Source organism: Phaseolus vulgaris, chromosome 5 (assembly GCF_051622355.1).
Source record: "Phaseolus vulgaris cultivar YP4 chromosome 5, ASM5162235v1, whole genome shotgun sequence".
Lineage (NCBI taxonomy): Eukaryota > Viridiplantae > Streptophyta > Magnoliopsida > Fabales > Fabaceae > Phaseolus > Phaseolus vulgaris.
Genome location: NC_143502.1, coordinates 37319903 through 37382766, shown reverse-complemented (window position 1 = coordinate 37382766; position 62864 = coordinate 37319903). Strand labels below are relative to the sequence as shown.

General features: G+C 31.7%; 5 protein-coding genes across 7 annotated transcripts; 1 reads left to right on the top strand and 4 right to left on the bottom strand.

Moving 5' to 3' along the window:
• Window positions 1-18078: 18078 nt before the first annotated feature.
• On the top strand, window positions 18079-19448 carry LOC137835609 (putative CCR4-associated factor 1 homolog 11). The gene has a single exon (XM_068644198.2). It carries the CDS (start codon window positions 18443-18445, stop codon window positions 19385-19387), a length of 945 nt encoding a protein of 314 aa, XP_068500299.2. The 5' UTR covers window positions 18079-18442; the 3' UTR covers window positions 19388-19448.
• An 11585-nt stretch (window positions 19449-31033) lies between these two features.
• LOC137834392 (transcription repressor OFP6) lies at window positions 31034-31531 on the bottom strand. The gene has a single exon (XM_068642449.2). The coding sequence runs from the start codon at window positions 31529-31531 to the stop codon at window positions 31034-31036; it is 498 nt and encodes a 165-aa protein (XP_068498550.2).
• Window positions 31532-37578: 6047 nt separating this feature from the next.
• Window positions 37579-38598, bottom strand: LOC137835608 (NDR1/HIN1-like protein 1). The gene has a single exon (XM_068644197.2). It carries the CDS (start codon window positions 38511-38513, stop codon window positions 37761-37763), a length of 753 nt encoding a protein of 250 aa, XP_068500298.1. The 5' UTR covers window positions 38514-38598; the 3' UTR covers window positions 37579-37760.
• A 10864-nt stretch (window positions 38599-49462) lies between these two features.
• LOC137835607 (uncharacterized protein At1g08160) lies at window positions 49463-50623 on the bottom strand. Its single transcript, XM_068644195.2, has one exon. The coding sequence runs from the start codon at window positions 50516-50518 to the stop codon at window positions 49775-49777; it is 744 nt and encodes a 247-aa protein (XP_068500296.1). The 5' UTR covers window positions 50519-50623; the 3' UTR covers window positions 49463-49774.
• Window positions 50624-53085: 2462 nt separating this feature from the next.
• Window positions 53086-61197, bottom strand: LOC137835606 (serine/threonine-protein kinase Nek5). Of its 3 annotated transcripts, XM_068644193.2 has the most exons (14): window positions 60657-61197; window positions 60483-60549; window positions 60338-60403; window positions 60212-60258; window positions 60069-60114; window positions 59894-59974; window positions 59743-59785; window positions 59602-59651; window positions 58211-58292; window positions 58092-58141; window positions 56156-56229; window positions 55841-55892; window positions 55097-55747; window positions 53086-54995 (listed from the first exon to the last, which is right to left on the bottom strand). In XM_068644193.2, the coding sequence occupies exons 1-14, from the start codon at window positions 60752-60754 to the stop codon at window positions 53283-53285; spliced, it is 3120 nt and encodes a 1039-aa protein (XP_068500294.2). In that variant the 5' UTR covers window positions 60755-61197; the 3' UTR covers window positions 53086-53282. The 3 variants fall into 3 exon arrangements, with proteins under 3 accessions (XP_068500294.2, XP_068500295.2, XP_090158291.1); XM_068644194.2 differs by lacking the exons at window positions 59894-59974; window positions 60069-60114; window positions 60212-60258; ... (1 more) ...; window positions 60483-60549; window positions 60657-61197 and adding an exon at window positions 58475-58528 and having other exon boundaries at window positions 59743-59773; XM_090302165.1 differs by lacking the exons at window positions 59602-59651; window positions 59743-59785; window positions 59894-59974; ... (3 more) ...; window positions 60483-60549; window positions 60657-61197 and adding an exon at window positions 58396-58485.
• Between the last annotated feature and the right edge of the window lie 1667 nt (window positions 61198-62864).

The following is a 62864-nucleotide window of genomic DNA, read 5'->3' as shown; positions in this document are numbered from 1 at the left end:
TTGGAAGCAAATCTTCTGCAAAATAAAAAGAATTATGGAAAGTGGAAACTGTTTACAAAATCTAAACTGCAATATTTTTCCAAGATCCTTGGAGCAGAAAAGCCTATAAAAGAACACAAGCATCAAGGAGAAAGGGGAGAGCTTCATAGGATTTTCTTAGTTTCTTTTCTTATTTGTAATTCTTTTGCCTCCGCATGGAAAGCTAAACCTTTTGGTTGATTCCTTTGTGATTCCCCATTGAGTTCTGAGGTTTTGATCAATAAAAGTTTCTATTTTTAATTCTCTATAGCAGTTATTTTTATTGTCTAATCTCCTGGAAAACTAGTTTTTGTGAGAGGTTGTACTTGAACGCATGATTGAGAGTCTTCCTTTTCTTAAACTTTGGTTTCTTAGTTAGTTCGTATCGTTCTAATTAATTTCTTGGGTGCATGATTCAAGATAGAGGAGATAAGCATTCCCATGGAGTATACGCATGGAACAAAGTGGGTATTGATTAAACCGGTAGACGCATGCTTTACTGGTGAGCTTCAGTTGAAAATATAGACGATAACTTAAGTCGTCGTCTATATTAAATTACTTTAAACAACATCAGTAAAAATTAAATTTTAAAATTTTCGCCTAACAATTTTAAAAATCATAATCTAAACATCTTTCTACAATAGTATAAATAGGAGTATCATAAAATTTTTTATATATATAACACTTTTTGTTCCATATATAACAAGAGATTCTTTAATTTTGTGTATAATTTATATTTTAAAATTAGAAATTTTAAATAACATAACTATATTAAGTAAGTAGCCTAATCGTAAAGAGAAAGAAAAGGAATAGAATTAATATGAATTACTTATCTACAATAAATAAATACACATTTTTCAATTATTCTATAATATAATTATGTTTCTTTCTCTTTATAATCTATATCACATTTTTTAATCAAATTAAAAATTACATATATCAAATTAAAATATAATGATCTAAATATTATATTTAGGTAAACTTATTAAATTAAAAATTAATATAAATATTTAATTTACTAAAATAAAATATCATAAATAAAAAATATTAAGACAAGCATATGCCTTTTCATCAGTTTAAATAATGTCGTTTTAAGAAAATGATTTTGAAAACGGTTTATTGTATTATATAATCATATCTAAATATTATGTGATTAATTTTAAATAAAAATATTATATAATTATATATTTATAGTTATTAGAAAGAGTTGTAATAAAAATAACGCAACAAATAATATATATTTTTATAACTAATAAAAAGAAACCGTCCATATATTTATATATTTTTAGAAGATATAGATGATTTGAAAATATAAAAAAAAAAAAAATTGAGTGGAGAAGTAATAAAAATAATATTTACAAATGGTAAAATTGAAGATTAAGTAGATATAAAACAAAGCATGTTTTTGTATATAGTTGTTGACCATAGTGTCCGAGTCCGCGGAAGCTGTTTGGGAGTATTTATAAAAAACGGCCCACTTATCCCTAAGACAGCACAACATGGCTCATCTTCGTTCCGTACCATGTAGAAATAACTAGGTAACTGCCACTATTAGATTCCAATTTAATTACACATTTTAATTCTCTCAACCACTTTGTGTATCTCTCTGCCTCATCAGATGCCACTAGTCACTTCACTCCAATCATATACTAACAACTTCATGCAATCATCCTCACATCAAACATAAATTATGTTTTTTTATCTTTAATAGGATTTTCAATTTACCTTTAGAAATAAACCTCTCAAATTTAAAATTAGATATTTATAAATAACTATTTTAATAAATTTAACTATAATAAAATCTGATATTATAATAGAAAATATACTTCAATTTTAACTTAAACTTTACTAAGAATAAAATTTTTATTATTCATAATTATAATTTTATCTTATTTTTAATCAGTATAAAATTTTAGAAAAATTATATCATTATTAATTACTAATTTATTTCAAAAATAAAGTTTGATGAATTAAAATATTTGTTTGCTTTAAAGTAATAACCTTATAACGATTTTGTTTTAACATTAAAATAAGATAATATTAGTAAATTATTCTTAGCTTTAGTTTCTAAAGAAGTTTATCATTAATTTCTTTTAATAATTAAATGTTTTTTAATAGTTTAAAGCTAGTAAGTTTTAATTTTAATTCTCTAATTTTTTTTCTTTGTATTTATCTTTTTAAAATTTAAATTTGTCACTTTTAATGTTTAATGGTATATATTAATAATTAACTATTTATGTAATGCACGTGTCTTCTCAATGATATAATGTATACGTATATTTCTTTGTCTCTTTAAACCAGTAATAAACCATGTTATATCCCAACAGCTACATGTGCACAAAACTTTAGTGGGATCACTAATTTTAATAATTAATCAACTTATTATAAATAAAATATTTATTGATTCTAGCTTTTTAATGCTTTTTTTTTTTAATTTATAATTTACACACCCTTTGCCAAGTACAGAAAGATGTAAATTTGTCTTTCTTCTTTTCTCACACAGTGCCTAGAGATTAAGCTGAGACATAAATGTTGAAACAAAGAAAGAAGGGATGAAAGTGACCTTTCTGCTGTACATGAATTGATAGTCCAAACAAACTTTATTGGGTTAATAAAAGTTTTCTCTTGTTGAGAGATTCTAGAGATTAAGGTGTTTATTTTCAATGTCTTCGTCAATGGTCTGTTTGCTTTCGGGTGAAAATAGTTCATGTCGATGAATTATAGGAAAGAGTTGTTTATATCAATTGATTGTAAGAAATTAAGAGTGTGGAAAGATAAGGAAATAGGAGAGGTTTTTTTCCTTGTGTAGTGATTGTAGAAAAATACACTTATCTAGCTGAAAAGCTCGTGAGGTGATAGTTTTTCTAGTTGTCGGTGGTGGTTTGCTTTCGAGAGTGAATTCTTAATCATCTCATTTTAAGTAACAACTCTCTGCTTAAATTTGAATGTTTAGACTATTCATGTTGACGAGGGAAAATTAATTCTCAGACTTTGATTTGGGAATCAATTATCAAGAAAGATATAATCAGTTTTTTAAGACAATTTGTAGGGATATTACCTTTTTTTTATCTGGAAATCGACTTTTGCCAATCATAATCAATGTTTATTTTTTTTTTATGTTTTATGTATACATGGGTTTATTTGGTTTGGAAGAATGAATATTTTATTTATTTTGCTTTTGTAACTGTATAGGCAAAGAAGAACTAAATGGTATATAAGACTACTGGTATAATTGTTTACGTGTCGATACTTTTCTAGTTCCTTCCTTCGAGTCTCCTTCATGTTGATGCTTGGTCAGGGTTAACTGAAAAAAGGTACTTTAACGATTAAGTAAATACTCTATGTAAAGAGTGTATATTGGTAATTGATAAAAACGTACATTACACCTCCGCAAAGGGTTTTTATATAGTGTTGGTCATGGGTCTTTGTTATGATGGGTCGGATTCCAGTTATTCTCTGATGTGCATCATGATCCCTCTGTTTAATAGGGAGGTATATTGATATATAGGTATGTTGGAATATCTGAATAATATTTGTCTCATCTATCAGTTAATCAGTTTGTAGCTGATTTGTCAGAGATACTTTTCGCGTTTGGGATACAAATTATGACTCGTTAAGTGTTATTGGAACTGTTGTTACTATCATTTATTCTTGAGGTGTCCTTTAACTTGGATGGTCGGTCACTCAAGCAGAGACTAGCTTGTCCGGTATCGATCATTACACTTTTTATTTTTTTATGTATATATATAATGTTTATTTTTGTTGAATAAGGTGTATTTTTCATAAAGTAATATGAAATTATTGATTGATAATGGTAATTAGGTTTGTAGATATAAATATTTTTGAAATAATAATATTAAGTAGAGTTTAGAAAATTAAAATTTGTTTATATTTAACTGCAAGAAATATTTTTAAAACTCATTTTGATAGATATAATATAAATAAGGATATAATTGAAAAAACTTATAAATGTTATTTTGAATTTATAATATAATTATAGTTTTGGAACAAAACTAAATTGTTAACATAAGTATAATTTCGAAAGAGTATTATTAATTTGGGTGCAACAAAATATGCAATAGGTATGGGGATAATCTTTTAATTGCAAATTACTAAATTTTATTGGAAATAATTACCGAAAATAATGTTTTAATTTAAAACAATTATCATTTATAGATGAATAAATCAAATTAATTTTTTAATAATTTTAAAATATAAGAACAAATTTGTAAACTTATATTTTTATCAATTAAAAAAAATATAGTTTCAATAACAACAACACAAACTTCAATAAATTTTTAGCAAATATTTATTCTGACATAAAACAATCTCATCTTCTTCACAATTTTCCTTCAAATCATCTGAAATTCATTCTCTCAATTTTACTCTCTAATCCAAACAAAACATAAATATTTTTTATTATTTACATGTAATTTTTTAATTATTATATTATTATTATCTTAAAAATATTCATTTAAAATGTAAAATGAAATCGATAAATTATAAATTATATATGGCTAGAAAGCTAACTAAATATATTTTGTAATATTTAATTATTATTAAAATATATTTTATCAATTTATAAAAGAAACTCAATAAAATTGAGTAATTTCGTTTAAAGCCTTTTCACAATAGAAGTTTTAAGTTGGAAATTTTATAATTTCTGCATTTCAAAATTTTCGTGATTTCAAAACCTAATTTAAATATTTTATATATATATTTTTCAATAAAATGAATTTCAAAAATAAAACATTCATTACAATAAAATCATTAAATAAAAACTAATTTTATAGAAAAAAATAATTAGTTGCTATATTGACTAAGTTAAAATTAATTTTTGGACATGTAGACTGAAATTAGAGAAATTTATAGAGTGAATTGAAAGATTTTAAATAATTATCAAATAAAATCACATTTCGAATGAGAGATAATATTATGAGTATTGTGATTGGTTGGTATATGTTTATATAGAATTTAATCATGTATGGATAATCTTGAATGAATAACCAAAAGATAGAGTAAAAGATAAAAAATAAATAAATAATATTAAATTAACAACTGTAGTAAAGTATACAAAATAGGTTTAAATGTGTAGTGTGTGTTTAATAAATATTAAATGCAAAAAGAAAAGGTTCAAAACAGGTTCTGAGTCCAATAATAGAGTATTATAAATAGATGACCAATCCAAAAGGTAAGTAGAGTGAATTTATCTAATGATTAACTAGTACTAATTCTGACTTTAGCATCGGAGCACCTTGCAGGTACACACACCCACCTGTGAGAGGAGATTGAGATCGAGAACCGAGAGATCCCGTTGACCTAGACCCAGGGAAGCGAGAGTCATCAAATCATATCCAAGCTCAAGCCCAAAATAGAAGAGTAGCAAATTTGATAGTTGTCGTTTTGCTGTCAAATTAATATGATTCTAGCGTAGACTTGTCTAACACTAGAGAGATGATAGTATAGTTGTGGTCAAATGACCCTAAGTCGTAAATCAATAAATCAATGTTTAGAATTCTATCTACAAGAATAAAAGTTAGCAATAACAACAATAATAAAAAGGGGTTGAGATAGTTGTGTAAAAGAGATTAAAATAAAGAATAAAAAAGCGGTTGATCCCCAAGTTTTTTCATCATTGAATTCCTCACAGGTTCTCTAAAGATTATTCATTTCTCAATCCTCCAACAGAACTAAACTAAATTGAACACGTGTCAATCTAACTCAATTGAAACTCACTAGTAAAACATGCGTCTACTGGTTTAATCAATACCCATTTTGCTCTATGTGTATAATCCATGGGAATGCTTATCTCATTTCCCTTGAATCATGTGTCCAAGAAATTAATTAGAAGAGTGCGAACTAACTAAGAAATCAAAGTTTAAGATAAGGAAGACTCTCAATCATTCGTTCAAGTACAACCTCTCACAAAAACCAGTTTTTCAGGATATTAGACTATTAAAACAACTACTATATAGAATTAAAAATCGAAACTTTTATTAACCAAAACCTCATAACTCAATGGGAAATTGCAAAGGAATCAACAAAAAATGTTTAGCCTTCCATGCGGAGGCAAAACAAAAGAATTACAAAGAATAAAAGAAACTAAGAAAACCCTATGAAGCTCTCTCTCTTCTCTTTGATGCTTGTGTCCTTTTATAGGTTTTTTTGCTCCAAGGATCTTGGAAAAATATTGTATTTTATATTTTGTTAATAGTTTCCAAGTTTCCAATTTTCCATAATTCTTGTATTTTGCAGAATATTTGCTTCCAATTCTGTTTCTGAGATATTGTAGATTTTATTTTCTCTTTCTTCTCCTCAAAATTTGTTTTTTGTTTTGGTTCAAGAAGCAACTTGGACTTTTTCATATTTGGCCCATTCACAAAGGTAGATGCTTCCTCCTGATAATTTACTCTAAAAACACAAAATTAACAAAAATAATAGTTAAGGCCCAAATAAACCCAATTATAGGAATCTGAATTAAAACAATGAATTTATTTATTATTATAGTTCAATAATCCATGATTAAAGCTATTGAGTGTGAATAAATATATGTTCATCAAAGCCTAAAGTCGAAAGCCCAGACCGAGAGCTCGCACTGAGAAAGAAGACCGAGAAGTCAATCAATCAAGGAAGAAGAAGTTTGCTTCTAGGCCCTTGCAAGAACATTTTGGCGCCCACCGTGGGACCCGAGAAGCAAGTTAGTTGAAAAGGGTAAGAAGATGAGTGAAAGAAAAAAGCAGTCTATGGAGCAGGGAGACAATCAGAATGCTATATATCGATGGCTATGTTGATGCAAATAGATAAAGAATTTGAATGGTTGAAGAAGAGTAATGAAGACGAGTTGAGCATGTTGAGAGCAGAAAATGCGTACATGAAGCGGAAGTTAAATGAAGAAACAATTTTAAACACATCATTTGAAACTGTACAATCGAGAACACAAGTCCACCAAAGGGTGCACAACGAATAAAGTTTTGAAGCAACAAGGAAGAGATTACCATAGGCTTCTGGTATGTTTGCTGGAATGTCTTCCAGAAAACATGCATTCTCAGATGCCATCGTAGAAACTCCATTGCCTAAAAATTGAAGAATTTAACCATGGACAAGTATGACAGAAGTACAAATCCTGATGAACATATTGCAATATATACAACTCAGATAAGTTTGTATACGTGGAATGATGCCATTTTGTGTCGAGTGTTTCCAACAACTTTGAAAGGAGCAACTTTGAGTTGGTTTACACGGTTACCATCGTTATGTATTGATTGCTTTGATACTTTAGTTGAGAAGTTTGTTGCTCAATTTGCGACGAGTCGATCACATCACTTGACATCAATTGCTTTAGTGAATATAAGACAAGAAATAGGAGAATCCCTGAGGATATTTATGGATTGCGTTGGAAAGGTAGCATTGAGTATTCAAAATCTTAGTTCGGAGGTTACAATGCATCATATGATTACAGCATAAAAACCAAGACCATTTTTCGACATTCTTTGTAAAAAACCGACAACAAATCTTGTTGAGTTAAGACAACATGCGTCAAAATTTATGCAGATGGAAGAATTGAGAGAATTCTGAAATCAAGTAAGGGTGGATGAAGGAGGTGACAAAAAGATGGGTGAGAAGGAAGTAGGACATCAATTCAGAAAAGGGAAAGAAGAACCTCGTGGCCGAAGGTTTCAACAATATACACCGTTGAGTACTAATAGAGCAGGAATCCTACATAAAGCAATGGCAGCAGAGATAATCATGCCACCAAGGAAGGCAAAAACACTAGAGAGAGTTGATCAAAGAAAACATTGTCAATATAATAAAAAACATGGTCATCATATGGAAGAGTGTGCAGCCTTGAAAGACCGAATTAAAGAGTTGATTCAAGCAGGGCAGTTGAAACATTTTGTTAGAGATGGATGAATAAGGAATAGACAAAGTCCTGAGCTGAGAGGTAGGAGGTATGTTGGTAGAAGAGAAGAACAATTCGAAAAGGGAGAAGGTAGGAAGGATGAGAGGAGGGACGACAGAAAAGAAGGAAAATTTAAAGGAGAGAAGAAAGAAGCTACCATATCCCTCGGCAAAGGAGGAGAAGTCAAGAACGAAGTCTAGGAAGACCTGTCAGAGGTTTCATCCATACAATCTCTAGAGGCTTTTCTAGAGGAGGAAAATCTTCATCCGTGAGGAAGAAACATTTGAGGAATGTCAGAACAGTTAACCATGTTTTCAAAAAAGAAGTTTGTTGCCAATGCTTTTTACTGATGACGATTTTCAAGAAATTGATCCTGAGCAAGATGACCCGATGGTAATAACGGTGGAGATAACACAGTATGCCGTAATGAAGACTCTTGTAGATCAAGGAAGTTCAGTGGATATTTTGTTTTGGGAAACTTTCGGCAAGTTGCATTTGAAAGAAGAGGATATGATATCATTTCAAGAACAAATAATTGGGTTCTCATGAGAGAGGATGGATACAAAGGGTAAATTGATTTAGAGACAACGTTTGGAAGAGGAAGTGCCACAAAAACAATGAACATCGGGTATATAGTGGTGGATGCTTGAACTTCGTATAATGCTTTGTTAGGAAGGTCTTCGTTGAACAAGCTAGGAGCCATAGTGTCAACACCACACTTAACTATGAAATTTCCAACTGAACGCAGAGATATAACAACCATATATGTTGATCAAAGAGCGGACTGAGAATGCTACGTAGCAGGGTTGAAGATGGTTCAAGAGACCAGGAATATGATAGCGATGGCGGATTTAGATATGAGGATGAATGATGATGAGAGAATGGAGCCAAGGGAAGAAACAACGTCTATTCGGTTAGGTGAAGATGAGAAACAATGCACGTATGTTGGAGGTAGTATGCCTGAAGGGTTGATAAATGGCTTCATTGCAACATTAAGGAGAAATAAGGATTTATTTGCTTGGAAAGCAGCTGACATGCCGGGAATAGATCCTAGTGTTATTTCTCATAAGTTATCTGTTTTTCGAGAAGCAAAGCCGGTAGCTCAAAAAAGAAGGAAAATGGGGGAAGAAAAGAGGAAAACAGCTTTTGAAGAAACTGAAAAGTTGTTGCAAGCGGGTTTTATTCAAGAAGCTCAATAAACAATGTAGCTAACTAATGTGATGCTTGCTAAAAAGCCAAATGGAAAGTGAGAATGTGTATTGATTACACAGACCTGAACAAAGCATGCCCAATGGATTCATAGTCGTTGATAGATTGGTGGATGGAGCTTTCAACATGATTGTTAAGTCATGTATGGTGGAAGAGCATGTAAAAGATCTTGAAGAAGTCTTTGCGAAGATAAGAAAGTACAATCTATGATTGAATCCTGAGAAATGTGTTGTGAGAGGTGGAAAGATTCTAGGTTTTATGTTGATCAATAGAAGTATTGAGGCAAATCTAGATAAGTGTGAAACAATTTTGAAGATGAGAAGCCCAAAAAAATTGAATGAGGTGCAGAGGTTAGTTGGAAGATTGAATGCCTTAGCAAGATTTTTCCAATTCTTGCCGAGAGATCAAAATCGATAATAAAGTTATTGAGAAAAGCTGAAGCTTTCAAGTGGAACGAGCAATGTGAGCAAGCCTTTTCATCAATCAAGAAAATGATAGTTGAACCCCTACCTTAGTTAAACCAGTGTCGACCCAACCTATCATTGTCTATCTAGCAACCTCATATGAAGCCATATGAGCAGCCTTAATCCAAGAAAGTCCAGAATAAAAGCCAATATACTTTGTAAGTAAATCCCCAAAAAATGTCGAAACCAGATACCAGTTAGTTGAAAAGATAGCCTTGACCCTTGTGTGTACAACAAGACTTCTCCGACCGTACTTTCATAATCATCAGATAATTGTGAGGACCAACTATCCAATAGCAAAAATTTTAAGAAAATCGGAAGTTCCAGGTAGAATGGTAGGATGATCAGTGGAGCTTTCAAAGTTTGGAATCAGATACGAATCGTGAAGAGCAATCAAAGCACACTCACTTGCAGATTTCGTTATCCAGTTTCCAACAAAAACAGTCAATCAAGAAGCATGGGTTTTGTTCGTTGATGGATCATCAAACAGAAAGGGGAGCGGAGCAAGAATTGTTCTAGAAGGACCTAGAAGTTTTCATCTAGAGATGACGCTGAAATTTGAATTCAAAACTTCAAATAATCAAGCCAAATATGAAGCTCTAATTGCAGGGTTAATTCTTGCCAGAGATATGGGAGCTCAAAATGTCATATGCAAGAGTGATTCTCAATTAAAAGGTGAGTATCAGGTAAACGATCCATTGTTACTAAGATATTATCATAGAGTTTATTATGCAACACTTTAATATTGCCGAAGTCAACCACATCCCGAGAGAGCAGAATACGAGAGTTGATTCCTTATCCAAGCTGGCAACTCAACGAAGGAAGACTCAACACAACTCCATTATACAATAGACCCTCAATAATCCGATGGTTGGAGTAGAAGAATTCTCGACAATCACAACAACAAAAGACGACTAGATCAAAGTATATAAGGAAGTAATCAATAATCAATAGCAAGGTAATGAAAATTATGTTAAGATGGCAAGAAAAGCCGCCAACTTTGTCATCATAGGCGACGAGCTATATAAAAGAGGACATTCAACTCCACTGTTGAAGTGTCTTTCTCAAGAGCAAGTCGAGTTTGTGATCTGAGAACTTCATGAAGGACTTTGTGGATTACATTGCGGTGCACGAACCATGGCAACAAAAGTTTTGCGAGCCGGATACTACTGGCCAACAATACGAGAAGATTGTAATGAATATGTGAAAGTTTGTAAGAAATGCCAAGAGTTTGGTAGTCTTAATCATATACCATCTCAAGAATTACAAGGAATTGTTTCTCCCTGGCCATTTGCCAAATGGGGGATGGACATTCTCAATCTGTTTCCTCTAAGACAAGGACAAACAAAATTTTTTATTATTGTAGTCGACTACTTTACAAAATGGATAAAGGCTGAAGCTCTCACAAAAATAACAACTCAGCAAGTCCAAACATTTGTGTGGAAAAATATAATTTGTAGATTTGGTATCCCATACGCTATTATAACTGATAATGGTCGACAATTTACTGATAAAAGGCTTATGGAATTCTATGCAGATTTTGGAGTTAAGTCTGTGACAACCTTTGTAGAACATCTACAAACAAATGGGCAAGCAAAGTCTGCCAACAAAGTCATTCTCGGCCAACTGAAAAAAAGACTTGGGAGAGCAAAAGGATTATGAGCATACAGATACACACCTCAAACAACAACTGGTGAAACTCCATTCAACCTTACATATGGTACTGATGCCATGATACCAGTTGAGGTAAATGAACCAACTTTGTGAAGATAAATAGAAGATTGGAATATCAACAATGAATGCTTAAGAACAGATTTAAACTTAATCTAAGAGCTTCGGGAAAAGGAAAAAATAAGAGAGAAGACAGTGAAGAGAAGAGCATGTAAGAGGTTTAACGCTAAAGTCAAGCCAAGAAGTTTCAATGAAGGAGATTTAGTATGGAGGATGAGAACTGATGCCAGAAAAGATCCGCAACAAGGCAAATTAGCACCTAACTAGGAAGGCCCATTTAGAATAATGGAAAATATATAAAATAGAGCTTATAGGTTAGAAACATTATATGGAAAGATTATACCGAGAACATGGAACGCAAGCCATCTAAAGTTTTATTTTAGTTAAGTATGTTGTAAAGACGAATATCAAAATTTTGTATAAAGCTTCCTAACAAGGATGGTTTCTCTTGTATAAAGAAACTTTCATCCAAGATCAAATCATTAATGAAGCAGATATTCATGAGCAAAACTATTTCTTAATATCACTTCAAAGCCTCTCGGCCTAAGATGCTTTCACTCAAGGTGAAATCTCTCCCGGAAGTGTACTTCATCCAAGTTATAAACCTATCGGCCTAGGATGCTTTCACTCTAGGTAAAATCCCTCCAAGAGTGTACATCATTCAAAATCCAAACCTCTTAGCCTAAGATGCTTTCACTTCAGGTGAAATCCCTTCTGAGAGTGTATTTTATTCAAATTCCAAACCTCTCGACCTAGGATGCTTTCACTCCGGGTGAAATCCCTCTCGAGAGTGTACATCATTCAAAATCTAAACTTCTCAATCTAGGATGCTTTCATTCAAAGTGAAATCCTTCTCGAGATCACATGTGGTTCTAACTTCTTAAACTTCTACTCAAATATGAATCACCCTCGAATCTTTTAACAAAAGGCATCCCACACACGTAAGGCTTCACAAAGAAAAATAAACATTTTATAAAAATTTATGCAATCCAAGTTTTATAAACCTTGAATTCAATAAAAAGTTAAATATTGAAATTAAGCATGTCGCATATATATGATATTTTCGATAGATTAGCTGGTAAGCCAATACCGAAAGGTCAGCGGAAAGGTTGGACCGAAAGGTTGACAAAAATGGTCAAAAGTTTTTACGAAATTTATTTAACAAATCAAAGGGTCAAAATCTTTGAATACATATGGAAGTTCTATATATAGATTAAGTTTTTCTTTTAATCCTAATTTGAAACTTATTATATTTATTCAAAGTATCAATTTGAAGCTTTATTATATAACTGAAAGATCAAACCTAGAAATTAAATGATCAGAAATGTAACTGAAAGGTTGATAAGAAAGCTACGTAGCAAAGAAAATATTATATATGTTTAAGTTTCATACAATAAAAAAGGGTCATTAAAGGCCAAGATGAAACATGTTGAAACCCGATAACTCATAACCAGGAGCTATTACAAAAAATAAAAGTAAGCACTAATGCATCCTTTAACATCAACATGCTCATCACCACGCACAGTTCCTTCTTCCGGTGTTTCAACATAAGGAATTTCGTCAACCGGGATAAGCTCATCATTGTGAAAATCTTTGCCAACATCAAAGTTTCCTTCATCTAAGAGAATATTTTAAAAATACTTGGCTTGTTGAAAAGCTTTGTCGAAACCTAGTTTATGTTGCTCAATAACGTAGTCCTTAGCTTCTGACTCATTTAACTTCAACTGACTTATCTCAAGTTGCAAATGATGTATATGCTCGGCATCAGCTTGCTTCGCGAAAGACAAGTCAAACAAGCCTTCTTTCAGTTGTTGATTTTCATCATGAAGTTTCAAACTTTCACCAGTTAAACCGACAATTTCATCCTTTAGCGGTTCCTTCTCGTCCTTGTATTGAGCATTCACATTTGATAACTCTTTAACTTTAGTAGTTAAGGATGAGTTGGCTTCAAGAGCCAGTTTAAGATTTTTACCTAACTTGGCCAACTCTTTTTTTAAATTTTCAAGTTCAGAAGAAGAAATACCTGTTATACTTTCTTCTTTGATAATCTTGCCAAATAACAAAGCGTGACTTGCAAGTTCAACCACTAAATCTACTAAAGAAGGAATATAAGACGTCTTAAGCATGTGATGAGAAGGCTCATCAAGATTAATTTGAACAAATTCTGAAAAACGTGTAGAGGCAGCAAAAATTGTTTATGGAAGAACCCGAGAAGAACTGTCGGCAACATGGAAATGACGTCTAGAAGAAGAATGTGATCGTCTACTACTTATGTCTCGCTTCTTGCTCTTTTTAGAAGGCCCAACATCAGCATTCTCGGTGTTACCGATTTTGATGGCAACTTCCACTCGACAAATAGGTTCAACAACTTCAACTTTTATTTCATGTCAAACTTCTCTCTCGGGTTGAGGAGTTGAACCTCCAGTCTTGCTAAGAATCTTTGAAAAGTAAGCTCGTCCTTTCAGATTGGTAGTGCCCATTTAACCTAAAAACCAACAAAAGATTTAGCAAAGTTAAAAAAAAAAAAATTGTAAAAAGAAAAAGCTCGAAAAAATCACATACCAATAAAATCCTTTTGTGGCCTACGAGAGGTGTACAATTGTAACAAAGCGCGAGTAGAAATTTTTTGGGATAAGTGACCAAGTACCGAAAGAACATGTCGATTTTCTGCGTTCATTGAATGATATGACCAGGAGTTAAACTTCAAAGGAGAACACGTCCAATAGTGAGAAAATTTCGAAACATTACCATCATAGAAATCATTTTTTCTAGCTTTCTCAATAAGTATTTTGAAGAAACCTCCTTTAAAGTTCTTATAAGAAGAGGTAAATGGAGAAAAAATAAATTTTTGACTTGCTAATAAAAGATAACCAACTAGGTTGCTTGCCAGGCCGAGAACTATAATAGTATAGGAAAGCTCTCGGACTAGGAGACAATGAAAGAAATTTACATAAAATACTAAAAGTCTGCATATAAGCCCAACTATTGGGGTGAAGTTGAGTAGGGGCAACATTGAGAAAATGAAGGATACCCATTTGAAATTCATCTAAATGAAACTTAACATGAAGGTCAATGAAAAGACATTCATAAAAATAGAAAAATTCACAACTCTCACCTTCACGGCCATGGCAAACATTGTCAATGTCTCGAGCGCGTCGAAAAGAAATAATTTCATTTGTTGCATTACGAGAATAAATAGAAATGTTGGAAAGAAAACTACGAAGGACTGAAGAATAGCAACCAAGAAAAGTATTCCCGGACTTTAGGGTTAACCCAATCATAGCCGAGACGAAGGCTTAGTTTCTCTTATGCTCTCTCGGCCATTTCTTCAACCTCAGCATCTATAGCTTCTTCACTCGAATCTTTCATACAAGAAATTGTAGCAGATGAAGAAGCCAAATTAATATCTTTATTAGTCTCAATCACTCTCCCAGTAGACCCATTACTTGCACTCGAAAACCCAGTAAATTCATCAGAAATGGAAACAGAGCTCGAAGAAGACATTGTACCTTATGAGAATATTCGACTAGCCTTTCGGAAGCAAGAATGCAAAGAGTAGTAGGGTAAATCATATGAAACCAAATATTTATAGCGTTCACAAAGCCCTTACATGCGAAACATCATAACATCACGATCGTTGAATTGGACTACATCCAACGATCAAGGGTTCATCACTTGTCACATCAATTGGCACATTCAAGAGAGGTACATGAAACGATGCAATCTATTCATACGAAAACACATTTAATACAAAATCAAAGCCATTTTCAACAAATATTTCTTATGACAGACATTAAATGCAACTTTTCACTTTTTAATAGGCATTGTGTCTTTTCAAATTCCTCATGCCTGGGGCCTAGTGTACTATCTAGATCGAAAGGTCGATCGAAAGGTTGAGTGAAAGGTAAAAAATAAATAAATAATATTAATAATGCGGCTATTTAAAATAATAAATAATATCATGCGCTTTGATGGAGAAGAACTAGTTTTGAGGTCTTTAAGTTTTTTTTTATTTGGTTACTTTTAATTACAATTTTAGGTTTTACTTGGATCAGGATGAGAGTAAAAATAGAAGGAAACAAAAGGAAAGAGAGGGAAAGATGAGATTGTTTGAACATAAAAAAAAAGTAGTGCATTTGAATAAAAAGTAATATAAAAGTTTGTAAATGATTTGATTAATTTGATAAAATAAAAAATTTATAAGAAAATATAGAAATAATTTTTAGAAACATAAATTAGAATTAAAATAAATTTTAAATTAAAAAATAATAATTATAAAATATTAATAAAAATCATATTTAAAACAATAAATTATTATTTTTTAAATATCAAAATTTAAATTATTTTATTTTAATTATTCATTTTATTATAATATAAAAAATATATTAATAAAATATTAATAATTAATAAAAAAATTATCAACATTATATATATTATATATACGGTGGGTTATACTTTCAAATGTCAATTTTTTTTTTCACAAATTTTACCATATTTCATTTTTTATTGGTCATTCTCAGGTCTTCAGTTCAAGCACTTAAGTATGATAAGTTTGGTTAGATAAGTTATATTCAACTGGTATGTTCCTGATAACACATTACGAGGAGGTCAGTCTAGATGTTTGGTAGTCTATACAAAAAAAATAATTAAAGTAAAAATAACATAAGAAATAACTGAATTAATTAAAGCATATATCTATTAAATACAAATAAAAGTTGTTAGGAATGATGTGGCATAGCACCTGGAAATAAAGGTGGACGTTAACATAATGTTTTACTATGAAAATTATATTCTAGCGGTTGAAATTTTTGATGGTTTTTAAATTATTTTTATAAAATTATTATGATAAAAATGTATTTTTTGTTATAAAAATAAAATTACTTAAAAAAGTATCATTTCCCTATATCTATCACAAATGATGATGGAGAAGAACTAGTTTTGAGGCCTTCAATTAGTTTTTTTTATTTGGTTACTTTTAACTACAATTTTAGGTTTTACTTGGATAGGATAAGGATGAGAGTAAAAATAGAAGGAAACAAAAAGAAAGAGAGTGAAAGATGAAGTTGTTTGAATATAAAAAAAAAATTGTGGATTTGAATAAAAAAGTAACATAAAAGTTTCTAAATGATTTGATTAATGTGATAAAATAAGAAATTTATATGAAAATATAGAAATGATTTTTAGAAATATAAATTAGAATTAAAATAAATTTTAAATTAAGAAAAATAATTATAAAATATTAATAAAAATCATATTTAAATAATAAAAAAATATCAAAATTTAAATTATTTTATTTTAATTATTCATTTTATTATAATATAAAAAGATATATTAATAAAATATTAATAATTAATAAACAAATTATCAACATTATATATATGGTGGGTTATACTTTCAAATGTCATTTTTTTCACAAAATTTCCCCTATTTCATTTTTTATTGGCCAGATATGTTTAGGTCTTCAGTTCAAGCACTTAAATATAATAAGTTCGATTAGATAAGTTATACTCAGCTCGACCTGGGAAGGCATGGGCCTGATAACACATTATGAGGTCGAGATCGAGGTCGGTCTAGATATTTGGTAGTTTATACGAAAAAGATAATTAGAGAAAAAATAACAGAAGAAATAGTTGAATTAATTAAAGCATATATCTATTAAATACAAATAAAAGTTGTTAGGAATGATGTGGCATAACACCTGAAAATAAAGGTGTACATTAGCATAATGTTTTACTATGGAAATTATATTCTAGCGGTTGAAATTATATACCCGTTGTTGAAATTATATTTTTATTGTTGAAACCATATTCAGGTGGATGAAAGTTGTTGAAGGAATGTTTATAAAAGGGGTTTAAGACTCCAAGTAAAGGTAAGTTATTCTAAACCTGATATTGATACAAAATTATAGTTTGAATGCTCTCACTGATTTACTCCGACGAGTGTGATAAACAGGTGGAGTCTCCTTCGTCTCAAAGTTTTCTCAATTCGGTTCAACACCCAAGTAAGGACACTTCCGATAGGAGCTAACTTCTGAATCTGACTGAAATTAGCTGGTGAGAACACAATTAAAATTGATTATGTTTCAAGTTATAATCAATTATGATATATTTTTTTTTCACAAGTCTCTTGGTTATTGAAAAAAAAGGTTTAATTCATTAAAATTACCTTTTTTCTTTTGTTTTTGTATATTTTATTACCTTCTTTTTTAACTTTCCTCCCTGCTTCTAATCTTCCCCTTTGCGTGCCTCCATCGAAAAAACATAGTTAGCCTTTGTCAATTGGTTGGAAGCTTGCTTGAAGGGTACAATTCCCATCTCTAAACTAAATTTCACTAATTTCTGAAAAATATCAATAAATTAAAATAAGTTTACATTACATTACAAAAATATAAAATATAACTTATATACTTAAAATTATATTAATAACATAATTATAAAACCTTAGCAATTAAGTTTCAAATTTGTCAACTTTATATTTCTATAAAAGTTCTTACTTGAAAGACATTTTAAGGTAAGACCATTTAAATTTCTGAAAATATATAACCCTATATATCATGGCAATTTCTAAAAGTAAAAAATCTTAAAAAGTATAATTTGTGGATATTTTAGTAAAAAATGAAAAATGATATTAACTTACATAGATTTAAGGACTACATGATATAAGTAATTAAGTCTATAAATTGATTTATATTGAAAGCATTTGTTTAACCATATTTGTTAATCTGAAAACCTATTCTAACAATGTGTCTGGATTTTCACCATAATTTGAAGGCAGTTAATGATATTTAACAAAAAAGTTGAAGAAGGATCACTGTAGGTGACACATATAATGTTTTAGGGAAAAAAGAAAAAAAAGTGGAACAGGAATAGGACTAGAATATGGAGTATGGACCAGATGGATGAATGGTGGCAGCAATGGCACATAGTATTAGGTGGATGACTCAAATTTTCTGAACACTTTTTGAACTTCAACGTAACAGTTATGCACTCTTCATATAACACCAATCTCTATATATAAGTTCACCGTTTCGCATACACACTCATTGTCGTCACGTTACCCACTCTCGAAGCAACATCGCCAGCCACCAGCCACTTTTTCTTGCATATAAAACTTCCCCTTCATGATTTCTCCGCAACCCAAAAAACCCTTATTCTGGTTCTTCCTCCTTTTCCTCGTGTTGTTGCAGAAGCGATTCCAGATGGGCGTGGTCGACCAAGACTCTTCTGATTTCCAATCCAATCGGATCCTGATCCGTGAGGTCTGGGCCTCCAACCTTCAATCAGAATTCCAGATTATTCGCGACGTAATCGACGATTACCCTTTTGTTTCCATGGATACGGAGTTCCCCGGCGTTATCTACCTGCCCCAAGTGGTGGCTCCGACAGAACCCACCCGCTGCGCCCTTAAACCCTCCGAGCACTATCGCTTCCTCAAATCCAACGTCGATGTCCTCAACCTTATCCAGGTGGGTCTCACGCTTTCCGACGCAGACGGAAACCTCCCTCACATCGGGACCAGCAACAGCTTCATCTGGGAATTCAACTTCCGCGATTTCAACGTGGAGCGTGATTCCCACGCTCCTGACTCCATCGATCTACTCCGCCGTCAAGGGATTGACTTCCGGCGGCACGCGGCAGAGGGCATCGACTCCTGCCTTTTTGCGGAGCTGATGATGTCATCGGGATTGGTGTGTAACGAGGCGGTGAGTTGGGTGACGTTTCACAGCGCATATGATTTCGGGTATTTGGTTAAGATTCTGACCCGACGGAGCCTGCCCCATGGGTTAAAGGATTTCTTGAAGATTTTGAAGGTGTTTTTTGGAGAAAATGTATATGACATGAAACACATGATGCGGTTCTGTGACACCCTTTATGGCGGTTTGGACCGGCTTGCACTAACCCTCAACGTGGACCGGGCTGTTGGGAAGTGCCACCAGGCCGGGTCTGATAGCCTGCTGACGTGGCATGTGTTTAAGAGAATGAAGGATATTTATTTCGCGGAGGATGGGCCCCAGAGATATGCGGGTGTTTTATTTGGATTGGAGCTTGCATTTTCTTCAAGTTGAGAAACTCAAAATGAAAAAAAAACAACAATATATATATAAATAAATATTTTATTCTTTATTTTATTTGTTGGTAAATTAATTATATATTCAGAAACTGCCAAACTCAACGATCTTCTCTTACATTGGGGCGATGAAAAGTTTGGAATTTGAAACTTGTGCGTTCTCTTGGAACTTGAAACCAGGACCAAGTTAGCCTTCCACTTTAGTTTTTTTTTTTTCTAATAATTTAGGATAATTCACTTCAGTTTTTTAAGGTTTTATTTAGTTAATAATTTAATTTTTATTTATTAATTACTGTACATATATGATAAAGAATAAATAATAAAAGTTACAACTCTCTGAATAATTTCTGTTTGTATTTATTCTTGAAAAATTGGTCTGTGACTCATTTTTTTGTATTTGTGTCATAGAAAAGTTTGTAGATGTCTAAAGTGAGAAACAATTTTTGTGAAAAAATATCTCATTTTCTGAGTTCAACTTATCGGTTGGTTTTGGTACTATTCTTTTACTGTAGTTTTATTTTGATATATTATTATTTTTAATATATTTTAAAATATTAAAAATTAATATATTTTGAAAGTACTCCAAAAGCAAATCCAAATTCTTATTTTCTCTTTACCACTGGATTTTTTATTTCTGTAGAAAGCAAAAACATTTGTATTTGACCATTGACCGTCATAGATTTGTTTGAAACTTATGACAATAAAGTGATTTATCAGTATAACCATCACACTTCAAATACACACGTATAATTATCACACAGAGCAATATTTGTATTTGAACCACCATAACTATGAATTTAAAATTAAAAATATAGTTTATTATTACGGTGAACATATCATAAAATATAAACTAATTTTATAAATTAATTAGTTGTTATAGTTATAAATTAGAAAATATTTTAAAAATTTTAAAAATAATTTTTAAATTAGTTTTTATTATTATTAAATAGTTTTTAAATAATATTTAATTAGCTGTCAAAATTTTAATTACTAATAATTCAAATTCTAAATTTAATAGTAGAAAAACTTGTTACTAATTAGATATTAATTTAAAATTATTTAATAATAATAAAAACTAATTTTAAAAAAAAAATATTTAGTTACTATAATAATTAATTATTATTATTAAAATTTAGTAGGGTTTAATATTTGAAAGTAGTGATTAAAATTTGAAACTGTAATTAACATTTTAAAGCAGAGTTGGATATTTTTACCAGGACTAAAATTCTTTATTTAGGATTTTTTTTTAAACTTGGGATTCAAATGCTAAAATAGGTTTTAATATTTTTAACTAGGAATTATAATTTTATTTTTTTTAACATCTTAAATTAGTTGGGGATTAAAATTTTAAAGTAAGATTCACATGTTTCAAAATGGGAATGAATTTGAAATTATTTTTTAATATTTTAAGCTAGAGAATCAATTTTAAATTATGTTCTAATATTTTAAACTAGGACTAAAAATTTAAAATAGAGTTAAATATTTTGAATTATGAATTAAAATTTTCAAGTTGAGTTTTAATATTTAAACTAGGTAATAAAAATTTAAAATATTTTAAACTAGGGATTAATAAATTAAAATAGTATATAATACTTTTAATTGGGTTTAATATTTTAAACTAGGTGATAAATTTGAATTTATTTTTTAAATTAGGGAATGAAATTTTAAATTATGTTTTAATAATTAAAATTACGGATTATAAAATTAAAATAATGTTTAATATTTAGCACTGAAGATTAAAATTAAATAAGGTATGATAATGGAATCCAAGTTTGGAAATTTCGAAATTATTGTAGTCTTTCCTGATTCAATATGTAATTTTAAATTATAGTTTAAAATATGTATTTTTAATATGTGATTAACATGTTGTATTATATTCTTAAATTTGTTGACTACATTTTAACTTAATTTTAAACTCTTTGTTTGTCTACAAGAAAGTTGTTATTTTAGCAGGACAGATGAAAATCAATAAGTGTGGAAATAGAAAATAGAAGATATAAATAATAGTATTATAGGTTTGACAATTAATTACACATGTTTAGGGAGTTAGAAATGTGTAGCTATGTAATAACTGTTATGGTGTTGTGTCTTATTGTTCATGGATAACATATGTTAAGTTTGTTATTTAGTAGCAAGAATATTAATGTTACTAATCTTTGTCCTAAAAATAACAACCGGTGTCAGTTGGTGTCACATTCTGTTTATACAAAAATTGTCGCTATATTATTGGTATGAGACTTGACATATTCATTTATTCATTTCAAAGCAATTAATTTAGTGAAGGATGCATATAGATTCACAATAGAAGAATAAGTGGTTAAATTTTTGAACATATTAAAACATGATGTAAAAAATTGAACCTTTCTTTTTTCTTCTATTTAATTTGGAAGACTATTAATCATATTTTTACAATGTTTTGAATATTATCATTGTATTGTAGAGGAAAAATTATTTGTTCATCAACGGGAAGGAATGTCCAACCACAAATAATGAATAATAACATATTTTACCCATATTTCGTGGTAATATTTCACTCACTGTTTGGAAGACATAAATAATATTTTATTATTTTCTTGTTATAAGTTTATTTAATTGTGACTTTAAAGATTAGTTGGAGGATCATCAATTAAATTAAAATTATGTTTAAGTTAAAGAATAGGGATTTGATGTACTTTTGTAATAGAATATATTATTCATTACAAAGGCTGAAATAGAGTTAAAGTAAACAAATAGTATGGAACAATCCTTTACTAATCAAATCATAGAAGCACAACTTCCTCCTAGTGGGAAAGGTTTGATTGTTGACCAATATGATCTTAATTGGATATTATCATCTATTTGAAAATGATTATTATTTAAATCTGTTGAGATTCCTAAAATTAACAAATATAATTGTAGTTATTTAAATCTGTTATGATTATCATCATCTAAATTTGTTGAGATTTTATCCTTATTTAAATCTGTTATGATAATCATCATTTAATCGGTTGAGATTTTATCCTGAAAATAACAAATATAATTGTTGTTATTTAAATATGTTATCATCATTTAAATATGTTAAGATTCTATCCTGAAAACACAAAACATAATTTTTTTTATTTAAATTTGTTATGATTACCATATTTTAAATTTGTTTGAGATTTTATCATGAACATAACAAACATAGTTGTTGTTATTATCCTGAAAATAAAAGACATAATTGTTGTTATTTGTGCGATCGGAATTATTATCATCCCAACACAATTGATGTTATTTAAATTTGTTATGATTTAAATCTGTTGAGAGTTTATCTTGAAAATAAAAAATATAATTGTTGTTATTTAAATCAATTATAGTTATCATCATTCAAAGTTGTTGCGATTTTATCCTAAGAATAAAAAATATAATTGTTGTTATTTAAATATGTATGATTATCATCATTCAAATTTGTTGAGACTTTATCCTGAAAATAACAAACATAATTATTGTTATGATTATCATCATTTAAATTTGTTGAGGTTTTATTTTATCCTGAAAACAACAAACATATTGTTGTTATTTAAATATATTATGATTATCATCATTTAAATCTGTTGAAAGATTATTCTTGTCAAAATAGACGAATTGGAGGAGATCAGACAAAACCCTATAAGTAGAGCATGAATCCCAAAAATAAGATAAGTATTATTCTATGCAATACATACTTCAGTGAAATATTTTATGCTCTTACCCACTTGATCGACGTGGGATTTAAGGAGGGTTCTAAACTGAGAAGGTTTTAAGGAGGTACTTAACAATTATATATTATATTCTTGCTTATTTATACGGTTAAACAAGAATCATACCGACTGCATTATCGCCTCGCGCGACCAGAATTAATTATTATCGCCTGGCTCCAGACCTCTTTCCACGACCCTTGGCACGCTCAGTAATTCCTTGTAAGATACTTGGAACTTGAGTCGAAATGCCAAGTCCTCCCTGGTCTTAGACTTAGACTCGCTTCTCCTAGTTGGGTATGGTGCGCGCCTCGAGTCTGTTCTCTTCTCGGCTGAGGTTTCGTTGACCCTCAGAGGTCGGGATCGACTACCCTCCTTAGGCTTGGTCTGCCCTGAATACAAGTTGATGTGCTTCGTGGATACAACCCGTATTTCAGAGAATGTCTCTGCCGGATTCTTGATCAATAAGTCGCTAAATGGTCCTATCATGATTCCTTGTTCGAAGGCGTTGACCATCACAACCTCGTCATGGGTCTGGAGCTTCACTGTAAGCGCCCAGGATCTATTTAAGTAGTTTTTCATAGACTCCCCTTCCCTCTGTCTCACGTTGAAGAGGTCATATAAAATTGGAGGTTTGACCTGGTTAATAGAGAATTGTTCCGTGAACAGCTCGAAAAATTGGTCGAAAGAGGTGATGTGGCCATCAGGAAGCCCACTAAACCACTGCAGGGTTGTACTTGTGAATGTACCCATGAACATCTTACAATGGATAGCATCTATTCCTCCATAAATAATCATATGGGCATTGAACATCATGAGATGATTTTTAGGGTCTTCTACCCCGTGAAAACGATATTGGGCGTGATGTAGTATGGTGGCATAAACTCATCCATGATCGCCCGCGAGAATGTCTTGGGACGAGCTCTTAGGGGCGCATTCAAACCTCGCTCCCTTGTGGAGCATTGATCATGTTGTTGTAGACTCTTGTGCAAGTCCTTGTTGATCTTGCGCAATTCCTCACTGTTTGCTCGCGAAACATCTATCTCCACCATCAATTGATCTTGCCTAAGCACTTGCTCAGCTCAAGCTTCTGCAATGAGCTTCTTCTGCTCGGCTTTAGCTTCTGCCATTAGCTTCTCTTGCTCGGTTTTAGCTTCTTGTTGAATCCGCTCCTCCTGCTCTCTCTCACCTATACTGCTCGTTGACTTCCTGGAGAGCTCTTACGGTGTCCATGAGTTGTTGTAAGGTGGGGACCTCACCTCCTTCAGATCCCACAGGTCCTTGCCTAGTGTTCCTCATGTCGTTGGAAAGCTTTGAACACGAATGTGGGTGGAATCAGATTTTATTGGGTCCCACAGTGGGCGCCAAATGTTCTCGTCGGTTGACTTGAGTGGAAAGCTCCGCTCCTAACCTGTCTCCTCTAGCTTATGTTCTGCGTCTTCTCATTGCACTGGAACGTGGCTTTGTTGGGATAGAGGGGGCTCTACCTGTTGATCACACTCTGACGATCAAGATTTTAGTTTCAGTCTAGTATTCAAAAACAGCGTACCTTTACCAAGGGGCTCAAGCCCCTTTTATAATTACTCTCATAACAACTTTCTCTCATGAGAATCTTATCTCTACTGAAAGAATAAAATAATAACAGAAAAATCACCTGCCAACAGGACACCACTTCAGGTGCTAACAGGAAAATATTTTGTTTTACGTGGGCACCCTTACTTATGGTGCTTCTCTTATTTAACAACTTTATCTTTTCAACCAACAACTATATGCATGTATTTACGTATCTTAACAACCACGCACACTTATCTGTTAGGTTAAAAAACATATTTTGCTAATAACCTTATTTTAATAATATATAACAAAAATTATTTTAATTAGTCTCTAACAGGCTTACCAACATAACTGGGCCAAACTCGTGATCCACCCCTTGGACCAAACAACCGAGTTGACTTACTCACGCCCGTGCACCGAGCATCCGAGGACTCTGTCCAGTACAAAAACTAATAACACATACTTGCTACCAACAATCATATCCATTAATTATAAGAACAAGTAATCAACCTTTGTGTGATTCACAAATGTCTTATAATAATGAATTTCAATTTACCCATAAATAAATAATTTAGCATCCATTCTATAGGTAATTAAAATAAAATTCATCGCTAATTTATAATTAAATAAAACATAAAGATTTGATCATTTTGGTGATTAACAAATCTATCATACAAATAATTTCATAAATAATATCATTAATTGAAATAAAATTCATCCGTAATTTGAAACTAAATAAAACATAAAGATTTGATCACTTTGGTGATTACAAATCTATCATATAAATATATCCATAAATAATATCATTAATTGAAATAAAATTCATCAATAATTTGGAATTAAATAAAACATAAAGATTTGATCACTTTGGTGATTACAATTCTATCATACAGATAATTCCAAAAATAATATCATTAATTGAAATAAAATTCATTAGTAATTTGGAATTAAATAAAACATAAAGATTTGATCACTTTGGTGATTACAAATCTATCATACAGATAATTACAAAAATAATATCATTAATTGAAATAAAATTCATTAGTAATTTGAAATTAAATAAAACATAAAGATTTGATCATTTTGGTGATTACAAATCTATAATACAATATCATTCATAAATATATATATATATATATATATATATATATTTATGCCCTTACTTTTATTTATCATAATCTTTTCATCTTCCATTTAAAATAAAATAAGAATTCACGATTTATGATGCAGCGGAAGACTTGAGATTTTTCATTATTAATTTAAAATCAATTAACAGAAATAAAGGGATAAATTAAACCTTACAATTGCAACAGAACATTTGAGATTTCATTACTTTAATTTGAAATCAATTCGTAATGCAACATAAATAAAAGGATAAATTAAACTATCAAAATTATCCTCAAATGATATTATTTTCTTTAAAATATTCATAATTTTAAAATTAGGGTTCATAAAATTGGGAAAAACATAGGAGAAACAAAAGTAAAATCTGATATTTTTCCCACATGTAAAATCAAAAGTGTACAATAATAAACAATAATGCACGTCATCTTCTTAAGGATCTTATAAACACATCATATTAATTATAATATGGATAGACACTGACCTTGATCCAGAGTTCCTATGTGAACAATTTCTTAATCTCTTTTTCTCAATCTATCTTTTGACAATTTTGTTCTTGTCACACCCTTTATTGTTGACCAACACTGAGACAACTTTCTTTGCAGAGAGACAAAACCCTATTTCTATTCTTTTTCAATCTCCGTCAGATTCAGTATTTATTAAGTAATATATATATATATATATATATATATAATTTTTCACATGTGACTTTTATTTTATTAAATTATATTCAGACTTAAATCCTACATTTATTTCATGTCAATCATTATAAAATTAATTTACATCTCTTCTTTACCTGTGAATGAATCGTACATCTACAGAATAAACATACCATAAATCTTTGCTAGAAATCTATGTGGAGATTTAAGTGACCCACAAATAATTTGGTAAAGAAAAATGGAGTAGCAAAAATTTGGTGAGGAATAGGAGCATTGTACGAGTGGCAACGATTAAAGTTATATATATATATATATATATATATATATATATATATATATATATATATATATATATAACGGATTCTGCCATTCCAGTGTTCGTCACAAATACAGGCTGAAACTACGGGCTCATCATGCATTAATGTTCTACATTCCTTTTTTTATTTTATTTTATTTATCTCTTTTAAAATTCAAGTAAAGAATATTACCAAGCGGTCCATTTTAAATAGAGGTAGCAAAATGATATGTCATTGGTCATGATTAACTAACAACCTAAACCTGTTCATTAAAGAATGAGTTTATGGGTGAGTTCATTTTTTCTAAATTTAAAATGTCAATCCATCCAATATTTTTATTAATGTAGCACTAGATTATTTTACAATTTTTTTACAAAAAAAAATAGTACAAATAAAGTGGAATAGAAAAAAATAACTATAATCGAAGGAAAAAAAAAAAACTTGCTTTAAAACAACTTTACATAAGAGTTTTAATTTGTGGAAGCCCTATAACCTCCTTATATTTTTCCCACATCTAATATTATAATATATGTATAGTGGTTTAAAATACATCTCTATAGGAAAAATAATATTTACAATAAAGTAATAAAAACAAAATATATATATTTCATCTCCTCACTGGGAGCTCTCTCACCTACAACTTCAATTGCTCCAGTGAAAAATACACGATCATCAAAAATAAAGAAAACAAAACACAACACAACAAACAATAGGGTAAGCTAGTGTTCCGGCCGGTTGACCGGGATCGTCTTTGCGCGTGGCTTGTCCTTGCGAGCTAGGGCACCTTCGTTTGCTCTGTCAAAGACACCTGAAAAGATAAGTGAACAAAGGGGCGCCCTCGCGGCCGTTTGCACTCCGACGATCAAGTCAGCTAGCGAGAAACATAAAAAAACTGCACTGAATGACTGAAACTGTGTAACTAGAACTGTGTTGCCCTAATTGCCTTGTGCTCACTGTGAGTGTGCCGCGAAAACAACTAGGGTTTTCTCTCTATGTGTATTAGGTTAAAACTCGGGTCCCTCTTCAAATGCCCCAAGGTCCCTTTTTATACACCTCTAATCTTTAAAGCGCGTTAAAGCGCATTGAAGGCGTATCAAAACATTCCTTGGAACATTCGAATCTTAACTGAATTAACGCGTACCTTGGCAAACTTTCCCTGAAACTCTTAATGAGCACGTGGGTATTGCCACGTACCCTTTTGACTTGATCGTTTATTCTGTGCACAGCGCCGCCACCCAACTTAGGGTTTTTCCATCGTGTGAGCCCTCTTTTCTGCGAAGTGCATTTGTCACGTGGGTTGACTTTTTGGGTGCCAACTCATGCGCCCCAATCACTAGTCACTCGCCCTGGGGGTGTATCTACCTTTCTCTCGTATCATGCACGTGGTCCTCCCCTGGTCATGACCCTCTCATGGGTCGTATCTGTCCCAGGGCCTCCCAGCAGTGGTGTGGGTACTTCACGAGTCAGGTTTACCCCCTACTGGTACTAGAACTTATGGTCTTGAAACCATCTTTCTCTTCTCCTTGCTACTGTTCTGAACTGTCGAGGCCCGAAGCCTCCTTGCGATGTCTGAGCTTGGCAATGCTTTAACCTGGCGGTACCCTTGCTTGGCAATGCCTCTCTTGGGCGACGCCTCTCTTGGTCGACGCCACTCTTGGGCGACGCCTCTTTTGGTCGACGTCTCACTTAGGCGATGCCTCAGCGAGGCGATGACTCGAGCGGTCAACCTGTTGACTTTCTTCCATGGGTCCCCGGAGGGGTTCCACCACGTGTTGACTTTGACCTTTGGTCAACGCCTGGGGACGGGACGGTACAGCTAGCTATATAATTTCAATAAGCAACGAACATAAAGTCATCAACTCTCATACATTTTCTCAAAAGTCAACTAGTGTCTATCATAATTCATCATTCACATTACTCATGTCAAACTTCTACTGACCAACATACTCAAATATTTGACTCTAATTTTGAAAGACTCGTACATTAAACTTGTATATCTACACATGTCATACTATCTCACTGTGAAACCACACAATTATGTGCATAATAATCTCAATATCATATCTCCTAGTATGACAGGGTTAACTCTTATAACAAGTCAAGTTAATTATCTTTCAAACAACTTACACATTCATATGAACCGCTTTCAACCTTCACCACCTGAATAACCTCATCTATATGATTCCATTGTATCATTAGAGTCAGGATACTTCCTTCTAGACGAATCCCTATTCAATGCACAACCTAACCATCTTAGATATTTTCTTTCTTGAAAATACTATGTCTTGATTAATATTCATATTTCACATCTCACAGTATTCAAAAATCACACAATTAAATCATACTAAAGCTTAGAATTTCAAAACACACAAAATTTCATCCAAGAATTACATAAATATCTAATTAAAGGATTTTTTAAATAAATTTTACATAAATTATAATTAAAAACTATAAAACAGAATTAAACCAACCTTTTAAAGCAAAAAAATGAGTTTTTTTTTAGTGGCTTGATGAGAATGTGTCTCACTTAAGCGAAAATCCTCTTGCTTGAGCGAAATTGAACCCAAGAGTACCCGAAAATTTACCTCAAGTGAAAATGGGTCTCACTTAGGCGAGATATGAAGAAAAATCTGCCAATTTTGCCAAAAATACATGATCTTGATCCAATTTCATCATATATACACAACCCAATTTAACAATTCAAACCACATATATCTTATTCAACATGGTAGGAGTACTCTCATCAAATAACTCTATCAATATATCATCATTATATCCAACCAAAACCATTCAGAGTCAAACAAGAACAAATTCAATAACTCATTCACTTCAAGATTAACTTACACTATATTAACTATACCGGTCAACTAATTTTTCAGATTCAAACAAAACATCTACCATAAATCATATCCATATCAAAATCAACATATTCACATTTGATTTCAAACAATACTCTACATTACTCAGAAACAATCAATCCTGCAAACCAAATTTGGAACTGGTGACCACGACACCTCCACATCCAGATCTTCTAACCTAGGGTTCTTTTTAAAATTAAAACTAGTATCTGTTACCTGGGTTTGAGCAGGTGCTCATTAAGAGTTCCAAACCTACCAAACGTTCAAGGGTAGCTTAACCTACACCATCGAGTCCAGATGAAAAATCTAACTACATCACTAGAATCCTGAGCTAATAAGAACTAATCCTAAAACTAGAAACCTCACATGCAACTAATCCTAAAACTAGAAACCTCACATGCAACAACATCTACCAAGACAAGCTTAACATTTCAAAAACTGACTCAAAGGAAAAAGGAGCAAAATTGAACTTACTGTATCTAAAACTCTGATCGAACAGACTTGTAGAGTTTGCTGCCAGGAGTCCAATGGTCGTTCAATCTGATGAGCGAGGAGATTAGAATCTTGGAGAGAAGACCGAGAAAATGAAAATTGAGTTTTTAGAGAGATAGTGGTTATTTTTAAATAAAACCCGAATAACTAAATTTTCTATTATATACTCTTTTCACTTTAACAATAAAATATTCAAATGTCATTTTAATTGTACCATTTTTATACTAAGACTATTTTTTCTCTATCCTTACATGCATCATTCAAAGTATTCTCATAATTATAATTGTTTAAAGTGTCTGTCTAGCATATATATATATAAAAGATTATTCAGTTTTGTTTCGTAAAGTTATCTATGTACCTAAATTATATAACTTTCCATTAAAAAAACTGAATAACTATGATAAAACTAACCAATCTAATTCTTTTTAATTCGACTTATCACCAAATCATATATAATAAAGCCAATTTTGGTTGGCTAAACCTTTTTTTATCCGTGCATCTAGAAGTGGATTGAGATTAAAATAGTAAAGTAAAAATACAAAGAAAAATATTTAATTTTTTATTTTTGTAAATTAATTTAAATATAAAATTTAATTAAAATATCTATAAAAAAATTAATTTAGTGTAAAAATTTATACGTTCATATATATATATATATATATATATATATATATATATATATATATATATATATATATATATATATATATATATATATATATATATATATGTGAGTTTTTTACAAAAGTTAAAAGCTTTAAATTTAAAATTGCCTCACCCTAATTTGGTATAATATTTAATAACAAGAAAACTACATACTTCTGGATCAAAATTTGAGATCTCTTTACAGTATTTTCTGGAATTACAGGGTATATTGAACAAACTGTAGCATTTATCAATAAATGCATCAAATGAACCGTGGCATCACAGAGATGAATAAGAGCAATACACTATAAACTGAAAATGCATCAAATTTTGTTATTGAAAGAAGCACCGTTGCCGTCAGCGTTGATATTCTTCTTGGGGAAGATTTCTTGACAAATCTCCATGAATGCTCGAACGATAACTTGGTGATGACAGGCAGCGTTCAACTGGAGGAAGCACTCGAGAAGGTCTTGAAGATCGGTTTTGGTGTAGATTTGTCTCTCGAAGATCATTTGGAGTATGGAGTCTCGAAAATCCTTGTGCGGGTCGTTTGAGTCCTTCTCAACGGCCACACTGTGAATGAGTTTTGAATTTGGTTTTGGCATGATGGTGTTGTTGTTGTTAGGGTTTTGATGGTTTGTGTGGAGTTGGGAGAAGGGTTGGTTCTCGCCGGAAATGGTAGGGTTTGTGTTTTGGTAGACTGATATCTTGAGTTTTGGGGAGGGTTGGAGTACATCATAGGATTTAGGGTTGCTGCATCCACAACATCCATTTGTGTTGAATAGGCCTCTCATAAACCTTTTTCTCTTCTTGGAAGACATTGTGATTTTGTTATGAATAGAGTGAGAAAGTACTCACTAATTGTTGTTTTCTATGTTAATCTTAACAAGATTTAGGTTGTTAATATTGTAAATCTTCTCTATTATTTATTTATTATTATTATTATTAAATTAATGAAATTTAACGTAAAGATGCAGATAAAGATAGTTTCCAATAGATAGAAAAAGTTAAGATAATTAAATATATAGAGATAAAAGATAAAATTAGAATGGTTTGAGATGGTTAAAAAAATTAACTAAATTATGTGGTGTGTCAAAGGCATTTTCATAAAAAAGATAGAGTATTTATTATATTTAAATTCAGTTTTTAAAGTTTATTTTATTTCAAAAGATTAAATATATTGTTCGTCGAAATTATTTTTTGTTTTAATCCAAATTTTAGATTTTTTATCATAAAATTTATTCTAATAATTTTTTTACTACAAGTATAAAATTTAACTAAAAAATTAATTTATTGTAAAATTACATGAATAAAATTTTATTTTAATTATTAAATAAATAATTGAAGAAAACTGAGAAGTAGCATCAAATCATATTCTCGTTAAAATTGACCAAGTGTTGTATTTAATTGGCTCCACTTTGATTACAAAGACTATATTTTCGTGCAAGTGACATTAATATGAGTATTTAAAATAAAATAAAATAAAATAAAATAAATAATATTTAATAGCAACATTGATATATTTAGAAGAGTTGTCTTTTCATTAAGAATTTTTCTACTATGTGCAAAATTGCAAAAGTTAAGTATTACTAATTATAATCCGTTTTAATTAACTACCTGATTAATTTTCAGTTTTTAGGAAAAATAATATTTTTTTTATTAATTATCATAATGGTAGTGTATAATGTGTGTCTTCCCCTCATAAATGATGTGTATTATATATAAATTTGACTCAAAGTAACTTTCAATATCATTAAGCGTAACTTCTTTCTTTCACAATGTACAAGATAACTAAAAAGATTATAATTAATGTTTAACATAATGTGCAAGATTCCACATATAGGAAAATCATTTGAATGATATTAAATGAAAGTAAAAGAAACTTTAAATATCGCGTTGGTGTGACACCAATAACATTTAAAAGCATTTATCTCTTTATTTATCTCTTTGAATATATTAAGTGCAAGAAGAGTGGTGTTTTGAAAGTGTTGCTCACTGAAACGGGCTTATGCAGATAGTTAGGAGTACTGTTACTTCCTGCACCTCCATCACTTCTTCAGTCAACTCCATAAATTTTGAAACTTTCAAAATTATCCTTCAGTAAAAAAGATAAAAATAAAAAACAACTCTTTACATTATAGATTATGAAATTCGAAAGTAAAAAATTATCATTTAGATTAAATAATCTGAAATCTATTTAACAACTAACAATATCAGATTACGAAATCTATAACTTATTTAAGAAAATAAACTTATCGAATTACGTAATATAGAAATGGTAATTTTTTACTTATGGATTATGTTATCTAGAAGTAATAATTTTTTACTTCTACATTACGTAATCCATAGTATAAAATATTACTTCTATTTTTATTTTTTATTAAGGGTAATTTTGAGAATTTTAAAATTTATGATGGTGGCTGAAAAAATGATGGAGGTGCAGGAGTAAGGAGTCAGTTAGGAGAGGCTCATTACGTTCAGGCCCACATATCTAAGCAGCACTACATTCCAAAAGGAAATGAACTCAAACATGGAATAAGATGGGATAGGAAAAACATTAGATAAATTTGTTTACAAGTTATGCTTTTCGTATTTGAATTATTCATATGTTAAAAAAATTATTAAATAAAAATTAAATTTAAAAAAATAATTAGTTATTATATTGATTAAATTATATATTATTTTAAAAATTAAAAAAGTTATTTATATTTAAAATGGTTCTTATTATTAATAAAAATTTATAAAATAATTTCTAAATTGACATTTATACTAGTTATCGAAATTTTGACTACTAATATTTTAGATTATAAATTAGTTTTTAAAAATTTAAACAGTAAATAACTAAAATTTTGATAACTAATGGTTGGATATCAATTTAAAAATTATTTTATAATTTTTTATTAATGATAAAAATTATTTTAGAAGTAAATATTGTAGTCTATAAAATTGTTTCTAATTTAGTCAAATAATAACTAATTATTTTGATCTCTAAAATTAGTTTCTATTTAATAATTTTTTTATATGATAATTTTAAAATGTTTATCAGATATGTTTAAACATATCATATAAAATAGAAATAAAATCAATTTATATTTATACAGTGGAACAATCTTTATCTTCCAAATTGATTTTTAAAATTAAATTAGACAGTATCTAATCAAAGTTACAAAATCATACATCATCTTCAATCAGGATCTGTTATCCACTATCTTTCTGGTGAACAGAAAAGTCCTTCACTTAACAGAAAAGAAAAGGGCTAAGTAGTGTTTTTCACAGCTTTAAATATTTGTGAGCATATCTAGTGTCCAAGTTTAGTTTTCTTTGGCCCACTTTTTTCTCTTGTGTCTCAACTGTTGTTGTGGATTTAACAGTGGTGACAAACAGATGAATGCCAAATAGATGAAGGCTCTGAATCTGTGATTACACCAAAACAAAAAACAAGAGTGTGGTTTTTTCTCAATGGACAATGTACATGAGGCAACAGGCCAACTCATATGCTCCCTGTTCAATCCAAATTCCCACTCCTTTGCAAGCTCTGTCCAAATTCACCCTATCTCCTTCACTTTATTGCTCACTTTAATCTTTCATCTTAATCTTTACAAACCAATATAGTATATTTCAAGCTTGAGTCTCAAAGATCTCAAACCTTACTTTCATCAGTTTATATTCCTTCAATTTGAGTTTCAAAAGCCATATCAAATTTATGTTCAAGTCATATCCAAGAGTGTGAAAAATATGACAATGAATTTTTAACTTGAATGACTTAATTATCTGTTTAGAGTCATAATTCTGTTTTAAACAAGAGAGAGAGTAGGTAAATGGGAGAAAATATGGAGCAATAAAACCTCCAAAGACTGAACTTGATTATCCAAGATATTAGTATAAACCCAATACAAAAAGTAAGAGGAAGTTGGTGGAACAAGTTGATCCATCTCTCCTTTTAGAATCTGCAGGAACTAACTTTTGTAAAGCTTCAAGTAAAAGAAAGCACCACGAATATCTATCCTTACCCAAAATCATATGCATTTAATTATGTCTATCACCACGAATGACTTCAAAACTCTTTCAAAAGTGAGATATGCTCTATCATATCCGTGTGTCATGTGGTCCACATAGTTCAACACCCACCACCACCACAATATTCACTCTATTATGCTACAATTTAGTTACTCTTCTCACATTCTACTTTTCTTTGTTCTTCTCCATTTTGAAGACTAATATCACTGTAACAATGGCAACAAAGAATAAGGATTTTGAATCAAGATAAATTCATTCAGCTAAAATTTTGAAATCCTCTAATGAGAAATAAAAATAAATTTGATTACTTATACACAGTGCAAAAAAACTATTCTTGACACGATATTTAAGGCATTTTTACTACCAGACGCTTTATTTCAAAATGCAGTGGGAGTTTTGTAATAAAAAGACTCTAAGAGGGCGACTTTACCTCATAGCCACCTTCTTACACGAAATGCTTTGTTGTAAAAAGATGGTTTTACCCAATAGCTGCCTTCTTAGAGTTTTTTTTTTACCCTAACTCATAGTGCGCCAGTTACGCTTTCATATTTCTTTTATCTTTTGGCGCTTCGTTTTTCCTCTTCTTCTCTGTGCTTCTTCTTTGTTTTCCTCGAGCCATTGTCTTCTTCGTGGCATTGAGTAAGTTGCTTTCAAGCTCTCTAATTCTTCTTCACCATTGCTTTTTTTTTTTTCTCTTATTTGTTTCTTTTCTACCAAGCAAGCAAACAGTTGCCTCTGCCTCCGCGTGTCAACCCTTCACCTCCGCATGTCGGCAACACCTGCACACCGTCAGCACCTCCACCACACGCTGCCACTGCGGACTTAGCTGCAACGACAACTCCACTAGAGAAGGTTAGTACTTTTAGGGTTAGTGTTTTAATTTTTTTAATAAATATTTGAATGTATGTGTTAATTAGTTAATAGTTTAGGGTTTGTGGAGACTTGATTTAGTGGATAGTTGATGGAGAAGAGTGATAGATTTGGAGTTGGCAAAAATTAGCATGAAAAAACTTCAAAATGTCATAACTTTTTATTGAGAAGTAGGATGGAGATGCGTAAAAAATGAAACTTGTTCAAAATGAGGTAATGAATCACGTGGCCAATTCTAGAAGGAGATTGGGGTCCACCAAAATTCCAAAACTTCACTTTTGCTATTTTTTTTTATTTTTAGGTATTTTTTAAGTATTTTAAGGTTTTGGTTCTCATACTTTCACTTGTCAGAAAATTTTGAAATGTTGAATCATATTTCCTACTGTAAATTACAAATTTATCAGATCATTATGATTATATTACATTCACAAATTTATTACTCATACATTATGTGTTCTAACATGAAATCTTATTATTTCAGTGCTTGTAGTGGGAGGGGAAGTGCAAATGCAGAAAAAACTCACTTTGATGCACCTTAAGGTATTTAAAGTATATTTGTTCACTCATTTTAATGTGTCTAATTCATTGTTTTTCAATATTAACTTTTACTTTATAAATTATAGTGTAATAGACAACCAGCAAGCTATGAGCAAGCACCGTCTTCGGTCGCCATAGAATATGTGAGACATTCTTGGCCACATTTCTAAATTTTTATAACTCTATAATAGCTAATCATTAGTGTAGAAATTAGATAGATAGATAAGAGTATAGGTAAAGATGCACAGTGATAATATTTCTTAGAGATAGATTTTTTCCCTTTATATTACTCCTCATTCAATTATTTTCACTTAGAATGAGAAGTGAAGACTATTGAGAGGTGGACTACAACTCTAACTTAATCTTATAAAATCGACTCATTTTATAAAGATTGAGTTAGATTTAAAGTTCACTATCGGACCACTTATAAATATAAATCTCACGTACAAATTGTCAGTCTCACATGAGAATGTGTATTGAAGATACCGACTAGATAAATTAATATTTTATTATAACATTTTATTTATATTTATTATTATCATTTTACTATAAAAAGTAGTTATTAACTGAATATAAAGAAAATAGTGAGCCTAAAAAAAATATTTTCAATACTGAAAGGAACAGAGTCCAAGGATACCCTGGTCAACTTCGTAGAGGACTACACCAATTCCATCAAATTCGAGTCAATTTACGATACACATGTTTCTTCTAAGAAGGATCCGAAAAGTATTATTTAAAAATATTATTAATATACTTTATAATAATATTTAATATATCCTAAGCTCTTTTAATATGTTACACATCTTTTTTATATCGCTGGAAAAGTATATTGGATTTCTCAATTTGAATCAAATATAAAATCGCGTGCTAAAATTAAACACAGTCGTAACACATGCATCGACCAGATAGTGAAGAACCAAAACTATCATTTTCAACTATTACTATTCTCCTTCCCTTTCTTCTTCAGATTTACAGTTACATCTTCCACAAAACACTCGTCGTCTTCATCCATTATTGAAACAAAAAACCCCTAACTAAAATCAAATAAACACTGTTAGTGTCTTTTTGTTGTAAGAATGAAAAAGAAACCATCTTATGTTCAAAATTAAATTATATAACAGTTTGATAATGGATGGTCTAATAAAAAAAAAAAAACTCTCGATAAAATAGATTTACAGTGATTTTGTAAACTTTAAGTTTAATTCAATTTTTAAGTTTATACATTTATATTTATATAATATAAAAAGTTTTAATATTTAATTTATATGGAATATACATATGGATAATTCAATAATGATAATGATCTAATCACACCAATAAACTCTTATTAAAATAAACTAACATCATATTAAAAAATAAATTTTAAACTTAATTTAACAATAAAGTTTCCGCACACTTTTATATAATATTATATTAAACACTATTATCTCTAGTCATCAATGTGTAATATCTAACATCTTTCATGTTTATAAAACTTTAGAGGACTTTATCCAACATTATATTAGTGAAAGAAAAAAAAGAACATACTTATGAAGAAGGTAGTTGAGACTAACTGAGGGAAAGAAAGAAAATTTAACAACTACAGTTTGCTTCCATTTCACTTCTAATTGATAAATAATTAATAAACTAAACATCAACAATGCAACTTTGTAAAAGCTGAAACTTCACAGCCGGAGCCGCCACCCCGATGGCGTCATCACTGTCACCGGCGAGTCTGATATACGCGGGGCAGTTCACGTTAATATGGTACCTTCCGGAGACCCAAGTCCCCACTTTCCACTTCACTCTGCCGTTGACTTTGACGTTGACCAGCACTCCTCCGGAGGTTTTGTCCTGCTGGAGAATCTCGAGCATGAAGGGGGAGACGGGAACAGCGTTGCCGTAGAGGAAGGGGGACCAGACGGCTGTGTCGCGGTGTCCCTGGTAGGTGGGGGGCAGGGCGGTGGCGAGGGAGACTTGCTGGCCGCGGTAGGAGGCGTAGGCGTCGAGTTTGGTGTAGTAGACCCCGATGCGGTGGTTGGGGTTGAAGGCGGAGAGGGTGACCTGCATGGTGAGGGTCAGAGTGTTGGGGGTGGGGGCGGTGGGGGAGGGGATGGCGCCGCTGGAGGAGAGGTTGAATGCGTAAACGGTGGCATCTTGGAGGAGGAAACGGGGTTTGGTGGGGCGGAGGATGATCCAGATGATGAAGACTACTAGGAGGACGAGGAAGATAAAGCCGAGGATGGCCGCAAATACACGGCGGAGGAGCTCCTGCCGCTTGTGGTGGTGGTGGCCGCAGTCCTTGGTCATGGTTGCTATGAGTGTGGGTTGGTTGGTAACTAAGGGTGAATATGCAATGCAGAGGTGTGTTTTGGATTCACCCTGAGGAGAATGTTTCATAAAGGGTGCATTATATAGGCACCACAATAATTTAAGGGGTGCCACTAAATATGCAGAATGGTTTCACCATGAAGAAATAGATGTAATGAAATAAAAAAAGAGAAAAAGAAAGAGATTTTGAAGAAAATGAGTTGGCGTAGAAAAAAAAATGAATGTGAGATTATAGAGAGAATGATCTATTTTCGAGAAAGACATGATAGCTTTGCTGTTGGATTCAAACATGTGTCAAACCTTGTAGTATACGGAAAGTTGATCAGTTTTTTTTTTATTTAAAATGAAGTTCAATTATGATATCGATTATTATACAAATTTTATTTTTTATTAAATAATAATAGAAAATAAATAAATTATTACATATGCAAACTTTATCCCTTTTATCCTTTACCAGGACATGGTTTTTACAATGTTTGTATTTCTTAACCCATAGCAGGGGTATTTCTAGAAACACTGTGCTGGTATCGACACGGTTCATACATTGGTGTTTTCTTGATTGGTTAATAACTTATTATGATATATAATTGAATATTTACATTAATAAAAATTATAATTTCAACTTAATTTAACTTTATAAAATCGATCCCATTTTATATTGTTTTCGAACGGGTGTTGGGGCCTGAAGAACTATTATATTGCTCCTCCATTCGGTCAGTCGTTACTACACTTAGTTTCCTGCTTCACCTTTCTCCTCTCGGTCGTGTGGTAGCAGAGGTTAGGATAGTACCTGCAGAAGACATTCCGACGATCAAGTCATTCAGGATGTCAGCATTCGGTTGTCAGAGTATTGTAAATAATAATGACATCTGATTCTTGAACTTTGTGTCAGTTTATATTACCTTAATGGGCCTTCATTGGTGGACCAGATTAGGAAGTTGGTTTGTGTTTAGGGTTGCACTAAACTACTCTTAATTATGGGTTAGCCCTGTTGACTTTGTCAATCCATGACTCGTCATCATGGCACGTGACCTTCTTGCCGTGGTCGTGGTCGAGTGGCCAAATAATTCGGAATTCTTTTCGACTGGTTGAGTCGTCCGGTCGTATCAGTACATATATTATAAAATATTTTTTTTATTTCTAATTAATTTGGTATCTTCAAATATATTAAACATATTAAAGTAAATTAATGTGAATGACAATGTACTAATGTTGTAGTGGAATGGAGGCATAAGAGTGGAGGGTCCCTTTGATAAATAAGTTAAAAAAGTATAGGGTAGAGTTTAGAAATGCCAATTATGACATACTCTTACATACACCCACCACTGACCAAACCATATGCCAGAAACTTTGCTCCACCTAAACGTTAACTTACTATTTTTGCAATCAAAAGTGGGAAGCTACACACTAACTTAAAAGAGAGTTATCAAATATTTTCGAAATCCTAGGTCAGTTAAGAATAACGTTAATTTAAATATATAACTGAGATAAATATTATCTTAAAAACAACTTTTACGATAATGAATTCAGTTTAAACTTTATTTTATTATAATATCAAATTTTATTTTAGAAAAATAACTCATCTTTCAATACAGGGTCAAAAGTGTTTTTTTATGTCTATTTTTTCTATGTTCATACACTAGAACAAAAGTTATATATGAAAATTATTCTTTATTGACTTGGAATCTTGGAGAGAAGTCTGAGTCCAATGAATATGTACAAGAACTATGTTTTCTCGTAATGACAATTTTTTTTTCCTTAAACAATTGTTCTATATTTGAATTTTGATAAACTTATGTCAAATTTTTAGGTAAACATTATTTGAATCGAGAAAGTGAAATCATGCATAACTAAACTACAAAGATAAAGTTCAAATGCAATTATGTAAATCAAATTAAGTAAAGGATAATCATTATGGATCCTAAAGTAAGCAATGCTCATAAAATTTAGCAACTTATATGAAAATCCCATCATGATCTTGATATTTGATATTGATAATTTTGTCTTGCCTTAAAATACATAAATAACATATTAGGTTTGTTTGTAAAATCAGCTAAAAGCATAGCAGAAGACTGAAAAGTTTAACTAGAATCTCTAGATTTTAGACAAAATCAAACTAATTGGGTTGAAGAGAATTTTTATAGTAAGTTTTCATGGAGAAAGGAGATAAAAAAAAATGAAGAAAGTTGTTTGGTAGGGAATAGAACCAACACATTCCCACACTACCAAGAATTTTTAAAAAGGCAAGCATCGGATCCAGAGCAGAGTTAGTAGGGGCATTACTGTCACAAGAAAATATTTTTTTTATTATTTTACTTCTTTTCTTTTGTTATAGCCCTCACGTTTTTAAAATATTTTTTTATTAAAATTTTGAAAATGTAAGATCATTTTTATCTATATTAATTATACGTATTGTGATAAAACAATAAATAAATCATTTTTATAAATATTTTGTTTTAATGTCGTGATTTTCCAAAACAACTTTAAGCTACACTTGACGAAAACAGAGATAGTCATGCTTAATATAATTTTATTTATTATTTTTCAATTATATCTATGTTATGATAAAGAAAGGGCTTAATTGTTGTGTACGTATCGATGTAAATGTCATTTTACTATTAACTACTCCCTTCTATTCTCATTTTGGTGTTTTAAGAAATTTTATTGAGTGATATTTTTATATGTTAATGAAACATTAATTTTTTTATAACTTGTGTAAGGACTAAAAAATAATATTAAAATAAAAGGAGTATAATTAAGATGTAACTTAAAATTTTATTATTTAAATAAAAAGTAGTTTTAAATGAAATAAATAAATTATTCAATTTTCATTTTAATATAAGAACTATCTCTCTAGATCACTTTATCTGATGGATGATTATATAGATATATTTTTAAATTCCTGAAAGTAAATAAAATAAAATTGTCTAATCAATTTTTTTTATTAATTGTTGTATCTATCTTTGTGAGCGAATGTATTTAGAAAAAAAAAACTATTTTTAATAAGATTGTTTAAAACTATGAGGTGGGTATGGTTGTTTGTTGAAAAAGTCACTAAATATCACTCAATAATTAAGGATCATAACTAGTAATTTGTTAAATTATCATTATAAAACTAAAAGCATACTATATATTAATACATTATTAATGAGGATATAAAAATTATTAACACGGTATATCAAGTTAATTCGCCGGCTTAAATTTACACTACAAGAAAATCACTAAATAAAAACCAATTTTAGAAATAAAAAATAATTAGTTGTTGACTAAATTAAAGATAATTTTAGAAACTAAAAAAATATTGGTTTATAAATTAGTTTCTATTATGGATAAATAGTTTCTAAATTAGTATCTAATTAGCAATCAAGGTTTTTGTTACCAAACTTAGAATCTAAATAATTAGTAGTTAAAACTTTGGTAGCTGATAAGATACCAATTTAGAAACTATTTATCGATATTAGAAACTAATTTAAAAATCAATAACATTTTTAAAAAATAGGGGTGGCAATGTTGGCTGGCCCGTCCCGCACTTGGCCCACCCCGCATAGAATTTGCGGGTTGATTTTTCCAACCCGCCCCGCATAAGGGTTGGCCCGCGAGCCTGCGGGCCAGCCCGCATAAGAAATATTTATTAAAAAATAATTTTTTAAATAAATTTTTTGAATTTTTTTTTATTTAGAGGCATTAGGTAGATAGTTTCATAATATTATTTTCATGAAACATGCGTAGTAAGATGTTATTAAAAATTTAGAGATGTAAAATATAAGGCTACATGAAGAAAATATAGGGGTGTGAAAAAAAAAATTATACATTTTAAAGTTATGCGGGTTATGCGGGTCAACCCATCCCGTCTCGCACTTGGCTCGCGCGGGCTGCAGATTATGCGGGACGGGCCTAAGCGGGTCAGCGGATTGAAATAAGCAACCCGTCCCGCGTTTTTTTTAGCGGGTCGCGGGCCGGCCCGTACGATCCGTCCCACTTTGTCATCCCTAAAAAAAATAGTGTCTAATTTAGTTAGTATAGTAACTAATTATTTTTTTTTCTAAAATAAATTTTTATTTAATGATTTTTTTTTAATGTTATTATATAAACAAGTAGTTTGTTAATAATGCATATAGGATTGCTAAATAATGAGTGTCCTCTTATAATATACACTCAATCACAAAACACTCATTTGGAAGGCCCCTCACCAAATGTAAGTGAAAAGTCTAATCATGTGTCTAAGGTCTTTTCCCAAGAAAGCCAGAAAGCTTGATAAGGTTATCTCTTATGTAACCACTTCCCATTATTTCTTTTCGTTTTTGTGCTTTTTATATGTTGTTTGAGATGCATGAAAGAATTATGAAACCACTTTTGTAGAAAACAGCTTTAACAAAAGATTCATGATATGTTAAGAAATCTGCACCAGATTTCATCTGGAAACAGAACTAATAACTTTTTGTTGGAATGTGGATTTCAGAGGAACAATGGTTAAGTGCCTGCACTGGTACCACAGTATCATATTCACATTGACTGTTGTAGAACATGCTCCTCTACCTCCTTTTTCTCCTCCCCTTTTTACTTTAATTATCCAGTTTTGGTTGCACATTGAAAAGAAGAAAAAAAAACTAACAAAGGGTTAAGACAAAGGTCAAATCAATAATGGATCTTCATTGAAATTTGAAGTCACATTCAAATCCACACCAATGTCACTGCTATTTGGAAGGGTAGCCATTGGAGGACATGCAGATACAGATAGAGTAGTGCAACCTTTTCAATGGATGCTAGCAACATTGTAGCCTTAAAGGGGTGCCTTTTTCCAACACATGATGAATCAAAGCATGAGACTCAAACTGTTTAGCTTTTTGAGATTGGATGTAGTGGATACTCAAGTTCTAACAGTTATTATTAATCTCATACTTAGGCACTAACAAACTTTGATTAGACAGAGGTAATAGACAGGAAAACCAACTTGTGGGACCTTGACAACCACATGAGATATAGTCCTTATATTAGATTTGTTATTGTGATTATTACTGGAATTATGATGGTATGATAAAAGTATTAGAAGGTAGTTGGAGGTGGGTGATGGGTAAGTTTGGGAAAACAACCGGTTATAGTACCAGATTTGAGATTTTGCCTTATCTTTGAAGGTAGACATGTAGGGCTTTTGAAAAATTTGTAAGCATATCATGTCCTCCTAATGCATAGCCACTTTCTGGTCACTTTCTTCATGACTCGTTCATTTCCTAACTTGCTCTATTTTCATTTTCATCACATTATGGTCGATTGGTCGTTAACTTCATCACCACACGACTTTAAAAGTTGGAGATCACAATTCACAATGAAACCTCTACTTTTCATCTCACCTGCACTGCATAAATTACTCAATGTTTGACGAAGAATCTCATAAGTCTAATATACATAACTTTTGTTTTCTATGTAACTCTTCGTTAACATTGTTAAAAAAATTATTAAACTGAAACTAGTTTTAAAAATAAAAAATAATTTAATCAAAATAAATATTATTTTAAAGACTTCAAAAAATTATTGGTATCTAAAATAATTTTGATTATTGATAAATAGTTTTTAAATTAGTATTTAATTAGTTATAAAGTTTTAACTACCAACTTTAAATAATTTTGATAATTAAAACATTATAGCTAATTAAGATATAATTTAGAAATTATTTATCCAATAACAGAAAATACTTTAGATATCAATAATTTTTTTAATTTTTAAATAATATCTACTTTGATTAGTAACTAATTATATTTTTTCTAAAATTAATTTTATTTAATAATTTTTTTAAAAATTAAAATTTTAAATTCTAAAGTTGATAGTTAAAACCTTATAACTAATTAAACACCAATTTAAAAATTATTTATCAATAATTAAAACTATTTTAAATATCATTAATTTTTTAAGTCTCTAAAATATCTAATTTAATTAGTATAGTAATTAATTATTTTTTTCTAAATTAATTTTTATTTAATAATTTTATAAGTTAGTCATTTATTGATATATAATACAATATTCACCTATGTTTTATTGCCATATTATCTTAAACTGAGGAATGAGGAATCTTAAGAAGGTGCTAAAGTGAAAGTAGAATTTCCTTTGAAGCTTCTGTTTGAATATCCATTTATGAAAAGAAGATTCCATTGCACCGCCATTTCTATCTTTACCCACCGCATTCTGCCACTTTTTTCCAAGAAAAAATAGTTTACAAAAAATTGTTGTGTCGTGAAGGAGAAGGAGGAAGAAAGATGAAAGGAGGAAGGTATTTAGAAATTTATAAAACATAAAGAAAAAGGTGTATCAAAAAGGAGAGCTGCAAAAGGCCTATATTCAGATGGCCCACTCAAGTAGGAGCTGGGCCTGGATACTAAATTTACACAAGCATAACTTACTAAATTTATTGCTTCCTGCACCCAATAACTTTGCACTTGCACCAAATTAACTTTTGAAATTTCAGAATTGCTCTTCATTCTGGAATTGAAAAATAAATTCAGAAAAAAGAAATCTATAATATATCTTTTGTGTTTTAAACATGAAATTCAAGAGTAAAATTAATAAATTGAAATCTTATTTTAAAAAAGTAAATACAAAATACAAATAATATATTTAGAAAGAAATTTCGGAAGACAAAAATGAGAAACATATTTAAAAATATTTCAAAAGTTTTTCCTGATGCAGTGTTTCAAAAATCCAAAATCCGAAATACATTTTCGACATGCAACTCCATTCATATTTAGGGTATTTTTGTCATTTGACATCCGAAATACATTTTCGACATGCAACTCCATTCATATTTAGGGTATTTTTGTCATTTGACGTTAGGGTGTAGGTTCAAATTTTGTTGGATGCAGAAAGTAACAGCCAAAATTTAGTTGCACTTCATGGTCCGCGGATCTGCTGACAGAAGGGTTCACGTGTCTGCTTTTCTTTATACTGTTTCTTCCTGCACCTCCATATCTTCTTCTGCCACCTCCATACACATAATGAAAATACATTTTTATTTTTTTTGTCACCCCGTAAACTAGTTTCTGGATTATGTAATTCAGATTACATTTGAAAAAAAACTTTGAGATTACATAATTCGGAAGCTAAATAAGACATTCGGATTATATAATCCAGAAAGTAATAATGCATCTAAAAAAAGGCTTCCGGATTACATAATCGTTAATTATAAATTTGAAAAATAACTTTTTTAGAGAAACATTTTTGAAAATTCAAAAATTTATGGAGTTGAGAAGAAGGTATGGAGGTGGAGGAAGAAACAGTCTTTTCTTTATTACTATAAGAATTCTTTATTGCGCTACCCCAACCCAAGACAAGTGAAATGATATTATTATTTTTATTTGCTTTGGAAACAAACTTTTTTTTTAATTTCATTTTTATACAAATAAATAAGTTAAACTCTGACATGCAAACCGGGGCTGATTCATCTTGAACCTCCAGAGGTTTTGGGGGCTCCCATAACTTTTATAATTCCAAAAATATTATTTTGTAAAAAGTTAAAACGTTTGAAGATTTAATTATAGAGGTGTGTTGTAAAAAAGTTAAAATGTTTGAAGATTTCATTATAGAAGTGTGTTTTCTGTATATTTTGCATCGTATAATATGGTAATTTTTCAAATTATATAATTTAAAATTAATTGAAATGTTTAATTAAGCAATCCGAAACTTATTTATAAATTCAGTAAAATATTCTAGATTAATCAATTTGTAATACAAATTTATATTTTGAATTATGTAATTTAAAATATTTATATTTTGAATTATGTAATTTGAAATATATTTATTTTAAATATATTTTGAATTATGTAATCTGCAGTAGAATCCTTTTCTTGATAGAATCTGAAAGGAATATTTTGAAAATCATATTATGAATTACATAATTTTTTTCTGAATTTTGAAAAATACATAGAATTATATAACGCACAATGCATTTTTTTTAAAAAGTGTGTTATGGGTTTTTCTAGATCCAGAAAAAGCTTTCAAATTAAGTAATTCATAATGTATTTTTTTTACCGAAAGACAAAAACATATTTTCACATAAGTATGAGAGTGTTCCAAGAATGTATGGAGGTGTGGTAAGAAGTAGCCACAAACTAGTCCTAGTTAGGCCCACAATAACATGACCACTAATCTTGACTGTTTCATCCTGCATCTCCATATGTTCTTGTGTAACCCCATAAGTTTATAACAATTTTAAAAAATTATACATATTTCAGATTTCATCATCTAGAAACTATTCTCAAATCCAGAAAAAAAGTTTCAGATTATATAATTCAGAAGCTAATCTCATACTACAAAAAAACTTTTAAATTATGTAATTCGAAAACTAATCACACATCTGAAAAAAAGGTTTCCCGAGTACATAATCTGGAAGCTAATTACGAATTTAAAAAAAAACTTTCAGAGTACATAATCCAAAATATTACTGAATGATATTTTTGGAATAAAAAATTTATGGAGGTTAGAGAAGAACATATGGAGGGAGGTGCAGGAAGAAGTCTTTCACTTTTATACTCACTTGGATTGGCAGAAGTAGGAATGTCCTGTCCTCTCCAAGCCTCTCAGAAATTTGTATACAAAACCTTCATTCTGGATTAACAATTCTGTAGAGAAAGAAAGCACCCCTTTCGTAAATTCTGAATTAACTAGTTATCTAAAAGGAAGTCTTTAGATTTCAAATTAACCTCTCCGTGATGAAAGAGCCCTAAGGAGTGTGTGTAAGCTGGTATTGTTATATAAACAACAGATAAAAATGGACCAAAATTATTCGGAACAAACAAAATATAAAAGCAAATCGGAATAAAGTAAAGGCAATCACATGACTTCCCTTTACGGATGAAAGATTCCGATTGCCTACTATAAAAATCAGAGGAAAAGCAGATGACAATGTTAAGGAACTTGTATCCATGACCAGCACCAAAGGAACAAACCAAAACCAGCGTGCGTATGCATGAATAGAACACAATGAATTAAGAGCCCAACCCTGTTTGTACTATTGTGGACAGAAATGCATCTGCAGTAAGCATTCATATCCATTCATGAATAAATGGGTCGAACACCCCTCTCTCCAAACAAAAAAGAAGTATGGGGAAGCCAATGACTACCAAAAATTGCAAGTCTTCAAGGCATTCAATAATTGCATTCAAAAATATAGTTTTTTTAAATGAAAGAAGAAACCATAGTTTGGCTGGTTTAACATTTCACTCCATCATTTGCAATTTTCTAATCGCCACTTCCGAACAAGTAAATGTAAGACCATAAACAGATTTTTTTGTGGTACCTAAATTTTGCAAAACGATGAACAGAATATTCATGAGTGTCTGGTACATAAAAATTACTTGATTTTTAACAAAAAAACTAAATGGACAAATATTGGTGAATGACAATGCAATTCTTGAGTCTTGACCACAATATCTAAGAGTGAATATAATAATCCACAGATTTAAATAGCATCTATTTCTCCCCTCTTTCAAACAAGACACTTAAATAAATAATGAAACTAGCTACATCCATGGCTCCAATGACTCAAGAGGGCAGGTTAGGACTACTCATAAAGCAAGAAAGGGCCCAGTCCACGTTATAATTCAGTGTAAGTACTTTTGTGCCTGAAGCGCAAATATAGTTCGTGACAGGTTAGTTAGATTACATAAACAGTGAGATTTTACATTTTACTTGTATGTATTTTAGTTTGTTTCAGTACAGGTTCAATTTGTACCAACAAGAGATTGATCTTCCTTTTTTACTCTAAGATGAGACCACAGATCCCAGTTAGAAGTAAACAGACACAATTGACAGTCATCTCATCTCATTAGATTAGATAAATGTCAATGTCAAAAGGTTAATGAATCAATTCTATAGTACTAAATAAACCCAACACAGATCCAAAAAAACACCCCATTTTTAACCTCTCCCCACCTCCCCAATAGGCACCAGCCTGTACCACTTGCATAACGGATCCAACAAAGTGAAATGACAACCCCAGTCCTCCATGGCATGCCAAATCAAGCACGTTTCTAGACTTTTAAGTAAATGACTATCTAGCTTGTAACTTGGAACAACTGTCGTCATGATCAATGCTCTCCAGGATATTTTTAATGAATATGATCTTTTTCTGTGATAATTTATTAATAAGAGAATAAGGACGGCAGGGAAACAGCAATGTTGCCTCGTCATTTAGAGTCATAAATTTCTTAAATAAACAAGTACTCTATGAAGAAAGGTCTTAGGTATGGACTTTGGATACTCAGAAACACTTGCAAACCCAACAGGTGGAAATACGAAAGTTTTAGATTAATTATTATATGGTCATGAATATACTAGGCATGGAAAAGTAACAAAAAGATTTAAAAAAACACAGTTTCGTTTCTTTCAGAACATATTACTATGGCAAACTGCAAGAGTCATCATAATATCATCAACCACCATCTATGAAACAATATAAAGGAACAGCCAAACCAGAACTAGAAAAGGAGATTTTTCTATTGCTAGCCATATACCAGTGACCACATAGACAAGCTGTCAAGCATTCCGTGGACTCCCCAACTCAAAATCCCCAATATAGCACCAATTCAAAGAATACACTGGATGATGCACGTATTTTGAATTGAAAAACATTAACTAAGTTTGACTGCTAGAAGATTAATAGAACTGTTAAGCTTTTGTGATCAGTACCAAAGGATATTAGTTTAAATTGAAGAGCCTATGCCATCATAGATATTTTAAACACCATTAAAGAGACTACAGTTTAGTAAGGGTTTGCAAATGAATGGTTGGGTAAGAAGCCAATGCCTTTATCACAATCTGAAGCAGTAGTTAGTTCTATATTCGTCTTGTGTATAAAAAACCTCCATTCGGTGATTTAAAATGGTATGCTTTAAAAAAAAAAAAACAACAACAAATCCTTACCCTGTTTAGCCCGATTAAAGACCAAAATTTCGGAGATGTTTTCGAAAATCAACACGATTTACACATATATTGAGTTGAACAAAGACGAGTGAAACAGTAAGTCAGTGATATCCAAATAAATATTACTATCTGCCTACTTTCATGCCTCCAATAATCATACAGTTGCAAACTTTCAGCATCAAAGTGCTTCAAATCTCCACTGATTGAGATTTGAAGCCAGGTGTTCTAGAAAGCCAAACAAATAACACAAGTTGTGATGTGATGTGATGATAAATATATACAGTCATATACTACCAACAAAAAATTCCATTAAAAACCTAAACCAAATCTCATAAACATAAACCGTTGAAAGTATCAATTACCCAGACAGAATCAGAAAACGAATCTCCAAATTTTTCAAAACATCAGCCCGCCCAAAGAATTCACGTCCAAACCTGACATTCCCGATCTCCACCGACCAATTCGCCGGAACTGGCTTTCGAGGAAACACTAACGGGAACTTTCCGGCAGAGAACCTTTAGGATTCGCGTCCGGAACCTCCAGGAACCGGAGCGGAAGGAGGTGGAGGCGACAACCTGGACGTCAAAGAGGACGGAATTGGCGGTTCGTTCGGCGTTGAGATCGTTGATAAGAGAGGGTTGGAGGTAGGTGCCGGCAGCGACGAGGGTGGCATTGAGAGTGGTCTCGGACTCGGTGTCCTGTTTGAAGGGCGCGAGCTGGGAGTCGGCGACGTCGATAGTGCGGTAGAAGATGAAGGAGCGGAGGTCGTTGTAGGTGACGCTCATCTTCTTGTTGCCGTTGCGAACGATGAAGGCGACGTGCCACGTGGCGGAGAGGGATTGGGAAGTGGTGGAGAGGTTGGTGAGGGAGAGGGAGTGGAGGGTGAAGTGAGGGAGGGAGGGGCGGAGGACGAGCCAGGTGACGATGAGGATGACGCCGAAGATGACGGCCAGGCATATCATGGTGGCGAAGAAGGCGCGGAAGAAGGAGCGGGAGGCGTAGGACCGGGGGGCGGGGTAATTGGGGTTGTAGTATTGCGGCTGGGGGTAGGGAGGGGGAGCGGCGGCATATGGATATGCGGTGGCGGGCGGAGGAGGTTGAGCGCCGTTGTGGTGGTGGAAGGGCGGAGCGGGGTAGCCGGTGGCGGGGCGCGAAGGATCTTGCATAACGGAACGGAACAGCAAGTAACGTAAAGCGGTGTGTGAAGTGAGTGAGGGAGTGAAAGGTTGATGTTTTGATAGGTTGTTGGGATTTGTGCGTGTCGCTTTATTACTCTTCAATTTTGGCTTTTTATAAAGAATAATACCCTTTTTTGACCTTCTCTCAAATTCTTTCATTCTAATATCGTTTTCAAACCATGCATAAAAAAGATTTCTCATTCTATATCTCTTTATTTTTTTTTATTTTTTAAATATAAGATTCCCTTTTCATCATTCTCTAAAAGTATATTTTGTATTTTTTATTTCAATATTGTCGTTAAACATTTGCAAACTGATATTTTTTATTTTTTATTCATACCAAATTTGACTCTATGATTTGACTTTAAGCTGACTTAATAGATATGAGTGAAGAGTGAAATATTTCTAACAACAACGTGCGTGGGACGCATCCATGTCTCTAACACACCAATTCACGGTCAAACGTTTGTCACTTAGATATTGTTGTTTGGGTTTGTTCCGCTGAGTTCGCTATGAGACACGCTACCAGAAGTTCGACACAGAAAGTGAGGTGCTAATCCAACTTACAGTTTTTATAAAGAAGGTGAAGAACATTGGAGATAAAAAAAGCAGTTGTAATTTTGTACTCTCCCGGAATATGATTCTCATCGGATATAGACCTAATTTAATATAATTGGTTAAAGAATTAACGTGATTTCGGTCAGTATTATTTTAATGATAAAATATATATGTATATGGTAGTTTAAAGAATTATATTTTTATATAACACATTCTGTAATATTGTTTTCCATTATATTTTTTTATTGTTAAAAATAATACAAAAACTATATTATCTTTCGTTAATGACGGTGTTGTCGGTGCAAATTTAGCTGTGGCAGCTTTTAAAGAACTTTGGTTTGAATGTTTTCTATTTTTAATTAAAAGGCATCTCTTCGTTTTTACTATTTTTTGTTTGTTTTAAAAGTCTGTACAAGAAAAAGGTCATTATTTTCTATTTTTATTTTCTTTTTAGACAAACTTTTGAAAACATAAAGATAGTTTTGTAATTAGAGATGAAAACAAAAACAATATTTTTTTCTCAAACTAAACTGAAGTACGTTTCTTTAGAATAATTAAAGTGCGATTTATGTACCGTTGATCAGTATTATTATTTTTTCTCTAAATGTTGTTACTATATCTTTTATTAATTTACTTAACTATCAAATAAAGTAATTTTAAAATATTTTAAAATTATATAATTGAGTCAATATCTTTAACTTTTTTTAATCCCACTTTATCATTTTTATTTTTTATGTAATTTATCATCTCAAATTTCAATCATATATATTCTCCGATTTTTTATCTTTTGAAATTACTACGCAGCAAATCTACATCTAAATTACTTTTTTTTCAAATATTTATTACATTTTCGTTTGTTTTCAACCTTTTAAATTTACTAAACTTAAAAAATCTAAATACTATAAAAAATATATACTCTCTCCATACCTAATTATAACCCTTTTTTAGAAAATTGTGTATATAAGAATCCTTATAGTTGAGTAATACATTAATTTTTTTAAAATACATTTAAATAAATGAGATATTTTCAGAAAGAAATTAATAAAATGCTTTAAATGAATTATATGAATTTTCTCCCTTCTAACTTGATAAAAATTAATAAAATATTTAAATGAATGACATAAAATTTCTCTTTCCTAATCTTACTCAATTTCTTTACCTTTAAATATAATAAAAGAAATTTTGAAGAAAAAAATACACATTAAAGACCAATCTATTATTTTTCACTATATTGCTTACATGTTACAAAGGGAAGAAAATCTAAAAATGTTGGAAAACGAAAAAAACATGAAAAATAATAAATAGATATTAAAATAAATTGATACATTAAAATTTTAATATATATAATTAATTATGTGCATTAATGTAATTACGTACGAAAATATAATTAATTATATGGTAAATTTTTTATTAATAATTTAATTATTAATGACATTTACATTTGTAAAAAATGTAAAATATAATTATGTTATTAAATCTATTCATATTTTATTATTATTATAATAAAAAATAATTAAAACAACATCATTAATATAATAAATATTTGTTTACTTTTTATTTATTTCCACTTTATTACTAAGTCCAAATAAGTTTACTTTTTTTTTTAATTTGTTTTCCACTCTCACTATTTCCATTGTCTAATTCAAACAAAAAATTCTTAAAGAATGTGAATCAGTTGAAAAGGTATTATAAATTAGGCTAGAGAGTAATATATTTTTTTCCTTCATAAAATGAGCATCTGTTACAAGTTATAGAGAAAAATGATCTGAGGAAAATATAATATATTTTACCTGCTGCTTTCAATTACTTAAAATGGGTATAAAACAAATTTTCTGTATGTAATCTAATAATATATTTTCAGTAAATACTTTTGATTGTTTTTCTTGAATTACTAACCCCAGAATATTGGATTAGCTAAATTTCTCTATTTGCTTCTTATTACATCAGAATTGGAGTTCACCAGAAAGGTAGAACAGTGAAGGAGCATGTCCACACAATTGATCGTAAGTTGATGTTATTCATTCGTATGGTTACTATTTACAACAGCATAAAAAGAATTACAAAATAAATGAAAGAAGAAAAGACAAAGCCTGTTTGTTCTCTCAATTCAAGTGGCACTTGAAAAGCTATAAAAAGTAGAAAAGTAAATGAAAATATCAAACACAAGCAAACTTACCAGGATTAAAACACCCCATTAACTGCGCCCTGCACTTTCGTCAATCATCAATCCTTTTAAACTCTTGGCTAACCAAATGGCTGTCTCCCTTGGGGAAACTTTATCTTTTCCAAAAGGCTTCAGAACAACTGCAAGTTCCTCCAATCTATTTTGCTGCAGCAAATCTGCAGATAATTCTAACAGTCCTTCAAGGGCCTCAGCTCTCTGCCTGGAAGATTTAACATCCAAAATTTCCTTTGCTGGTGGTTCCACTTCAGCTGTAGGAGTGTATCCGGAATACTCAGGAGAATCAGATTTTGCAACAAGAGAATCAGGATCTTCCACATCTTGTTCCCTAACACCAGGATGATCAGAAAAACTTGATTTCATGCTCAACGAGTCGATGCAACTTGAAGATTTTAAGTTAGGAGGATTACTCAAGTTTCTAATTTCCATATTTTCAGAAATATTTGACTTGCCAATAGCTTCTGAGCAATTAGAAGATTTTAGGGTCAAAGGAGTGCTCACGTTTCTCATTTCTATATCATCCCTTATAATGTTGATAAACTTACCAACATCTACATTTTGAACTCCCATGTCCACGGATTCCTTCACTGGCTGCTCACTCCCCACACGATAACTGCTATGGCGTATGACATGAATGACATCATCAAAAGCTGGAGGAAAATGGCCAACAGCTGGCCTTTCTGGTCCCAGAACAGTTCCTTTCTCCTCTTGTAAAACTTTCTGGCTTGAAATTTTAGTGGAGATAATCAAAGGAGCAGTTTCTTCTGCTGATGACAGTCTTCCCCTCACCATAAATTTGTCATCACTGGAGAGGCACATAAGTTTTGGCTGGCTAACTCTATCAAGCATATTATTTGGCTTGCTTGCTGGACCAAATTCTTCACAAACAGACTTTTCTCCAGAAATGGGGACTGGCTGTTGAGGAGACTTGGTTGAAGACATCTCCTTAGAAATATCTTCAACATCTTCCATTTCTTCAGTGATTTCAGCAGAGGATTCTACAGATGTATTATCACACCTGGAGCCAGCAGATATGGTCCTCTGATTTATGGGAAAACTATCATCAGAAGCAAACATTACCTCAGCATCTTGAACTGAATGATCTGGAGATAAACTGGGACATACTTTCTCGTCACTAGTCATTATCTTCTGAAAGTGTGGCGTAATGACAGGGGTTTCCTCAGAAAATTGTTCAGACATCTCAAAATGCGAATAGGATGCAGGTGAACTGCTATCTGCTCGTGATTCCACATTTTCAGCGTTGTTTAAATTCTCTTGAACAGGAAGTGTTGTTTCACTTAAGTCAATAAAAGTGGTTGCAAAATCAGAAAGTTCGAATCCTTGAATAGAGAAAGAAGATGAGACAGAATTGCTGCTGTCTGTTTGCATTCCTTTGGAACTGCTTTCAAAAGTCTTTAAAGGCTCTCGGGTAATCTCTCTAGAAACATGTGGTAGAAGACTGTTGGTCAACTGGTTATGGCTTATCTTAGGCTCCCGAACCATTTTGTTTGGACTTGACTTTCCAGTATAATTTGCTGCATTTGGAACATCAAACCCAACCTGTCTCACGTGTCCTGGAAAAGAAGGTGGCTTAAGTAAGCTTGGAGGAGTCTTTTGCCTTGGCTTAGCAGGAACTTCACGACCTTCTACTTGCTTGGAAGGACCCAGTGGTGGAATCACACTATGTCGAGGTTTAGTTTTTGGTGTGGATTCAATCATTGGTAACTGCCAGCATGAATCAGTGTACGAGAAATAAATTTCAATGTTACGAAGGAATCTTCAAAAGTAACTAATATTACACTAAAGCATTTATAATGGTTATGTACCTGATGCTTTGATGTATGTGATCCTGGCAATCTTTTTGCAGGATCAGGAGTTGCTTTTGAAGGTGCAATAGTTGGCACCTCCAAATTCGACTTCAAATCACAAGCACCAAAATTGAGTTTGGGCAATTTGGACAATGTCTCTGTATTTATTTTATGCGTCAACACACCACCACCCTTTATGCTATTACCCCTTATTGGAGAACTTGTCTCTCTAAGTTTTCTATTTCTTAATGCTGTCACTACGTTCTTAATTGCTATTGGTTGCTTAGATACAACATTAGAATTGTGATCATTATTAAACTGCTTTGTCACCACTTGATCAACAGTTTTGGCATTGACTTTGATAGAGCCATTTCCTTCTTCATCAGGCCGAAGTTGCTCAGAGCCATCATCCTCAACTGGGGTCATGTCTAGTTCAGTACTTTTGCCATCACACTTCGGCACTGCATTTGCAGTCTTTTTCATATTTGACATCAAACTATCTTTCTCCGTACTTGAACTACTACTGTTTTGACCTTCTGGCTTATTTTTTCGAGGATGATGAACAACAGAAATTGGCTTTTCAGGAGAACTGACTGTTGGAGTACAGAAAGATGAACGATATTGATCAACATAAGGTAACAAATAAGGATGCTTTAAGACTTCAGATGCCTGTGAAATTATATAATGAAATTGCTCAAGATTAGCAACAGTAGGAAACCAGTGTAACATTGGAAATAAGATCACTCTCAAATAGAGGCTTACTGTTGGACGATGCTCAGGATTTTTCCTCAGCATGCCCTTTATCAGTGTTTTCCTGTAGGTATGAACCAAATTTTAAGATTTCCAGTGAACATACATGAGAAGCAAGAATAGAAATATATGTGTGTATAAATATGTATATATATCATCCTCTAAACCTAGACAGATTTGAGCTTCTCTTATTGCCAAACAGAAGCCTTTCAGTCCTTTCTAAATGAATGGCAGCAAAAGCAAAAGATAATTAATTTAGCCTGAGTAATGACTCTGCTTTCCATCAACATAATGATACTAGCCTCAACAAAAGCAGATGATACTTACAAAGATGGGGAATAGCAGGGAGGCAGAGGGCCAATAGAGGAACGGTTTATCTTGCTTATCAAACCTGCCATATCCTGAAACAATATTTACCATGCTTATCAAGGGACAAGAAAAAACACGATGACAAATTGCATTCTCACATAAATATATCAGACAAGATGGGGTCTACAACAAGCTTATATGTAGAAGTTCGAAATCCACTGATATCACAATAGCAACAACCACAAAATAGGTCATGATGAGGATTCTGGAAGGTATAGTTCTTTGATCATGCCCAGGCTTTTATAGTTTTATCCCTTCTAGATCATTTACATTAGGGGTGGGCAAAAAATCTTCTTGGCCCAAATTTATGGTTTGCTGATCAAGTCCAACCCATTATACATCCATTTAATCAGATCATATTTTTGTTCCACCCTAAATTTTTTAGTCACTCAATCCAGATGCTGATTTTTTTCCATGTGGATTTTAGAAATTGGAAAACTCGATAACATTTTTTTCTCTAAGCTAGCTTTGAACGAGGAGACCGAATAGGAAATCTGATTCACTGAATCACAGTCCTCTTTCTTCTTCACAGTTCAACCCCAAAAATCCAATCTCATAAACCCCAGTTAATGAAGAGGGAAAATCCAATCTTCTTTGTCACATCTTCTTTGCAACATTTCTTCAATTAATTTGGTAATAACTACTATTTTCCTTTACTGATTCATTCTAGTTCAATTTCTCATATAATTCTCTCTATTTTTAGCATTCACAAATTTCAAGTTGCTTCCAACGAAGCTTCTGATATGTTTGTTAACAGTATGGCATCCATTCGTAATAAACTTAATTTTTATACTTCCTTTCAAGTAATTTTGCTACATTGAGCTCTCCATCTGTCAACCTCAAGTGCATAAGCATTGAAGCAAAAGCGCTACACTCGTGGAAATGGAATTATATCTTCAATATTCATCTCAGATTTGGTAAGTCCAATGCATATCCTTAATTTGAATATGTGCATTTCTTTTTCTTTCATTTTGATGGACAAATTAAAAATACACACTCCATACTTTGAGATGAATGTCATTATATATTCTACTGGGAAATTTGGTGGAGAATGTCTCAATGATTTCGTTCAATGCTTGAATAATTTCCATATAATTTTATGGATGAAAAACCACATAATGGTAGAAACGCAGGTTACTACCACTAATAGTGGTGTACTTATTTTTTAAATTTCATGCATTTTTCCCACATGGATTCCTTTGGTTTCTATATCTAGAGCCATTGGATTATGGTGGAATGATTACGTATACCCAATGGACTTCCTATGTGTCTTCAAATCACAAGTGACAATCTTTTGGTATGTAACTCAACCATTTTACACTCTTTTTCTCATTCATGATAAAAAAAATTGTTTATAGAAACATAATATTACATGAATACACAAACAGTTTTATGGCAATTTCTTAGAAGTTAGCTTTCAAAGATTGTATTATCCAAAAGAAATTAATCATTTTTTAGAAAATATGGATTCGGAATTAAAATTTGGTCCAAATATTTGGATTTGGATTGGATACATGAACTTTTCCTTGACTTGCAATAAATAGTATATTTGTTAATTTGGGTCCAGATATGAGATATTTTGTTCAGATCAAACTTGAGGATAACATATTAAAAGAATGAGCAAATGATTGTAGCATATATATAAATACTTCAAAAATAAGTAAAATATTATATATATAGGAACTCTTGATCAAAAAAATTGTTATCCTAGACCATTATGCAATTTAATACGTTATCCTTTCTGTTGAACAAAAATGCAACTTTACTATCTGTTTGATTAACACGTGATATTACATTCATATATGACTTAATGACCGTGCATTAGATAAGGCATATGATTATAGCATACCTATAATTACTATAAAGTAAAAAAAGAAATCAATGGAATACTTACAAAAGCTTTAAAAGCCGGGCGATGAGCAGCCATCTCATATATACAACACCCTGAACAACAAAAATGCATTTTAGCTGTAGCAAAACGAATATCAGATATCCATTGCATGAAACATATACCTAGTGACCAAATGTCAGATTTGAATCCATAAGGAATATCTGCAAGCAGTTCAGGACACATATAGTTGGGAGTTCCTACCACCTGCACACAAATATTTACAGAAATTAATTTCCTCAACCAGTAACTTCACATTTATAAGACAAATGCAATGCTAATCATATGGTACCGATGTCATATTATAAACCTGTAGTAATTGGAAATTATTAAAACATGGATTGCATCCTTTCAAAAATGTGAAAGCTGATAAATACAAAGCTCATTACAACATAGTCTTCCAGCTGAATCAGATTCAAGTAGAAACTTCGATCTTATCAAATCTGAAACAAGGAAATTAATATATAATCCATTTAAACAACACTCAATTGGTGTCCACATTTTCTATTTTATAAATATTAGTATAAAAAGAAGAAAATAAGAAAGCTTGCAAAAAGAAAAGGGTATGCAACACAAGATTAAAATGTGGCTTCATGGAAATGCCAACTTAGCCTATTTTAGAGTATTGTCACTCACAACTACTGGCATCCTCTTGGTCATCCCTATTGAACTAATATAAACTCACTTTCAAGATATATCACATCACATATGCATAGGTTTAAGTGTCACCGTGGTCAACAAAGAAAAATATTTATAGTAATTAGTATTACAAGGAAAAAAACAAAATATCTCATAAGATGAATAAACTTACTTAAAGGATTTCAAAGTGTTTTCTTTCACCTAAAACTAATAGGCCTGCAAGTCTATTTATCGAGGTTTGACATCAATTTTTGCCTTGGCTACAGTAGATGTTTTATACGAAAAAAAATCCTTTTATGTAAAAAAAAATAGTTAACAAAAATTGTTTCTAGCAGTCATGGCATAAATTTTATTTAAAATAAGTGTTTTGGTCAGAGTTTACATTTAATATCATAGTAATAACCAGAATGGGGAGTATGGTGTGATGTGAAGGAATAAATCAACCGAACAACCAGAGAAATTTTAATTAAACATAGTGAAAGTCGATGTTAGCTAATGGCTTACCAAATAGACCCTAACAAGCATAGTAACAAAGAGAAGTTTTCTATTCTCATGGGCAGATACTCTAGGATACTAAGTTTGATAAGAAGATGCTAGAAAAATTGAATGATTATATGTAAATAGGAATGGGTATTCTTGGAGAGTAAGTATAACTAAATATGTCAAACTGAGGGAGAAAGCAAGGGGAGTGATGTAAGGATGAAACCCCAGGCTCTAACTTGGTTTTAGAGCTGCTCAGCTTATGATGTTAACATGTAGGGTTCAACAATGCCGTAAACTTGACAGAATAATATCTAGCATGAATCTTTACATCATTCAAACAAAACAAATGGATTTAAAGAAGAAAAAAAGCAGAAAGTTCCCATTTCTCACATACCGAAGAAGCCAAATCATCCGCTTTTAGTGTCTTAGCAAGCCCAAAATCCCCTATATAGTTGTCAGGAAATTACAGACAAAATTCAGGATGCAAACATCATAATCTATCCCTAAATAAGTCAGATACGGTAGATGAACTCACCAAGGCGAACATCTTGATCCTTGGTAAGAAAGATATTGGAACACTGCAAGTAGAGTTGAAAAAAATAATTTGATACATTTTCAAATTGAAGATTAAGGAAAGAAAAAGAAGCACCATGTTTACCATATAATTTTTGTCTCATAAGTAATACCTTTAGGTCGCGATGTAAAACAAAATTTGAATGCAGGTATTCCACTGCCAAGAGTAGTTGAGTAAACCACTTGCAGAGTTTCTTAGCAATGCCAAAGACATCCAACGTAAGCAACCAAAATTCTCAAACAACAATACGTGAATTACGAAAACCGAATATATTTGTGGCAAAATACCTCCTCAGGAAAGTAAACCCCATTTGACTTTTTCATCAATGCAGCCCTGTTAAACATAGCAAAATAGTAAGTAATCAGACATACACAACTAATGAACTTCACACGATACTAGTGGGAGTTCACAATTCAAAGATATTACTCACATGTCTCCACCTTCACAATATCCAGTAACAATGCAAACATAGCAACCCTGCAACACAACCAAAACATGTTTAGCCAAAAAAATAACCGTCATAGTATAACAATTGAAACGGTGTGCTCTGTCTCACCTTCTCAACCCAAGCCTCTTTGAATTCCACAATGTAAGGGTGCTGAATTCGAGCAATAAGCGCCATCTACAATTCCCAAAACAGTCAACAAAGGTCAAATCTCAGAGCACTTCGCAAATCAACAAACAAGTAACCAAAAACCTACCTCCTGATGAGCAGATCTTCTGCATCGTTCCGTCTGCCGCGCGAGCCTGATTTTCTTCAACACGTACCTGCAATCCACGGACCAAACGAAGCGTCAGTTCTCCAAATTCAAACCAACACAATCCACTTACAGACTCAGCCAAACGCAAAAATCAAGAAGCAAAACGGCGCGCACTTCTTCTTCTCCGCTTTGTGGTTCACCAGAATCGCGGCGCCAAACGCTCCGCGACCGATCTGCTCCATGATCTCGTAGTGATCCATCCGCGACTCCATCAGGCTCCCGATCCAATTGCGATAAACCGGTTACGCTCAGAACGAAATCCACCTTCCGAACTCCGGCAACGGCGCCGAAACCGTTTCTACATTGCTTCCGCAACGAAACCACGTTCGAGGCTATCGTTCGCTGCTTCTGACCATCCCTAACGTGTCTCCGCAATCAATGCAGTAGTGCTTCGGCCACACTCACTTCTCTCTCACACTCTCACAACGCTGTAATGATAACAATAATGTGAATTACGCAGCGTAATGATCTCGCGCAGAAATTGCAATGATGAGTTACTTTTTCTTGTGCCGAAAATGAAAACAAAGAACACCAAGACTAAGAAGAAACAAAAACTACACACACGCTCTCTCTCTAAGATGACGAGTCTAGAGAGAGAAAGAAAGAGCGTACATACGCCGACAGTCACAGCTGGTCTACCACACCAACTTCCCCCTTTCATTTTTCGTCTTTATTTATATATAATAATGTAGTATATACGTATTTCGTATTTTATTAAGTGATGGATTCTTTTTCTTAATTTTTTTGAAAAGTCTTCTGAAATTAAGCTAAAAGCAAACAATTACGTAAAGAATTAGATTAATTTCACTCTGAGGTTCCGTTAACTTCAAAAATCAGCACCCATTGACATGGATTACAGAGGAAAGTACCAGTTATCCATTGCTAATTAACAAAACAATTATGTGTAGAAAGTAGAACTCACAGTAGCAGTCAGAAAAATTGCAGGGTTGCAACATTACCCAAAATTTAGTTCGCTTAACGGATAAAATATTTGTTGCCACAAAAACAAATATCCTTACTTAAATATGATTTAACGTATAATATATCTTAGTCTTGTTATTATAAGGTGCTATAACGTATAATAATACTTTCTAATTAAGTAATACAAACAACATGATATAGATATCTCCTTCTGTTTTTTTCACCTACAAACAAAAATTAATTATCGGGGGTGACGTTTCACCAGCTTTGTTAATTTGAGGCATTCACATTATATGTGATTTTTAAATATTTTTTATTCCCAGAACGTTTTCTTCTTCATTCTTAAGTTTGCTCCAAAGCGAGGTGTTCATGTTTTTAACTTATGTGAGAAGTGGTGAAGTTGTGTTCTCTTGTGGAGGGAGAACGAAAGCATTTTGTTAAGGTTATTTTGCATATCTTGTAGAAAAAGGTATGATTTCAGAATGCTTTTACTTATATTTATCAAAATAAAAAATATTTAAAGTTTCTTACCTTTTACAAACTTCACCTTTGTTCCAACAATTGCAATAGTAGGACTTCTTGCACCCGATCACAACATTCTAAAGGCAAATACTCTTTGAAAAAAAAACACTCTTAGTCAACTCTATTAGTTTATGTATGATTTGATACTAAAGACTTAATCTCATCTTTCATGACAAGTTCTCACTTACTAGAATTTGAAATCTAATATGTTTCCTCGTAGTTTTCACGCTTCCTTTCATCAATTAAACAATATATAACTCAAGTATTTATTGTTAGGCATATGAGACCGAAAGTTCAAGTAGAAGGCTCTAACGTGTCAAGTTGTTGATCATTGTTATTTTCAATTGATTTTTCTGGATGAGGAGTTCAAATATAGGAGTTTTTGGGACATCATCCATCTTTACATACATTGGGTCACTCTTTTCTAAGTTTCTAGTGTATGTGTTGTCCTTATCCTTGTATATTATCACATCTCTACAATTAATAATCTTTTTGTTTTCATTATCCCATAAATGGTAGTCAAACTCAACTTCGCGATAAACACTAAAAGTGCACTTCTTCAATTTAGGATCAAGTTTATTTCTTCCTTGATCACTAGTGTGCACATATGTTACATAACAAAAAACTTTAAGATGTGAGAGTTTTACCTCTTTGTCACCCCATACCTCTTCTAATATTTCGTACTCCAATGGTATCGATGAGCCTCAGTTGATTAAGTAAGTTATTGTCTTGATTACTTTTGCCCATAACTGCTTTGGTAAGTTTGACTGCAAACACAAGCTTCTAGCTCTTTCAGACAATGTTTGATTCATACGTTCAACTACACCATTGTGTTAAGGTGTACCTAGCACGGTCCTTTCCATTCTAATCCCTTCTCAT

Coding starts and splice junctions, on each gene's coding strand:
- LOC137835609 (XM_068644198.2), top strand. CDS start 18,443: ATGATTTCTCCGCAACCCAAAAAACCCTTATTCTGGTTCTTCCTCCTT.
- LOC137834392 (XM_068642449.2), bottom strand. CDS start 31,531: ATGTCTTCCAAGAAGAGAAAAAGGTTTATGAGAGGCCTATTCAACACA.
- LOC137835608 (XM_068644197.2), bottom strand. CDS start 38,513: ATGAAACATTCTCCTCAGGGTGAATCCAAAACACACCTCTGCATTGCA.
- LOC137835607 (XM_068644195.2), bottom strand. CDS start 50,518: ATGCAAGATCCTTCGCGCCCCGCCACCGGCTACCCCGCTCCGCCCTTC.
- LOC137835606 (XM_068644193.2), bottom strand. CDS start 60,754: ATGGAGTCGCGGATGGATCACTACGAGATCATGGAGCAGATCGGTCGC. Junction 55,893..56,155: donor CCCTGCTATTCCCCATCTTT/GTAAGTATCATC, acceptor TCATACCTACAG/GAAAACACTGATAAAGGGCA. Junction 54,996..55,096: donor CACATACATCAAAGCATCAG/GTACATAACCAT, acceptor TCATGCTGGCAG/TTACCAATGATTGAATCCAC.